Below are 72,089 nucleotides of genomic sequence, written 5' to 3'. Positions count from 1 at the left end.
CTTGGGTGATGAGAATCTTTCCTTGTTTGGTAAATTTAGACACCACCACAAATGAAAGAATCAAATTCATATTTCCAATATTGCTATAAACATACAAACATCAAATTTTCATGAATGCCATTGTAAGGAGATAAAAATAACGTAAAACAAACTTTTATTTATTTTAAAATGCGGAAAAACTTTTCCTTACAATGCAACTTGAAAATGAAAACTATGCTATTACATGTTTCCTAGCAATCTATCATAACTCCGAAGAAGTAGCTCAAGAATTCAATCTTCAACCAAGCAATAGAAATCCATCTTCACGGTCAGATTCAACATACTCTTTCTTCAAGTTTCCTTCACTTTTCCTTTGATTCTTAAAACATCAACATGTGACCCAGTCACATCATGTAATAAGAAACTCAGAATAGAAACTTAACCGAGTAGATAGTGGACTTTACCTGAAGTAGAGTCAAACTTATTGAATTTACTAGCCTTATAATCTTTCAGGTAAAATTGACAGCTTTGCAACCAATGCCCTTTCCTTTTGGCAATAGAACCATATGGACCCTTTGGGAATGGTACATGGGACAATCTCAGACTTATCCTTTCTCTTTACCATTTGGTCAACCGAGTTGGCTATGGCCAATCCCTTTCAATTGGGAAGAGAATGCTTTTTCTGGATTTCTAGTGTCATCATTGTCAATGTCCATAAAGTTTTGGGAAGTCGATTCAGTAGTACCAAGCAAATTGATAAGATCATTAAGGGTCTTGTCAAAGTCTGTCTCATAGGTGTCCCAAAGGAACTCACTATGTAACTTAGAAAGTGATTGAACCACCAACTTTCTCAAGACATTGACACCCAACTCTCCCGGCTTGTCAATATGTTACTTCATCTCCAAGATGCGACCACACATAGACCTTGCTTGCCAATAGGGCTAGAGTGACCTTGAACTTGTAGGATAGGGAGAATAATTGGACGAGGTGGAGGAAGTGAAGTTCCAAGAGATTTGGGAAGATCATAGATGTCTGAACTAGACATCTTTTTGGGAGGTATTCAAGATAGTTGATTTAAAGTCCTTAATATAACACCCCAATATGAAATATTAAGGCTAGGACCCAACACAATATTTTATAACTTGGAAGAGGGATGTCGTAATCCAAGCTATAGAATATTTGAAGGTAGGTGAATGACGATTCGCCAATTTCCACCATAAAAATGAAATAATTTAATTAGGTTTTACTTGGATATGAAACTCCTAGATCTTTTGAGATTCATTGAACTGTTCAATGGCATGTTTCAATCTCAAGTGTGCCCTTCAGGTTTTGTGACTGGGATGCCGAGGATCACAAAACAAGGTGTGAAGTAACCATGCAAATTACTTGGTAGCCTTAAGTGTTTACCCCTCAATCGATGTGCCAGTTAACCACACACGCTCCATCGATACTATGATAAAATTTAAGTTACCCTTTGACTACCTTGTTAAATACGAGTTAGTGTGTCGGTTAACCACACACGCTCCACTAACCGACTTAAACAAAGTGCAAAGTGTAATTTCATGGATTAGCACCTTATTCACATTTTCCTAAGTAACTAAGATTGGGTATTTATAAAAGGTTTAGTTACTTAGTATTTATCATTAATACTTTTAATGAGGGGAGAATTTATAGTCTTTGTCCTACCCATTCGGCTAACGACCCTCCACCAGTCAAGGAAGTGGTGGGTGAGAGTGGACACCAATTAAACTGTCATTTTATAGGCAGTAACCTTATACCCCCCATATAGACCGGCTTCATGAACGAGGCTTACTAACGGTAAGAATGACTTTACTCTTATACACACATATATAAATATTATTAACTTATAATATTATAAAGTATAAGGGTTGAATTTTAACTTTTAAAATTCTAAGGGCTAACTTGGAATTAAAGTATTTATAAGTGAACACTTTTTCAAATTCCAAAACTTGAGGGCAAGTTTTGAAACTATTCAAAACTAATTAATTCTATAACTTATGTGTTTACAGTAGTTTTAATTAAAAGACTCTTTAAGTTCCATAACTTGAGGACAAGTTATGGAAGACTTTAAACAAATAAAAGAATGTACATTTTCTTTATTTTGTAACTTATGGAATTAATTAAGGTTACACATTTTATTACTTAATGAAGTGACTCTTGAACCTCCATAACTTGAGGACAAGTTATGGAGTCATAAAACCATTTAATGAAAACAAGACTCTTCATTTTATAACCTTTGCCATCTTTTATGAGTTTTAAGAAACTTACATGTGACTTTTCATGTAACTTTAGGACAAGTTACAAAAACACATTTTAGAATCAACTCCTAGATTAAAATGGATTGAAAACATATTATCGCATAATTTTCTATTAATCTAAATCAACTCATAAGATCAAGATAATTCAAAAAAAAAAACTTTTGGATTCCATAACTTACGGAGTTTAATGTTTGTTTAATGATGAAACTTTTTCATGTTCCATAACTTAAGAACAAGCTACGGAATTCTTTAAAACATTAACACCAATTTTTGTAACTCCATAAAAAAACTTTGAATCATTTTTTAAACCTTTTCATATCCATAACTTATGGAGGTTTCAAAAAACTCTTTAGATCAAAGTTTTAAAACTAATAAAATAATCTTATCATTTATTCTTTTACTAAATTTGACATAATTTAACTCATATAGCAAATGATTCAAATTTTACAAATAATTAGTTTTTCACAAAAACAAGTAATTATCTTAAAATTTGACAAACGTCATGTGTTTTTTCCAATTTTGAAAATAAAACATTTGCATCAATATAACAGAAAACAACCCATGGCTCTGATACCACTGTTGGGTTTTGAGCATTCTAACACTCCTATTGTGTACATGCAACCCTAAATACCTTGGATCTATGTTTTCTCTAATATACATGCAAATACTAATATTCCAAGGTATTACCCTATCTAGCATACAATCATAGATATTTGGGTAATAATATAGATAGAATACATACCTCTTGTAGTGTAGCTTGACTCCATGGGGCTTGAGTGCCTAGTGCCTCAAATGTGACACCTAAAATGGCTCACACAACATCAAATGCTCTTAGAATAACTTAGAGAGAAATCCACACTTCATGAAATCGGCTAGCCCTTCTTTTACACACACTAGTGGCCGATTTTGGTGAATAATATGATGCTTATATAGTGTGTTACAATTAGGGTTACACCATGTAAACCCTAATTGTCATGACATTTCATTTCCATGACCCATGGGTTATTTAACCTCCATGGAGCATCCTATGGGTTTAACCCAACTTGATTATCCATGGAGCTTTGGCCCACTATATAAGTTATGGATGATTTACACAATCAACCCATATATTTAATTAGTCTTCTTTTGATCACATAATTAATTCTAAATTAATTCTTGATCAATACTAATTAAATATTATTATTCTTATTATTAATATATTAGAACTTATAATATATTAATAACCATAAGTCTCTTATTTCTCTCATTTAGTCTATCCAAGTGCATGATGCCACGCAATCCAAATAGACCATGCCGGGTCAGGTCAAGTACATACCAAATATAGTTATGGACTTAGACATTAATCCAACAGGGAGAAGCTAGCAAGATGTCTTGGGAAGACTTTGTGGTACAATTGAAATTGCAATACTGCTCAGAGCAAGATCTTCTGGAAATTAATAATGAGTTCCAGAATTTGAAGAAGGGAAAGATGAGCGTTACTAAATACGCTGCTAGTTTTACGGAAAATATGAAGCTTGTTCCTCATCTAGTTCCAACTAAACTCTCTAAGGTAAACAAGTTTTCCCTCAGATTACCAGAAAACTTTGGTCCGATGTTTAAACAACCAACCACTTTGAAAGCCACCATCCGGGCTGCTAAGAATGTTGAGATTCAGATCAGAGAGAAGGGTCTGGAGAAGGCAGAAGTTGGTGAAAAGAGAAAGTTTGAAGGAACTTCAGGCTCCAATAAAAAGAAAAAGTTCTCGAAGACTGGTTCGAGAAAATTCGGAGGAGGAGCCAAAGTGAAATGGTGTGAGAAGTGCAAGAAAAAGCACTCTGGGAAATGTAGTGAGGGGGTGACTTGCTACAAATACGGAAAGACTGGGCATTATGCCAATGTGTGTCCATCCGACAAGAGAGTATGTTTTGAGTGCCATGAAGAAGGGCATATTTTTAAACACTGTCCAAAGAGGAAGGATGCAGTCAATCCCAATCTTCACCAAAGTCGAAGGCGAGAGCCTTTCAGATGACACTTGAAGCTGCAAAAGAAGAAGTTGATGTCGAGATTGTCTACCCAAATTTTGTTTGATTCTGGAGCCAATTACTCCTTTATATCGCATGAATTTGGTAGAAAAATAGCTTTTCCTGTAGATAGACTAGTTAATGCTATAATAGTCGAGATTGCTAGTGGCAAGTTTGTACCTGTTAGCCATCGTATGACAAACATCCTCATTGACTTGGATGGGAATAAGTTCCATGAGGAATTATTGACTATCGAGTTAAATGGATTCGACATAGTCTTAGGAATGGATTGGCTTAGTGCCAATGATGCCGAAATATTGTGTAGGAAGAAGATAGAAAAGTAAACCCGCCAGGGAAAGAGTCGTTTATGGTGTATGGAGACAAATGCAGAGTAAACTCTGGAATCATTTCCCTAATGAAAGCCAGAAAGTGTTTGGTCAAGGTATGTACATCATATCTAGCGTTTGTGATCGATGTTAAGAAGGAAAAGAAGGAGGTGCAGAATATTCCGGTGGTGTATGACTACCCGGAATTCTTTTCGGAAGATCTTCTCAGATTGCCCCCTAATCAACAAGTAGAATTCCGTATCGACTTATTACCAGGAACGACGCCGATAGCAAAAGCACCGTATCGATTAGCACCAACATAGATGAACTAATGACACAACTTCAGGAGTTATTGGACAAAGGTTTCATTCGACCTAGTTCATCGCCCTGGGGAGCCCCTGTGTTATTTGTAAAGAAGAAAGACGGGAGCATGGGAATGTGCATCGATTACAGAGAGTTGAATAAAGCAACAATATAGAACAAATACCCATTGCCGAGGATCGATGACCTGTTCGACCAGTTGCAAGGTTCGAGCTATTTCTCGAAGATCGATCTTAGGTCAGGGTACCATCAACTAAAGGTGAGAGAGCAGGATATCGAAAAGACTGCATTTAGAACAAGATATGGATACTATGAATTTTTGGTTATGTCGTTCGGACTAACCAATGCCCGAACAACTTTCATAAATTTGAAGAACAAGGTTTGTTAACCATACCTTGATAAATTTGTGATAATATTCATAGATGATATCTTGATTTATTCGAAAAGCAAGTAGGAGCATGAAAAGCATCTGCGTGAAGTGCTAAAAGTCCTGAAAAAGGAGAAGTTGTATGAAAAGTTCTCCAAATGTGAATTTTGGATTCAAGAAGTCCAATTTTTAGGTCATGTGGTTAACCAAGAAGGAATAATGGTTGACCTAGCAAATATTGAAGCTGTGATGAAGTGGGAACAACCAAAAAGTCCTACGGAGATTCGAAGCTTTTTAGGATTAGCTGGATATTATCGAAGATTTATCCAAGGCTTTTCTTCGATTGCTACTCCATTAACAACTTTGACCCACAAAGGAGCTACTTATGCTTGGAATGAGAAGCATAAGGAAGCCTTTGAGAAGTTGAAGAAGAGATTGTGAGAAGCACCGATTCTTTCCTTGCCTGAAGGAGTTGATGACTTCGCAGTTTATAGTGATGCATCTGGAGTTGGTTTAGGTTGTGTTCTGACCCAAAGGGATAAAGTGATCATGTATGCATCGAGGCAATTAAAGGAGCATGAAAAGAACTACCCCACTCATGATCTGGAGTTGGCAGCGGTAGTATTCGCCTTAAAGATATGGAGGCACTATCTTTATGGAACTAAATGCAAACTTTTCACTGATCATAAGGGTCTTCAATATCTCTTTAATCAGAAGGAATTGAACATGAGGCAACGACGCTGGCTAAAGTTACTCAAGGACTACGACTGTGAGATACTTTACCACCCTGGTAAAGCAAATGTTGTTGCAGATGCTCTCAGTTGGAAGGTAAACCTTGAAAAGAAAAGGCCAAGAGCGTTGATAATTGAAGTTGTCTCGACAATTATGGAAAGTATAAAGAAAGCTCAAGAGGAAGCTTTAGAGAAAAATGACCGAAAGGAATAAAGTTTGGGTAAAACGTTAGAATTCAGTACAAACAACCAAGGGTTGAAGGTATTCCAAGATAGGATTTGGGTACCTAAAACAGGAGGAGTACGAGATCTTCTGATGGAAGAAGCTCAGTAGACCATGTACTCGATTCATCCCGGCAGTACAAAAATGTATAGGGATCTAAAGCCCTATTATTGGTGGCCGACGATGAAGCTCGATGTTTCTAAGTATGTGGCCAAGTGTGTAACTTGTGCTAGGGTTAAGGCACAACATTAGAAACCATATGGGAGTTTAGAACCTTTACCCGTACCCATGGGTAAATGGGAAGACATCACCATGGATTTCGTGACTAAACTGCCCAGAACAAGGAACGGTCACGACATGATTTGAGTGTTCGTTGATCGCTTCACTAAGAGTGCGCATTTCATAGCTGCCAACAAGAAATGGTCTATGGATAAACTTGTGAATTCTTACGTGAAGGAAATTGTGAGGCTTCACGGTGTTCTGTTAACGATTGTATCCGATTGTGACAGCCGTTTTACCTCAAGGTTTTGGAGGAGTCTACAAGAGGAATTGGGTACCAAGTTGTGTTTGAGTATAGCTTACCATCCGCAAACTGATGGTCAAAGCGAACGAACAATTCAAACATTGGAGGATATGCTGAGAGCATGTACCCTAGAATTCCAAGGTAACTGGGATGAACACTTACCTCTAGTAGAATTTTCCTATAATAATAGTTTCCACTCGAGCATCAAAATGGCACCTTAGCATGCTTTATATGGAGAAAAGTGTTGAACGTCGTCATGTTGGTTGGAAGCTAGGAAAAACCAGTTTATGGGACCTGAAATAATCCATCAGACTGCTGAAAAGTTGAAAGTAATTAGAGAAAGGATGTTAGCTGCTCAAGATCGACAAAATAGTTATGCTGACAAGAAAAGACAACCGATATCCTTCGAAGTTGGAGATTCGGTTTTACTTAAAGTCTCGTCGTGGAAGGGACTTATAAGATTTGGAAAATGGGGAAAATTGAGTCCAAAGTTTATTGGACCATTTAAAGTTCTTCAGAGGATCGGGAATCAAGCTTACAAGCTAGAATTACCGGAAGAACCGGAGGGTATTCATAACACCTTTCATGTGTGTTATTTGAGAAAGTTGCCCGACATAATTCCCATTTCTGAATTAAGGTTGGATGAAAACAAGAGGTTGATTGAAGAACCTGAGGCAATCGTTGACCGTAAGACTAAGAAGTTGAGACGCACAATTTAGTGCTTGTGTGTTGGAAACATACGAATGGGCCAAATCTCACCTGGGAAACGGAGAGTGACATGATGAGTCGCCACCCGCATTTGTCTGCTAATGTCTGATTCCGGGGACGGAATCATCCAAAGAGGGAGAGAATTGTAATGCCCGTGTTTCTAGACTAGACATTAATATTGACGTTTTTAACCTTCGTAACTCATTTTGAAGAAATGAAAAGGAATTATGTGAATATTATGTGATTTATGTGTTTTATGCTTAATTATTAGAGTTTAATTAATTAAGAATAAAAATGAGCGTCAAACATAAATTTTAGATAAGCCCGATATCTTTACATAAAGTTTTAGTGGTCGAAACAAGGATTTCGGGATATAAAGAATACCAAAATCCGAGTTATAACGAAGAAGTTATGACTTGTCGAAGTTTCGCGACAAAACCGGCACAATGCCGAATGTCGTAAAAAGTGAGTTTTTGATAAACTACTTTTTAGCCTTAGTGATCTAAACGAAAGTCGTAGTGCTCGTTAGACCGAGAGTATGTATAAAAAGAACGCCTAAATCTGACTTTGTATGAGGAAGTTAAGATTTTTCGAAGTTTCAGCTTAGTAGTAGACAGCTAAAAACTCGAATTTTAGATCGAGTGATTTTTAGCCGACACAACCTAAATGAGAATCGAAGGTCTCATCATTAGCAGTACAACGGTAAAAATTCTGACGAAAACGGACGTCGGATGAAGAAGTTATGAATTTTTAACGGATTTCCTGTCTCGGTCTGTTAAAAATAATAATATAAAAATTAAAGTCAAAATTAGCCGACAAAGTCTAAACGAAAGTTGTAGAGTGTAATTTTACCTACGCGTGCATATAAAGAACGTAAAAAATGGAGTTTGTATGTGAAAGTTATGGATTTTAGAAGTTTTTGCACAAAAATCGAGAAAATTCGCATAGTCACGTTTTTGCCACGTCAGTACGTCACCTTTGCTTAGAACATGCCACGTGTCCGAAATTCTGCTGAGTCATCCGAGCTTCTGAGTCATCCGAAGCGGTCCAGTGAGAATCCGACGCCTGTCCTCTTCCTCGTGTCTGAAGCCTTCGCATGATGCCACGAACCCACCCTACTTCGGACGAGACCTCGGTCCAATCAGGAGCTGCCAGCGAGGCCCTCGCCGGTGCAGCCACGTGCGAGCCACCTGTGAGACTTCGGATCTGCTGACGTGTGGAGACTTCTCAGCCATTGGATCACCAGCTTCGGACCCCTATAAATAGAGGGCTTGCGAGCCTTCTCGGATACATTTAGAAAATCACCATCTTTCACCCCTTTCTCCATATTTCTTTCATTCTAACATCCCCCAAAGCCCCGGTATCGATTATAACCCCTGGAATACGCCTCGAAGTGCCCGAGAAGCCCCGAAAATTTATCTTTTCGGTTTCGAAGCCCAACCTTTGCAGAGCCCGGTTTCTCAATAAAACTCCCGATTTTATTAGAAACGATTGTTTTAGGAAACGAATTGCTGCCCGATTTGTTGGATATAGTGTCTAAGTCCATAACTTTATTTGGTATGTACTTGACCCGACCTGGCATGGTCCATTTGGGTTGCATGACATTGCAATACTTGGATAGACTAAATGAGAGAATAAGGCACTTATGATTATTAATATATTATAAGTTCTAATATATTAATAATAGTATTATTTAATTAGTATTGATCAAGTATTAATCTAGTATTAATTTGGTGATCAAAGTGAGACTAATTAAATATATAAGGGTTGATTATGACAATCATCAATTCTTTTATGGTGGATTAATGATCCATGGTTTATGGGTTATGGATGTAACCATTTGGAGCTCCATGGATAGTCCATGGGAGTTACAAACCCATGGGTCATGAGAAATGAAGAGTCATGACAATTATGGGTCTTCATGATAAAACCCTAATTGTGACACCACTATAAAAGGGACCCTTTGGCTAGCAAAATCGTGACCTAGGGGTTACTAGAGAGGGCATAACCGATTTTGAGTGCTATAAGTATTCTCTCAAGTTATTCCAGGTTTTGTGGTGTTGTGTGAAGCATTTGCATTTGGGGTGCTAGGCTCACAAAGTCTTGAAGGAATCCAAGCAACAACAAGGTATGTATTTCTATGATGTGTGTAAAACGAACTAGTTTTAATCCTACTAACTTAAACACAAAGACAAACACACAAAAGGCAGTGTACCTATCGATTAGCAGTTTAGTTCAGGTAAGTAGGGTATCGAACATAGGGAACGGTAAACAATTAAAATAAATGCTAATATTATCTAAATAAAACAAGTAATAAAAGAGGGGGTTTATCTAGTTTTGCAAGACTAGGAACTTAAATAATCAATTAACACCCAAACAAAGACAATTAACAACTAAGAAGAACAAGAAAGGACAACTAGATTCAATGATAAAAGAGACTTCTGTTCAGATTCGATTCACTTATTCCTATGGTTGATTTCGTGGCAAGTGCAATGAATTAATATGTCAATGTTTACCGATTCCTAATGTGATTGGGTTCATGTTCATTATTACCAATCCTTTAGTAGACAAGTTAATTCAAACAGCGATCAAGTGATTAAATTAACAAGTTTCCTAGTGTTTAGTTCGTATCAAGCAAGACTTATAACAATAGTTAATTAAATTTGTTCAATTCAATCAACTCATGTATGTTTGTTCATCACACATGCTCACATATTGATTTACACATTTTATAGTTAACCCTAGTTTCATATTCACTATTCCTAGGCATACAATCTTATATTCATAAAACTATATGAATCAAGTAATCAAGAAGATATTCATGCAACTCAATCACTTATTTGTTAACTAAAAACATTTATCATCAATACATAAGGATCTTTAATAAGCTTAACAAGATGCATAACCAAATTAATATCAATTCAACCACTCAATCAAACCATATTCATAAGATTATCTCATCCAAACAGAAGTAAAAAGCTTTTAGCTCATATCTAAAGCAAGTAATAACCTAAAATCAAAACCTAATGATTCAAACATGGTTCAAAACAAAGATTAATAAAAGAAGAATGATTATTTGCCTTTGATTCTATTCTAAATTGTTTCTTAGGTTGCAATCTCGAAAACTGAAGCTTCAAGAACCCTTCTGGTCTTCAATAATCGCACCTAGCCTCCAACAAAAGTTAGAGTTTGAATGAGAAGTGTTTCTATATATAAATTCTGAAAACAAGGCCAACTCTACGAGTTTTCACCAAAAACTCGTCGAGTTTTTTCGATAATCCGCGTATACAACGTGTATGGCAAGGCATCCTAAAATCTAGAATATTCTAATAAACTCGTCGAGTTTTTTTGGAATCAACATTTTCTTAAAACACTAACTTCGTCCGAAATTGTGTCTAGTTTTCAGAACATTTTGAATCTCGTCAATCGGAGTTACGGTTCATGAGATATGGCCAAAACACTGACGAGGGGTCAAGCTGTCCAGCAACATCCTTCTTTCTTCAAAATCCAAGATCCAAGCTTCCAATCACTCAATCCTCTTCCTTTTTCACCTGAGCATGTCTTTTATTGCTGAAATTGAAATATTAAGCTAATTAAGTACCTTTTGTTCATTAAATGAGATAAAATCAACATAAAGTATTAAGATAATGCATCAATTTTATAACTAAATATGCCCATATCATTCTACTAGTTTTATATTTTATGTAATCCACATGCCATGCTAGTTAGGAAATAACCTTGAAAAAGAAATTTGCATGTATATAGTGAAAACATAGATTCAAGGTTATTAGGGCTGCATGTACACTTAGGAAGTGTTAGAATGCTCAAAACCCATCAGTGGTATCAGAGACTAGGATTGTTTTCTGTATACTTGATGCAAAACTGCTTGAAAATCGAAAATTTTGCTCACTGTCGACTGGACTCACCGACTTCATGGGGAGGACTCGCCGAGTCCATGAACAAATTCATCCTACTCGCCGAGTAGGATAATGCACTCGACGAGTAGGAGCGTGATGGGCAGCTTTTTCGTGTTTTGTTGCTAGAAATGGATTAAAATCATTATCCAAATCTGTTTTGGACTTGTAAAATCTGTTTTTCAAAATAATAATGATTATGTTAACCCATTTTTGCATGACTTTTATCAATTTTCAAGTATTGTATATAGTTATATGATTTCGTGAAATTGCTTGACATGAATTTGTGTTCTTATGAGTTTTTAGAAGATCATAGGAATTATGTGTAACCTCCATGTATGTTTAATTCATGATCTTACTGGCAATGATGGTGTCCATAACTTGTCCTCAAGTTATGGATAACCAAAAGTCATTTCTTTAAATTGTGATTAAAGAACTAAAGAGGTTTCATAAAATGAAGAGTCTTCATTTTTATGAACCATTAAAAACTCATAAGTTACAAATTGAAGAGACTTGGAATAGTTTCAATTCTTGCCCTCAAGTTTTGGAATTTGAAAAGTCCTACACTTTAATACTTTAATTCCAAATTAAACCTTAGATTTTTAAAAAGTTTAAAAATCAACACTTATACTATTATTATAATTTTATTATATAGATATGTATAAGAATATTTCATTCTTACCGTTACTAGGCCTCATTCACGAAGTCGGTCTATAAGGGGGTATAAGGTTGTTGCCTATAAAATGGTGACTTAATGGGTGTCCACTCTCACCCACCGCTTCCTTGATCGGTGGAGGGTCGTTAGCCGAACGGGTAGGATACGACTTTAAATTCTCATTAAAAGTATAATGAATTATAAAGTAACTATACATTAAAAAAATTCCCAATCTTAGTTACTTTAGGAAAATGTGAAATTGGTGCTAGCCCATAAAATTACACTTTGTACCTTACCAAGTCGTTAGTGGAGCGTGTGTGGTTAACCAGCACACTAACATGGACTAGTAAGAGTGGCAAAGGGTAACTTAACTTTATTATAGATCGGTGGAGCGTGTGTGGTTAACCGGCACATCGATTAGGTAATATTGTAAAGGGTACCATGTCAATTTGTATGGTTATTCACACCTTGTTTGTGATCCTCGGCATCCCAGTCATAAACCTAAGAGGGCATAATCGATTCAAACATGTCATTGAAAAGTTCAATGTATCTCAAAAGATCTAGGAGTTTCAAAACCAATAAAGCCTAATAATAAAATATTTCGTTCTTATGGTGGAAATTGGTAAATCTTCATTTACCTACCTTCAAATATTTATAGTGTGGATTACGGCATCCCTCTACCACCTATAAATAGTTTGTTGGATCCTAGCCTTAATATTTCATTTGGGTGACTTATTAAGGATTCTTAATCTAATGAAACTTGTCTTCCTTTTATTCCAGATGTCTTCCAATAACGATGTTGGCTCAAACCCTACAGGCTCCTTTTCCCTAATGAACTTGTGTGGTAAGGTCATCTTTGATGGATCCAACTTCAATGAGTGGATCAGAAACATCAGGATGATTACCCGCTATGAGGACAAAGAATATGTCCTTGATAGGGAGCTCAAGGTTGTTAATGAAGCCACTGCTACTCCTGAAGAGTTTGCAGATTTCATTGCACATGAGAAGGATGCCACCAAGGTGTCCTGCATCATGATGGCCACAATGACTCCGGAACTCCAAAAATCTTATGAAGATTTCTGTTGGATATCGTGTCTAAGTCCATAACTATATTTGGTATGTACTTGACCCGACCCGGCATGGTCCATTTAGGTTGCACTTCACCCGAACAATTTATGGATAATCTTTTGAGAATAGTACAACTTATGATTTATTAATATATTATAAGTTCTAATATATTAATATAAGATCATATTATTTAATTAGTATTGATCTATAATTAATCTAGGATTAATTTAGAGATCAAAGATATTACTAATTTATATGGGCTTCTATATTTATATAGTGTGGGCTAATTCTTATTTGGAATGGGCTAGGCTTGCATGGAAAGTCCATGGATACTCCATGGAGCTTTAACCCATGGATCTCATGGAAATGAAGAGACATGGGTATTAGGGTTTACATGGATGTAACCCTAATCCACCACACTATATAAATGAGGCTTTGGTTCTTGAAATCACACTAGTTGACACTAGTTGAGTGAGAAAAGCAAGAGGGCCGATTTCAAGATAGTAGTGACTATTCTCTCAAAGTTCCAAGTTTGTGGTGATTTGTGATTTCCATTTGAGGCATCCACACTATTGGTGCTAGGCTCTAAAACTCCAAGGAATCAACTACAACTACAAGGTAAGTATTTCTACTAGCTTTATTTGATTCAAGTTCCCCATGCCATGCTAGTTAGGATATGAACCTTGGAAAATTAATTATTTGCATGTATCTTAGACAAACATAGATCCAAGGTTTATTAGGGTTGCATGTACACTTAGGAAGTGTTAGAATGCTCAAAACCCATCAGTGGTATCAGAGCCTAGGCATGTTTGTTTGATACTTGATGCAAAATATTGGAAAAAGTCAAAAAACTTGTTGTTTGCCTGATGAACTCACTGAGTCCATGGGGGGACTCGCCGAGCTCATGTGTATCTTCAACCTACTCACCGAGTAGGTTCATGCATTCGACGAGTAGGAGCCACAGAGTGCAGATGTTCGACTTTAGTTGCTAGAAATGGACTAGAAACATTAACCTAAACTGTTTTGGTACTTGAATTCTTGTTTTAGATGGTGTAATGTCTTTGCTAATCCATTTACAACAACTTGTTATCAAAATTACAAAGTTTTATGTGTAATTTTTGATTCATGAAAGTGTTCATATTCATGTTCTTGATCTTATGATGTTTAGATGATCATAGGAATTATTTGTAACCTATGTGGTAGATTAATTCATGATCATTATGTGTTTTAATGGAGTCCATAACTTGTCCTCAAGTTATGGAAAACAAAAAGTCACTTGATTTAAAATCATTAAAAGAACACAAGAGTTAGAAAAATGAAGAGTCTTCATTTTTATTACTCTATTTAACTCATAAGTTACAAGAAATGAAAAGTTTTGAAAGTTTACAAAACTTGCCCTCAAGTTTTGGAACAAGTAAAGTCATATTAAAAACTTTAGTTCCAACCCTTAGAATTTTAAAAGTTAAAATTCAACTCTTATACTTATAATATTATAAGTTAATAATATATATATATATATGTATAAGATTAAAGTCATCTTACCGCTAGTACGCCTCATTCACGAAGCCGGTCTATAAGGTGGGTATAAGGTTGTTGCCTATAAAATGGCAACTTAATGGGTGTCCACTCTCACCCACCGCTTGTTTGACTGGTGGAGGGTCGTTAGCCGAACGGGTAAGACAAGGACTTATAAATTCTCATTAAAAGTATGATGAATATTATAAAGTAACTAAATGTTTTATTAAATTCCCAATCTTAGTTACTTTAGGAAAAATGTGAATAAGGTGCTAATCCATGAAATTACACTTTACACTTTGTCTAAGTCGTTAGTGGAGCGTGTGTGGTTAACCAGCACACTAACTTGGACTTAACAAGGTAGGTAAAGGGTGACTTAATATTTACCATAGTATCGATGGAGTGTGTGTGGTTAACCGGCACATCGATTGAGGGGTAATTTATTAAGGGTACCAAGTAATTTGCATGGTTACTTCACACCTCGTTTTGTGATCCTCGGCATCCCAGTCACAAAACTTGGAGGGCACACTCGAGATTGAAACATGCCTTTGAAAATTTCATTGAATCTCAAAAGAATCTAGGAATTTCTAAGAACCAAATTAAATATTTTTAATATTTCGTCTTTGGTGGAAATTGGTGAATCGTCATTCACCTACCTTTCAAATATGTTATTACTTAGATTACGGCATACCTCTTCTAAGTATAATATATTCTGATTGGGTCCTAGCCTTAATACTACATTTGGGTGTTTTATTAAGGACTATCTCTATATCTAAACTAATCCTTTCTTTCTTCTCTTTCTAGATGTCTGCAAACAACGCTGCTTCTGGCTCTAATCCTAGTGGCTCCTTTTCTCTTATGAATTTGTGTAGGAAAGTCACTTTTGATGGATCCAACTTTAATGAGTGGATCAGAAACATCAGAATGATTACTCGCTACGAGGACAAGGAATATGTCCTCGATAAGGAGCTTAAGGAGATTGATGAGACAGTTGCAACTCCTCAAGAGATCGCTGAGTTTAGGGCACATGAAAGGGATGCCACCAAAGTGGCATGCATCATGATGGCCACTATGACCGCGGATCTCCAAAAATCCTATGAAGATTTCTACCCCTATGAGATGCACCAAGACTTGATGGAAAGATACCATCAAAGTGCTCGTCAAGAGAGGTATGAAATCATCTCCTCCATGATAACAACTCGCATGAAGGATGGTGAACCCATCACGGGCCACATGCAGAAAATGCAAAGATTTGTGGACCGTTTGCTGAAGCTAAATGTGAACTTCCCCAAGGAGCTTGCAATAGATATCATTTTACACTCCTTACCTTCATGTTATGATCAATTCCGCATGACATACCACATGTACAAGGAAGAGTTCACTCTCAGCAAACTTCAAGGACTCTTAAAGACTGCGGAAAGTGGTCTTAAGGGTAAGGCGGTTGTTACTACTCCCACTCCTACCAACTCCGCCCCTGTCTTGGCAATCGGGAAAGGACGAGGGAAGAAGAGAAAGAGTTCTTCGAAGGGTACCAAGGTTAGGACCCTTGATGGCTCTTCTTCAAGTGGAACCAAGAAAGGTTTCATCACTCCTTCTTCTGACCCAAAAGAGGCTGAATGCTTCTATTGCCATTAAAAGGCACATTGGAAGCGGAACTGCCCAAAGTACCAGCAAGATGTGAAGGATGGGAAAGTTAAACCCAACCATGCAGGTATTTACACTATCATTTCTAATAACTCAACCAATTCTAACTCTTGGGTCCTTGATACCGGTTGTGGTATTCATATTTGTTGTGACTTGCAGGGACTAAGAAGAAGTGAGAATGTGGAGCAAGGAAGGATAAAATTAATCATGGGAAATAGGAAAGTTACACCTGTCACAAAGATTGGAGTTTATTCTTTGTCGCTAAGTAGTGGGTTAAATTTAGATTTGAATAAATGTTGTTACTTGCCAGAAATGGCAAGAAATATTATTTCCTTTCATGCATTGTATAAACAAGGGTTTACCTTTTCATTTAATAATGAAGTTGGTTCTATTGATGCTTTCTTTAATAATGTTCTTTATTTTAAAGCATTACCTTGTGATGGTGTGTATGAAGCTGTGTCTGTTGTAGACAACTTAGGAAATAATGTTATGTGTATTGATTCTATTAATAATAACTTGGATAAAGCATCACTATGGCATTGTCGTCTTGGACATATAAGCAATAAACACATAGGCCAACTCCAAAAGGATTGAGTATTGGAGTCATTTGACCTAAGGTCAGATGATAGTTGCGAATCATGCTTACTTGGGAAAATGACAAAGTCACCCTTCACAGGTTCTTGTGAGAGGGGTGAAGGTTTGTTGGACCTTGTACACACGGATGTGTGTGAACCATTCAAACATGCCACAGGGGATGCTAATCGTTATTATTTGACTTTTACTGATGATTACAGTAGATATGGATATGTCTACTTAATCAAACATAAGTCAGAGACTTTCGAAAGGTTTAAGGAATTTAAACAGGAAGTCGAGAATCAATTGGGTAGGAACATTAAGATGCTTCAATCCGATCGAGGTGGTGAGTATATTAGTTCAGAGTTCCTCGACTATCTTAGGGAATGTGGGATTGTCTCAGAATTGACACCTCCCAGGACACCACAGTTGAATGGTGTAGCTGAGAGGCGTAATCGAACCTTGTTGGATATTGTTCGTTCCATGATGAGTCGAGCTTCGCTACCAATCTTATTTTGGGGGTATGCCTTAGAGACTGCCGCCCATATCCTTAATCTAGTCCCTACAAAGAAAGTTGCCAAAACTCCTCACGAGATGTGGACTGGTAAAGTACCCAAACTAGACCACATCAAGATTTGGGTTTGCGAGGCTTTTGTGAGGCGCGAGACTCATGATAAGCTAGAACCCCGAAGCGAGAGGTGTATTTTCATTGGCTACCCACAAAGATCCTTTGGTTACCTCTTCTACAGACCTAGTGATAATGTGGTCTTTGTAGCAAGAAGAGGAGTCTTGAGAGAGAGAGAGAGGGAGAGAGAGAGAGAGAGAGAGAGAGAGAGAGAGAGAGTTTATAAGCCAAGGAGACAGTGGGAGGCAAATTGATCTTGAAGAAATTCAAGAGTCAAGTGGTGAAGGAACTTCAAACCCTAGCCCTCAACTTGGAGAGGAAACTCCTGTTGAGCCAATTGATGAGTCTGTACCTCTGAGGCGCTCCACGAGAGTTAGGAATGCACCTGAGCATTACTATGGTTTCCATATTACTGCAGAAGGTGAGACACTTATTAGTGATGAGACACTAGTAGGTCTGGATGAGCCTAACAGCTACACGGAAGCCATGGCAGGCACTGAGGCTGCTAAATGGAAAGAGGCTATGGATAGCGAGATACAGTCCATGTATGACAATCAAGTTTGGAACTTGGTTGACCATGTACCTGATCGTAAGGTAGTTGGGTGCAAATGGATCTTCAAGATGAAGACCGACATGGATGGTAATGTACACACTTATAAGGCACGACTGGTTGCAAAGGGTTATTCTCAAACTCCGGGAGTTGATTATGATGAGACCTTTTCACCAGTGGCCAAGATAAAGTCTATTAGGGTTCTGTTAGCCATTGCTGCATTTCATGACTATGAAATATGGCAAATGGATGTCAAAACCGCTTTCCTTAATGGAAAGTTGGCTGAAGATGTTTACATGGTTCAGCCAGAGGGTTTTGTCAGTACAGAGTACCCCAATAGAGTGTGTAAACTCGAGAAATCCATTTATGGATTGAAACAGGCACCTCACAGATGGAATCTTTGCTTTGATGAGAAAGTCAAGGAATTTGGCTTTTCAAGGAGTGAAGATGAATCTTGTGTCTATATCAAGGCTAGTGGGAGCATAGTCAGATTCTTGGTACTGTATGTGGATGACATACTACTCATAGGAAATGACATCCCAACCCTGCAGGAAGTAAAGTCTTGGCTTGGGAAGTGTTTCGCTATGAAGGAACTTGGTGAAGCTACCTATATCCTAGGGATAAGGATTTTGAGAAACAAGAGTAAAAGACTAATTGGACTTAGTCAAAGCACCTATGTGGACAAAGTGTTGAAAAGATTCAACACGCATAACTCCAAGAAAGGTGAGTTACCCATCCAGAGTAACGCCAGATTGAGTAAGACACAAAGCCCTAGTACTGAGGCTGAGATAGCAGAAATGAGTCGACTACCTTATGCTTCAGCTGTAGGTTCGATCATGTATGCTATGACGTGTACTCGACCTGATGTAGCCTTTGCTTTGAGCATGGTTAGCAGGTATCATGGGAACCCTGGCAAGGCTCACTGGACTGCGGTAAAGAATATCCTCAAGTACCTGCGAAGGACTAAGGACTGGGTCCTTACCCTTGGTGGGAGTGATGACTTGAGAGTTGTAGGGTACAGTGATGCTAGCTTTCAGACTGACAGGGATAATTTCCGCTCTCAGTCGGGCTGGGTATTTACCCTAAACGGAGGGGCAATTACTTGGAAAAGTTCCAAGCAGGAGACAGTGGCTGAGTCCACTTGTGAATCAGAGTATATAGCAGCAAGCGAGGCAGTAAAGGAGGCTATATGGCTACAGAACTTCATCGGAGACCTTGGAGTTGTACCAGCTATAAAAGAGCCAATGGAGATTTTCTGTGACAGCAATAGTGCGGTTGCCTTAGCCAAGGAACCAAGGGATCACGGGAGATCCAGGAACATCGACAGAAAATATCATTTTATCAGACATCATATAGAAGAAGGAATCCTCATGGCAAATAGGGTATCATCGGATGAGAACCCAGCAGATCCCCTCACGAAGGGACTGAGTAGGGTTAAACATCTCCAGCATGCTCGGAGCATAGGGCTGAAGGATGATATAAGTTTTAGTAGTTAGATAAATTATGAAATTTGTAAAGTGTAATTGACATTAGATGATGAATAAAAGGTGTTTTATTTATGAGTAAAGTGTTGCTATCTCTTTTCGATCGTTTACTATATTTATTTTGCATGTTTTGACTTCCAGAGTAATTATGTTTGGTATATCATATTATTCAAACCTCCACAGTCGGTTATATGTCGGAAGTAGTTATGAATCAAGACTGTCATGATTGGTTGCAGAGGTCTAAGGTGTTGGACATGGCTACAACAATCATGAGTGCTCATAAGTTCTGAGCATTGGACTCAACCCACGCTCACTGGAATCACTTCATGGAATTTATCTCGAGTGATCGTGAGACGGTAATATCATATAAGTCTTCAAACCTAGAGATATGATTTGTTACTTACGAGTTGGTTATGCATTGATTGTACGAAAACGCATTGGTAACTCGATGTTATAAAACGTGCCTTTGTGTATAATTCAATGAGTGGCAGAACAAACATATGAGTCGAAGTTTATCTGTTCCTTCTAGGATTAGAAGCGATATTTGGGCCCCTCGATGATTTTGTTTTGACATATGTACCGGGCCCGGTCAGAACTAAATTTATGTGTTCAGTTAAGTTCTATGTCAAACAAATCGGAAATCGGGAAACAAATTGTAACAACCCGAAATTTCCCATCGCCGAAAACTTGTTCTACCCGTTAAACTCACCGTATATCAATTCGTTCTGATGTCGTTTTTGGGTTGAATTAATTAAACTTATGTGTTTATTTGATAATTATGAGAGTCCAAACCTATTAGGAACTCACGAAATTAGCCCAAAATACTTATTCCAAAAATTTTAGAAACATTCCCGCCGAGTTACGGAAACTTAATCGGGTGCGACCAAAAGCCCCGTTTAGTGTCGGTATCGGGTAGAATTCCATCGTGTCCAAGTTTTGGGACCTATTTAAACGTGTTCAAGCATTCATTTGAAGCTTTTGCTTCCTCTCTCTACCCTCTCTCTAACCTCTCTCCTAAATCCAAGTTTAAGGGTCCAAATCTCAAGTTTAAGGCTTCCAATCACCAAGGTACCTTCCTTAACTCATTGTGTATCATGTTTGGCCTTCAAATTCGAGATTAAATCATGGAATGGGACCTTAAACCCTTCCTAGACTCAAACAAGGCTTAGATATGAATTTTAGAATAATGGCATTTGCCTTAGAACATCATGAACATAATTTTTGAAGAGTAAATAGGAGTTTACGGCCAAGTCTCATGCTTAGGCCGTAAACCCCTCAAAAATAGAGAGTAAACTCCTTTTAACATGTCCAAATGCCTTTAAACTCAACCAATAGCCTTGTGGTAAATCCTAGGACCATCTAAAAATAGTTTGGGGGTCTTAAACATAACAAAATGCAAGATATAAGAGTTTAAGGCCATAGCTCATACCCTTAGGCCGTAAAGTCCCATATATGTGTCAAATGAAGCCCCAAAATCACCCCAAGGCTTGGAAAAATTACTAGAATCTCATGTGATTGTCCTAAGTGCCTTAAATCAATTATACAAGACCATAGGAGATTTTACGGCCGTAAACTCCAAGTTTACAGCCGTGAACTCCCTTAAATATGGTATAAGTCCCCTTAATTCCTTCCAAGGCATTTTAGAAATCCAATCCAACATTCCCCAAGTCCAAACAAGCCATTAAGCACTCAAAATCACACCAACATGAGTTCACGGCCGTGAACTCATGTATGTATGTGTTTTATGGTTGTAAACTCCTTAAAATGTTTACCCTTGGGGAGTAAACTCAAATCCCAAGTCCCTAGTACCATTACACGTCCGTAGATGTCACCCGGGTCACTCCAAACACTCGTTTTGAAGTGTTTAATCTCATTGGAGTATAATGTTCCGTATAATTAGTGATTGTAAATCTAATTAGATATATATGGACATTATTTCATTTTACATTGGGACATCGCGAGTAATCAGGCCCCGAACCGATGTTTAGTGTCCGAAATCGTCGCATTTCTGAGTCCGGTGAGTTCATACCCCTACCCTTTTTCCGTGATTTCAATGGATTTTCAATGTTTTCAGGGGGGAATACAAGCAAAAGTACAAGTGTATCTTGTACTTAAAATGATTTTTAACTTAATGGTTTCAGTTTCTAAATGTCTTGATTTCCAAAGATTGAGATAACTAATGTTTCGAATTGCAGGTTAAATACAGATTTCTTTTAAAGTGTCATAAACTACATTACTCTTTGTAAAAGAAATCATACTAACCATATCTAAGAGTAACACGAATACGAATGTAACCTAGTACGAATACTAATACGAATGTAACCTAGTACGAATACGAATACGAATGTAACCTAGTACGAATACGAATACGAATGTAACCTAGTACGAATACGAATACGAATGTAACCTAGTACGAATACGAATACGAATGTAACCTAGTACGAATACGAATATGAATGTAACCTAGTACGAATACGAATACGAATGTAATCTAGTACGAATACGAATACAAATGTAAACTAGTACGAATACGAATACAAATACGAATACGAATACGAATACGAATACGACTACGAATGCGAAATGACGCCTTTGGTTGACACTAAGACTTCGAATATACAGTTAGTGTACCCCTTGAGTGTCACCAGAGTTTCGAATTGAATGCGAAAATACGCCTCTGGACCTCTACTGAGTTTCGAATATATCCGCCTCAGAATGTCGACAGAGCTTCGAATATACAACTAATGTACTCTTTTGGAACTCAACAGAACTTCAAAAATACTGTAATGTACGCTTCTGTGTGATTCCAAATATTCGAAAATACAACTAAGTTAGTAGATAATAGTCATTCGAATGTAGAATAACTAAAGGTTTAGAACACGTAACTAATACTACTCACATGGTAATTACTAGTACTTCGAAATCAGACCTAAGAACCAACCACCACACATAGGAATATATGGGATTTTCCTGGGGATAACATGACAGCTAGTAACGAACTTAGAAATGAATAGACAACTCAACACATAGGAAAATATGGGATTTTATTGGGATAACATAACAACCAGTAACGAACTTAGATACAAATAGGCAACTCAACACATAGGAAAATATGGGATTTTCCTGGGTAGCACATCAACTCATAAACGGATAAAGTAACAAACGAATAACTAAAACTATAAGGAAAATATGGGATTTTCCTGGAATGACATAACCAACCGTTTTTGAAATTGTAACAAAGGATAACCAAACTGTTTTCATAAGAAAATATGGGATTTTATTGAACAACAACTTTTTCAGAAAGCAAAGGAAACTCGTTCTTTTCAAAACTAAACCGCTTATGAACTCACCAGCTTTATGCTGATTTTCAAACTGCTTGTATTCTCAGGTCAGCATTAGACAGGTACACTGCAACCTTTTGGAGAAGACGGAGCATTCCGAAGACTCGTCTTTACTTTTGTTCATATGATATATGTATAATACTTGTGTAACTTTTCTTTCAAACAGATGTAAACAATATTATGTAATGTAATGTTTTGTGATTACTGCTTTGCTATGTGCATTGGATTTGATACTCAACGTGGAGTCAACCCCGGAAATGTTTCCGCCTTTGGTTTTCGGGGTGTGACACAAATGCTGGACAATAAGTAAGACCATGTTCCATGTATTTGTCCGGCTGATATCTAGAACAGAGGATTATATGATCACTTATCTAAAATGGCTCGTTCTAGCTCAACAGAGTTTAAAGAGCTACGATTGCTAATCGGTTCCTGAAGTCATACTTGCAACTATAGTTATTAGACTTATCTAAGTGGGAGACTGTTGGATATAGTGTCTAAGTCCATAACTATATTTGGTATGTACTTGACCCGACCCGGCATGGTCCATTTGGGTTGCACTTCACCCGAACAATTTATGGATAATCTTTTGAGAATAGTACAACTTATGATTTATTAATATATTATAAGTTCTAATATATTAATATAAGATCATATTATTTAATTAGTATTGATCTATAATTAATCTAGGATTAATTTAGAGATCAAAGATATTAGTAATTAAATATGGGCTTCTATATTTATATAGTGTGGGCTAATGCTTATTTGGAATGGGCTAGGCTTGCATGGAAAGTCCATGGATACTCCATGGAGCTTTAACCCATGGATCTCATGGAAATGAAGAGACATGGGTATTAGGGTTTACATGGATGTAACCCTAATCCACCACACTATATAAAGGAGGCTTTGGTTCTTGAAATCACACTAGTTGACACTAGTTGAGTGAGAAAAGCAAGAGGGTCGATTTCAAGATAGTAGTGACTATTCTCTCAAAGTTCCAAGTTTGTGGTGATTTGTGATTTCCATTTGTGGCGTCCACACTATTGGTGCTAGGCTCTAAAACTCCAAGGAATCAACTACAACTACAAGGTAAGTATTTCTACTAGCTTTATTTGATTCAAGTTCCCCATGCCATGCTAGTTAGGATATGAACCTTGGAAAATTAATTATTTGCATGTATCTTAGACAAACATAGATCCAAGGTTTATTAAGGTTGCATGTACACTTAGGAAGTGTTAGAATGCTCAAAACCCATCAATTTCTACCCCATGAGATGCATCTGGATCTGATGGAAAGGTACCATCAGAGCGCACGTCAAGAGAGGTATGAAATCGTTTCCTCCACGATAACCGCAAGGATGAAGGATGGTGAACCCATCACCGGTCACTTGCAAAAGATGCAGAGGTTCGTTGACCAGTTGCTAAAGCTCAATGTTGACTTCCCTGAGGATTTAGCGATTGACATCATTCTCCATTCCTTACCTCCAAGTTATGATCAGTTTCGTATGACTTATCATATGAATAAAGAGGAAGTCACACTTAACAAACTTCAAGGACTCTTAAGGACAGCTGAAAATGGCCTTAAGGGTAAAGCGGTTGCTACTTCTACTCCTACAACAGCCCCTGTTCTGGCCATTAGGCAGGGAAAGGGTAAGAAGAGGAAAAGCCCTTCGAAGGGTACCAAGGGTAAGACTCTTGATGGTTCCTCTTCAAGTGGGACAAAGAAAGGTCCTATTGCTCCTTCTTCAAACCCAAAGGAAGCATAGTGCTTCTATTGCCAGGATAAGGGACACTTCAAGCGAAGCTGCGCCAAATATCTGCAAGATCTAAAGGATGGGAAGGTTAAACCCACCCATGCAGGTATATACACAATATTGTCTAACAACTCATCGAATGATAATTCTTGGGTGCTTGATACAGGGTGTGGTATTCACATTTGTACTGATTTGCAGGCACTAAGAAGAAGTGAGCAAGTGGAGCACGGGAAGATAAACTTAGTCATGGGCAACAGGAAAGCATCACCTGTTGCCAAGATAGGAATTTATTCTTTATTGCTTAATAATGGGTTAATGTTAGATCTGAATAAGTGTTGTTACTCGCCCGAAATGGCGAGAAATATTATTTCTTTTCATGGCTTGTACAAACAAGGGTTTACATTTTCATTTGATAATAAAAATGGTGCTATTAATGTTTATTACAATGATGTATTTTACTTTAAAGGAATACCTTGTGATGGTGTATATGAAGTTGTGAATGTTGTAGAAAATTTAGGAAATAATGTGTTGTATATTGATTCTTCTGATAGCTTGGATAAAGCATCCTTGTGGCATTGTCGTCTTGGACATGTTAACAAGAAGCGCATAGGCCAACTCCAAAAGGCTGGAGTCTTGGAATCATTTGACCTCAAGTCAGATGATAGTTGTGAGTCTTGTTTACTTGGAAAAATGACAAAGTCACCCTTCACAGGTACTTGTGATAGGGGTGAAGGTTTGTTGGACCTTGTACACACGGATGTGCGTGGGCCCTTCAGAGTTGCTACAAGGGATGCTAATCGTTATTATGTGACTTTTACTAATGATTATAGTAGATATGGATATATTTACTTAATCAAGCATAAGTCAGAAATCTTTGAAAAGTTCAAAGAGTTTAAGCAGGAAGTTGAGAATCAATTGGGCAGGAACATCAAGATGCTCCGATCCGATCGGGGAGGAGAGTATCTTAGCATTGAGTTCCTTGACTATCTTAAGGAGTGTGGGATTGTCTCACAATTGACACCTCCCAGGACACCACAGTTGAATGGTGTGGCTGAGAGGCGCAATCGAACCTTGTTGGATATGGTTCGTTCCATGATGATTCGAGCTTCGTTACCAATCTCTTTCTGGGGGTATGTCTTAGAGACTGCCGCCCATATCCATAATCTAGTCCCTACTAAAAAGGTTGCCAAAACACCTCATGAGATGTGGACTGGGAAAGTGCCCAATTTGGACCACATCAAGATTTGGGGTTGTGAAGCTTTTGTGAGGCGTGAGACTCATGACAAGCTTGAACCCCGAAGCGAGAGGTGTATTTTCATCGGCTACCCACAGAGATCCTTTGGTTACCTTTTCTACAGACCTAGTGATAATGTGGTCTTTGTAGCAAGAAGAGGATTCTTTCGTGAGAGAAAATTCATAAGCCAAGGGGACAGTGGGAGGCAAATTGACCTTGAAGAGCTTCAAGAGTCAAGTGGTGAAGGAACCTCAAATGCTGTCAGCCAACCTGAGGGGGAAACTCCTGTTGAGCCGATAGATGAGTCTATACCTCCGAGACGTTCCACTAGGGTGAGGAACACACTTGATTTTTATGATGGTTATCACATCACCACTGAAGGTGATACATTTATCAGTGATAGTACACTGATAGATTTGGATGAACCTAATAATTATAAGGAAGCCATGGCAGGCCCTGAGTCTGCGAAATGGAAAGAGGCTATGGACAGTGAGATTCAGTCCATGTATGATAATCAAGTTTGGAACTTGGTTGACAATGTACCAGGTCGTAAGACAGTTAGGTGAAAATGGATCTTCAAGAAGAAGACCAACATGGATGGGAAAGTACACACTTATAAAGCGCGACTGGTTGCGAAGGGTTTTACTCAAACTCCGGGAGTTGACTATCATGAGACCTTCTCACCAGTAGCTAAGATTAAGTCTATTAGAGTGTTGTATCCATAGCTGCATTTCATGATTATGAAATATGGCAAATGGATGTCAAAACCTCTTTCCTTAATGGGAAGTTGGCTGAGGATGTTTACATGGCTCAGCCAGAGGGTTTTGTTGATCTAAAATACCCTAATAGAGTGTGTAAGCTTGAAAAATCCATTTACGGATTGAAACAAGCATCTCGCAGGTGGAATCTTTGCTTTGATGAGAAAGTTAAAGAGTTTGGCTTTTATAGGAGTGAGGATGAGTCTTGTGTGTATGTCAGGGCTAGTGGGAGCATAGTTAGCTTCTTGGTGTTGTATGTGGATGACATACTTCTCATAGGAAACGACGTCCCAACTTTGCAGGAGGTTAAGGCATGGTTTGGGAAGTGTTTTGCTATGAAGGACCTTGGGGAAGCTGCCTATATCCTAGGGATAAGGATATTGAAAGATAGGAGTAAGACTCTAATTGGACTTAGTCAAAGTACTTATGTGGATAAGGTACTGAAGAGGTTCAGTATGCAAGATTCCAAGAAAGGAGAATTACCAATCCAGAGTAATGCCAAGCTAAGTAAGACTCAGAGTCCGAGTATAGAGGCTGAGATAGCTGAGATGAGTCAAATCCCATATGCTTCCACTGTGGGCTCGATCATGTATGCTATGACTTGTACTCGCCCTGATGTGGCCTTTGCTTTGAGCATGGTCAGTAGATATCAAGGGAACCCTGGCAAGGCACACTGGATAGCGGTAAAGAACATTTTCAAGTATTTGCGGAGGACTAAGGACTGGGTCCTTACTCTCGGAGGCAGTGATGACTTGAGAGTGGAAGGATATAGTGATGCTAGCTTTCAAACTGATAAGGATAATTTTCGCTCTTAGTCAGGCTGGGTCTTTATCCTAAATGGAGGAGCAATTACTTGGAAAAGTTCCAAGCAGGAGACAGTAGCTGATTCAACTTTTGAATCAGAGTACATAGCAGCAAGCGAGGTAGCAAAAGAGGCGATATGGCTAAAGAACTTCATCGAAGACCTTGGAGTTGTACCAGCTATAAAGGAGCCAATGGAAATTTTCTGTGACAGTGAAAGTGCGGTTGCTTTGGCGAAAGAACCAAGAGATCACGGGAGATCTAGGCACATTGACAGAAAATACCATTTCATAAGACATAGAATAGAAGAAGGGCTCCTCGTGGCAAAGAGGGTATCATCAGATGAGAACCCGACATATCCCCTCACGAAGGGACTGAGCAGGGTTAAGCATTTACAGCATGCAAGGCGCATTGGGCTGAAGGATGATATTAGTTTCAATAATTAGATTCCTGAAACTTGTAAAATGTAATTGACATTTGATGATAAATAAAAGTTGTTATTTATTTATGAGTAAGGTGTTACTATCTTGTGTTGATTGTTTACTATGTTTCAATTTTGCATGTTTTTACTTATAGAATAATTAAGTTATTATTCAAACCATCCACAGTCAGTCAAACTTTGGAAGTAAATATTGATTTAAGACTGTCATGAATTTGGCTTGTATGATTTGTCTAAAGTGCTTTGGACAATTCAATGGTTGCTACAACATTCATGAGTACTCATAAGGGCTGAGTATTGGATTCAACCCACGCTCACTTGCATCACTTCATGGAATTTATCTCGAGTGATCGTGAGATGGTAATATCATATAAATCTTCAAACCTAGAGATATGAGTTGTTGACTATGAGTTGGTTATTCATTGATTGTACGAAAACGCATTGGTAACTCGATGTTATAAAACGTGCCTTTGTGAGTAATTCAACAAGTAGTTAGTACAAGCATATCAGTCGAAGTTTATCTGTTCCTTCTAGAAATAGAAGCGATATCTGGGCCCCTCGATGATTTGGTTTTGACCCATGTACCGGGCCCTGTCAGAACCTAATTAATGTGTTCAATTTAGTTCTATGTCGAAACAAATCAGAGATCAAGAAACAAATGTTGGACAATAAGTAAGACCATGTTCCATGTGTTTGTCCAGCTGATATCATGAGAACAGAGAATTATATGATCACTTATCTTAAATGGCGTATCATCGGCATCTCAGTTTCAAGAGACTTTAAAAGAGCTACCATTGCTAGTCGGATTTTGAAGTCATATTTGCAAATATAGTTATTAGACTTATCCAAGTGGGAGACTGTTGGATATAGTGTCTAAGTCCATAACTTTATTTGGCATGTACTTGACCCGACCCGGCATGGTCCATTTGGGTTGCATGGCATTGCAATACTTGGATAGATTAAATGAGAGAATAAGGCACTTATGATTATTAATATATTATAAGTTCTAATATATTAATAATAGTATTATTTAATTAGTATTGATCAAGTATTAATCTAGTATTAATTTGGTGATCAAAATGAGACTAATTAAATATATAAGGGTTGATTATGACAATCATCAATTCTTTTATGGTGGATTAATGATCCATGGTTTATGGATTATGGATGTAACCATTTGGAGCTCCATGGATAGTTCATGGGAGTTACAAACCCATGGGTCATGAGAAATGAAGAGTCATGACAATTATGGGTCTTCATGATAAAACCCTAATTGTGACACCACTATAAAAGGGACCCTTTGGCTAGCAAAATCGTGACCTAGGGATTACTAGAGAGGGCATAACCGATTTTGAGTGCTACAAGTATTCTCTCAAGTTATTCCAAGTTTTGTGGTGTTGTGTGAAGCATTTGAGGCACAACATTTGGGGTGCTAGGCTCACAAAGTCTTGAAGGAATCCAATTAATAACAAGGTATGTATTTCTACTAGTTTTATATTTTATGTAATCCCTATGCCATGCTAGTTAGGAAATAACCTTGAAAAAGAAATTTGCATGTATATAGTGAAAACATAGATTCAAGGTTATTAGGGTTGCATGTACACTTAGGAAGTGTTAGAATGCTCAAAACCCATCATGATTATCATCAAATCAAGTGAGTGTATAGTCACCTTCATCTTACACCTAGATATGAAGTATTTTCTATAAAATACGTGCTACGTGTAATTATATTAATTGTTTAATTGAGGTGACTGTTGAATAGATGTTTTATACAAGTTTTAAATTGTATATGTATTTTTATCTACAAATATGTTGGGTAAAACATGGGTAGATAGTGATGTGTGATGAAATAAAAGTGATGAGAGGAATCGATGCGATTGTGATCCAGTCATTTAGCGGAGTTTGGATGACGACCACGGACTTTCAAGATAGTCCAGTGGAACGCTGGCAGGCCCGCAACCTGTAGGTGTTGATGAACTTGGGTGTTCATTCGCTGTACTCCATCCCCCTCATGGTTGCCTTTAGGACATGTATGGCTGAGGAAACCCCTTAGCAGTAGTGTCCATCCCAATGATATTCTTTAGGCTAGGTCCCTTGTGATAAATGTTTAGGGACGTAAAGTGAGGATAACAGGAATGGGTAATCAGGATTATTGTTGATTGATGAACTTACTAAATTTATTATTATTGTGGGTTGAAAACCCTATATGCTCACCAGGCTCCCAAGCCTTACCCACTCAGCTTTTTATGTTACAGGTAGTGGACCCCGAGCATAGTCGGAGGACGACGAGAGATTTTTGGATTATAGACCAGTAGTTGTAAATAACTGTTGAAAGGCTTATAATATATTGTTTATGCTTTTGATCTGTATCGGAACATGACATCCCGAGGTTTTGATATGAAATGAAACTATACATTTCTTAAAGAAAGGTTTTGCTTAATATTTATCATGTTTTGTGTTGGGGACCAATTCCACAACATCTTTTAAAAAGATTTCTCTGATTTTATTTTAAAAAGCATAAATTAAATCGGTCTTTTCTGGCCGAGAAATTAGGGGATGTCACATTGGGGGAATTTTAAATCACCAATTTAGATCATAATGCATGAAGGAAAGGCACCTCTTCACACACGATGATTCCTATATTTGTCAGGCTAAAGTGTGTAATAACAAAATAGGGTTTTGCAGCGTGGCCTCCGGGAAAACATCCGGCTTCAGGGGCTTCTCCCTTGTACTGCCCTTTATAATCTACCGTCTCATCATCATATCATTTTCTCATAATAAAAATCTACTTAACCTAAATCTAAACCTAACATCTTAAATCTTTAATCTTGAACTTCTGTTATTTGGTCTTCAAACTCATTGCTGCTTGATCTTCTTCTTTCTCATTTCTCTTTTTTTTTTGGAAAGAAGTCTTGAACTTGGATTCTTGTTCTTCTTTTTGTATTGCTCTTTTTCTTCATTTTTATTCTTTCTTTTTGTTGCTTTTTCTTGAATCTTCTTTTATCGTCTCTTATTGTCTTCGCTTTTCCAATTTCTTCATTTTTTTGTCTTTTCTTCTTGGAAGGTCTAAGGAATTTCAGCATGTAACATAGGACTCCAATAGTGAAAATGGAGTAATAGATAGAGGCTAACATGAACACTTAATGATCATTGACAACGTGTCAAGATCTACTAAAAAGGGTGGGGAATGACTCAAAAATGGGTGTTACCAAAAAAAAAACTTGGTCCCCAAAGATGTGAATTGGGGGACCTACTTCAAAGTTCATCAAGCACCTCAATCCAAGATGTGATAAACAAAATCTATCTAACTATATACTCTAGACCCCTAGAAAAATGATGACCTATCTTAAAAAGGTGGTGAGAATCTAACTAAGCAAGGCTTGGACGAGACTTGGGAGTACTAAGGTGTATTCCCCCAAAACCAAGATGCGAGTCTTCAATGTCTTCAAAATACCTTATCGGGATAATCTTTGCTCGCACACATCGGTTTGACCAACCACATCCCTCCGCACCTAGACCCAATCAAGCTACCTGCATCTGACCCCCACACAAGCGGTCTCAAAATGGTCTGTGAGGCTCAAAACGTGTCCCATTTGTCCAATACAAAGAATTCCATATCAAGATCTGGGACCAATCTATGATTCAATACTTATGACTCGGCGCTATGGTACTTGTAGGGATGAGAAGACAAGATAGAACAAAATTCATGAACTTAAACTAGAATGCATCTAAAAAGTATGAAAATTAGAAAAGAAGGAAACAAAATATGCAATACTTTTGAATTTTTTTATGCAATTTTTTATGAATGACCTAGATAACTTACTCTAAATGCAACTATATACAACCTAAATGTAATCAAAAAATAAAAGATAAAGAATACCTCACCCCAAGCTTAAAATTAAGCATTGTCCTCAATGCTTAGGATGAGAGTAAGGAAAGATCATATCGGGATCAAGGTGGTGGAGGCATGCGAGGTTGGTATAGAAGCAAGACATGGGTCGAACAATAATGCATGGGTGGACTTCTTGGCGGCCTAAATACATACAGTTGAAAGCTTGGTCGCGCAAAGGAAGCCGGTGCAATGGCTCGAAATTTTATTATGAAATGGCAGGTTTGCACGGGTACCCTCGCAAAATTTGCGCAGGTGATGGTTGGGTCGCGCAACAATCTGCAAGGGTGGCAGTCGGCCGCGCAAACGTTTGTACGAGTAGGGGTTCATCGGCACGCGCACATCAGAATGCACCTCATGTTAGGGGAATTTTGAGCTCAGATTTGCGCGGATAGGGCTGGGCCGCACAATGTTTGCGCGGGCACCCTCGCAAATTGCAGATTTTGACACTTTTTGCAAACTTTACCAAGATCATTGCTAAACCTCAAGATGCTTATTTTGACCAACTGCAGGCCTAGAAACACCAAAACTTCAAGCGGATATTATTTATGTACAATGCATTTATTTAATGTCTTTGCCAAGACAAGCCCCGCTTCCTTCAAACTTCGTAAATCGTAGTTTCCAATGTTACGTTGTCGAATTCACCCATGTTAAATCCTTAATTCATAAAATGATTTCAAACGGTGCCCATTCACTGTGAATATTTGATTCGTTTCCAAACTCTTGATTTTAACCGCACCATGATCAAACACTTTTATAACAATAAAAGGTCCGTGCCATCGAGATCGCAATTTTCCTGGGAATAACTTTAACCGCGAATGATAAAGAAGAACTTTTTGACCCGGAATAAAATGCTTTCGAGTGATTTGCTTGTCATGAAACACCTTTTTCTTGTCTTTGTACTTTTTGAACCTTTTAATTATCTTCTTCTTGATCACTTCTATCATTGGAGGATGTGTAGGTGGGTGGATTATGGAATGGGGCATCTTGTTTGGAGAATGAGATAAGGTAACTTGAGAGACATCTTTCCTTGTTGACTTGCTTACTTCCAAAATATTCACAATCTTTTCAACTTCGGAGTCCAATGTAAACATTTCCAGTGTTTTCTTCAAACTTTCACAATCAAGGTTCATGTTAAGTATCATCTCCAAAATATCCCCATGAGACAAATCAAACACTTTTGGGGTTATTGGCTCAATTACATCAACCCGATACAATGGAGAAATGTTGCTAGGGTACCTCATTGCTTCAAAGATGTTGAAGTGAATGGTTTCTCCATCAAACTCCAGAGTTATCTTTCCTTAATGGACATCAATGATTGTGTGAGAAATATTCATAAAAGGTCTTCCAAGGAGGATCATAGATGATTTGGAAGGAGTCTTCTCTTCAAGATCAATGACATAAAAATCCATGGGAATAACAAGTTGATTAACTTGTACTAACACATCCTCCAACACTCCTCTTGGAGACACACTTGACTTGTCTGCTAATTGAATGATTACTCCCGTTTCTTCCAAAGGTCCAACATTGAGAGATTATAAAATCAAATATGGCATCACATTGATTAAGGCTCCAAGGTCTAACATGGCACTTTCGACATGCAAATCACCAATGATACAAGGGATAACAAATATTCTTGGATCCTTGCATTTGGGAGGTAACTTCTTTTGGATAATCACAGACATATTTGTATTGACCTGAATCTTTTCATTTGCCTTGAATTTACTCTTCTTGGTGCACAAATCCTTGAGAAAATTTGCATAACTTGGAATTTGCTTAATAGCATTCAATAGTGGAATGTTGAATTGGACCTTGCAGAAAGTTTCAAAGAATTCATTTTCTTCCTCTTTCTTCTTCGAAATGGCTAACCGGGAAGGAAAAGGTGGTGGTATGATCAATGGATTGATGGTATTGTTGGAAGATTTGAGTTGATCAATGTTTGTCACAACTGGTTCCTTTGGAGGAACTACAACCTTTGTAGGCTCAACAACTATAACCTCATCTTCTTCTTCTCTTGAAACTCTTTTGGGGTTGCTTTCTCCAAGGGTTTTCCCACTTTTCAAGGTTATTTCACTCACATTTGGATTCTTCTCGGTTTGATATGGAATTTTACCCCGTTTTTCTATCTTGTTGAGAGCGGTGGATAAATCTCCAATTTGTGATTGAATGTTTGAGAATGTGTTCTTGGTCTCTTATTGAAATTGGGTTTGGCTTTGAGCAAGAGAAGCAACGAGTTCTTGAAGACTCATTTGATGGTTACCACTTCATTGGCATTGTTGTTGAGGTTGTTGGTAATTTGGAGGGGTATAAAATTTTTGTGGATATGGAGGTTTTTGGGAAGGATATTGTGGTTATCGGGGTCTCATCATAACATTTGGTGGGTTTTGCTTTGGTGGGTATGCGTTGTTTGGGTTATTCCTATAATTTGGGTTCTAGGTGTTTTGAAATCCCATGGGTCTTGGTTGACCTTGATATCCTCCCATTGCATTAACATCCTCCGATTCACTACCAAGTGTGGAACACTTATCCGTATAATGCCCCGTCATTGCACAAATACCACATACAATCAATTGTTGACCACTTCCCACCACCATTTGACTTAACACATTAGTCAAATCCAAGAGCTTTGATTCCAAGTGTTGGGCATTGCGAACTTCACCAACCACTTGTGAGGAATTTCTCTTCATCTCATTTCGAGTCCCAAAGTTTCTTTGATTTTGAGAATGGTACAAAAATATAATCTTATCACTTGAGGTGTCTTGCTGAAGATGTCACCACCACTTGAAGCATCAATCATCCTTCGATCTTTTTCATTCATACCCTTATAAAATTGTTGAAGAAGTAGTTGTTCGGGTATGTTGTGTTGAGGACAACTTGTACACAAGTTGTTAAATCGCTCCTAAAAATCATGAAAAGTCTCATTTTCCCCTTGACGAATCCCCAAAATGTCACTCCTTTGACTTGATATTCGGGAAGTGGGATAGAACTTGCTATTGAAGGCTTTAAGTAACTCTTCCCATGTGTTAATAGATCTCGGTGGTAAGTTGAATAACCACTCTCTAGCTTTATCTTCCAAGGTGAGAGGGAAGGCAGTTAGCTTGAAATCATCCAATGTCACATGTTTGGGTAACATGCTAACATATATCATATGAAAGGACTTCAAATGCCTTTGAGGATCTTCTATATCCAAACCATGGAACTAGGTGAGTTGATGTATAAAACTAGACTTCAATTCAATCCTTCAACGGTTTGCGGGATAAACAATACCAAAAGGTGTGTAAGTAACATTCGTCTCCACCATTTGTCTAAGTGTCAACTCTTAAGGGGGGTTGGGTGGATTGGGGTTATTAGGATATTGTTGCATGTAAGTGGGAGGTTGTTGGTAAGGTGGGTATGGGTATGGTTGGTGATTGTACATTGGTGGTGGATAAGGTTGGTAGTGAGGATATTAGTGTTGGATAAGGTGTCTAAGTCCATAACTATATTTGGTATGTACTTGACTCGACCCGGCATGGTCCATTTGGTTTGCATGGCATCATGCATTTGGATAGACTTAATGAGAGAAATAACACTTGTGGTTTATTAATATATTATAAGTTATAATATATTAATAGTATTATTTAATTAGTATTGATCAAAAATTAATTTGGAATTAATTAAGTGATCAAAAGATAACTAATTAAATATATGGATTGATTATGTAAATCATCCATAAATTGTATAGTGGGCTAAAAGGCTCCATGGATTATCAAGTTGGGTTAAACCCATAGGATGCTCCATGGGAGTTACAAACCCATGGGTCATGGAAATGAAGAGTCATGTCACATTAGGGTTTACATGGTGTAACCCTAGATGTGACACACTATATAAGGAACATAATACTCACCAAAAATCGGCTACACACTAAGAACAAGAGAGGGCAAGCCGATTCATACAAGTGTTATACATACTTTAAAGTTATTCCAAAGCATTTGGTGTTGTGTGAAGCATTTGAGGCATCACACTTGGGGTGCTAGGCTCTCAAGGTTTTCAAGGAATCAAATCAACTACAAGGTATGTAATTCTAGCCATCTTTTAGATTAAAAGTTCCCCATGTATGCTAGATAGGATTATGAACCTTGGAAATCATATTTTGCATGTATTTTAGACAAATATAGATCCAAGGTTTTCTAGGGTTGCATGTACACTTAAGGGTGTTAGAATGCTCAAAGCCCTTCAATTACTTGTAGGGAGGTTGTTGTTGTGGGTACATTGGGTATTGATACATTGGGGGGTGTTGGTAATTGGGTTGATTTGGTTGATGTGTTTGTTGTTGTTGAACTTGAAAAGCATTGTTTTGAGGTTGGTTGTTTTGGTGGAAGTTTGGGTTTTGTGGTTGTGGTTGTTGATAATTGGGTTGATTTGGGTGAGGAGGGGTTGATTCCAAGGTGGAATATCTATGAGAGGTTCTTGTTGTTGTTGTTGTTGTTGTCTTGGTTGTTGGGGTGGGGTATTGGCATCTTGATTATTGGGGTTTGGGTTGGGATTGTGAGGTGGAGTGTGATTCATGGCTATGTAGTTTTCAAACAGAATGTCTTCAAAGGAATGACCAACAATTGAAGAACTCGGCTCGGTGTCGGTATCACTTGAAGTATGAACTTGGTCTTCTATGTTGATTAGTGGAGAAGAGGAAGAAGCTTGAATGAGTTGTTGTTGCTTTGCTTGTTTGGCTAACTTTTTCAATCTTTTTTGCTTCTTTTTCAATCTCCAGATTATAGAGTAGTTCACCGGTTCTTGTAGACCTAGGCATAAAAAATCAAATAACAATAACTAATTTCCCCAGCAACGGCGCCAAAACTTGGTGGGATGTCAAGTCTACCAAGAAAATTACACCCTTTGTTTGCAAATAAAACGTAATATAATGGTAAAAATGGGTATCAATCCTTAGGGAAATGGTTGTATTCAATCACCAATGCAATCCAATAGAACTAGTGTAAATAAACTAACTAACTACAATTAAACTAAAAGGGGGGTGTTGTGATTTCTTGAAAACTAAAAGACTTGAATAACTAAAAAGCTTGCAATTAAGCAAGATGGTGAGATGCTCAAATATTGGAGAGAACTGGTTAACCAAGGCAATTCAACACAATGAACATTTGTGTGTTTATCATTAGGATTCAATATGAAGCTTATCATTCATCCCAAATTGTTTATAGCAATCATGAAGCATGATATGCCAAGATTCCTCATAGGTAGTATAAGCCCACAACACACCTTCTTAATCAAAATCAAGGATTCAATTGAAGCAATTGAACCCAAGAAGTTGATTAGCCTTAAGAATGAAGGAATCCCCAGTTCCTAAAGGATGTCAATGCTTACATATCCATAAAGGAGTCATGATTCATAAGCTAAAGATGATTTCTACCATCATAAAGCCCTTGTTCTAAGTAAATTCAATGATTCAATGCTAAACCAAAGAAATAAACCAACAATTGTTCATTCAAGTACCAAGCTGATGATCAAAGTATTAAACAAGCATAAGAATTATGAACTAGATTCATAAACATAAGATAAATGACAATTAAGCATGAATCCTTCAAAAACCCACAAATATTCAAGGGTTTTAGCCAAAGTTAACCAAAATAGAGAAATTAGTCAATCATGACAACAAAATAACAATCACAAAAGTATAATTGCATCAAGAAACTACCAATTACTTAGAAAGATAAGAAGAATGAGTATCAAGCTCCAAAAATCGCCTCTAATGGTCTCCAATGTTGGAAAATCGAAGTGTTTGCTGAAAGATCCAACCCCCAAGGTAAATGGTGAACAAAATGACCAAAATGCCCAAAAGTGTGCAGTTGCGCGGGTACCCGCGCAAGTGTTGCGCGACTGAGACTCCACCCTCACAAATATTGTTGGAATGTTATTGGCCTATTTTTCTCCACTACACACCCCACTACCCAAGATTCCCTTGGTTCCCTCCATGCCTCACATGATTCAAATTTGGCCAATCATCTTCAAGCTTCAAATATGGATAGTCCAAGTCCAAAATAGGAATCCATGACCCATCTTCATAAGCCCACTTCATCCAAATCTTCAACTTTTTAAGCCTAAATCTTCTTTGATGGATCCGTAAAGCCCAATATTGCATCGAAAAGCCACCAAGCCCAACTGCAGTCAAACCGCAACCACAACGAGCTCCAAAACCCTGCAAAATATCTCATGCAAAATAGAAAGTACCCGATACAATCCATGATAAAGAAAAAAAAGAATATACAATGCAATACTAATAAAAAGAGCTAAAAATACTAAAATAAACTAATAAAAATAAGTTATCAATATTTTTAAAATAACAAAATTACCCCTTGGTATTTTCATTTTCTTTTATTTATATTAGAATAACTAAAAAAAAACGTATAATCACCCTCTCCTCTACTGCTACACTTCTTCCTGGTTCATCTTTCATCCCTCTGGTAATTAAACATCACCACCACCGGTCATCATCTCCTCCATTTAGCTCACCACTACCACATATTTCCGACCAAGATTCAACAACGATAGATTTTGGATTTTAGATGGTGTTTTTTGGGTTCGATGGCTCATCATCTCCCCCCATTTAGCTCAACGCCTCCACCACTATCAGAACACCACCGTGTGCATATATGCTAATACCAACACTACTGACGTTGGGGAAGTAGAGAGACGACGCCGCTCCTAACCTTAACCTTAATCCTAACATCATTGAAGCTGACAGAGGTAGTCAGATCTTGAAACCCTAACCCTAGCTTCGGTGTCGTCCTCCTTACGGATTTACAACACCCACCCAACGCTTTCATCGTCGGAATCAAAAACCCTAACAATCAACCGTCGTCGCCATTCCGATGAACACTAGGGTTTGCAGAGGATTGGAGTTGACTGGAGAAACGCAACTCGAATACCTCTATCAGGTAACAATAACTCTACCCAATCCTTTGTATCATTAAAATCAGAGCTAGAACAAGAAGAATAAGAAAAGGGCTTTGGTTTTGGCAGCAGAGAAAAAGTTGTCTGAGAAGTGCTCCGACAAGGTTATCGACTCCGACAAGATGTTTGCTTCCGACGAAAGGGTGGCATTCCGACTGAGAAGTGTTCGATTTCTTTGTAAGAGAAAGAGAGGGAAGCGTAAGAAAAGAAAAGAGAGGTGGGGTGTACCAATTTTATTTTTCTCTTTTTTTTCTTTAAATTTTTGTAATGAAATGAAATTGAATAATCAAGGATAATTTTGTCATTTTAAAAATATCCAAAACAAATTGGATCAAACTCGTAATAAAATGAAAAGTTTGGACATATGGTGCAACATCAAACATTTTTGAACCAAAATGACATTTTTCGATATATCATGTAACCATTCTTGCACTTTGTCAAAAAAAAAAAAAGTAATCATGAAATGATTTTGTTTTTAAATTTTGTATTAGTCGACCAAAATCGTCAACTCCCCCAATAGGAAAATCTTATCTTTTTCTAATATAACAAAAAGAAAAAAGAATATAACTAAAAATCCGAAAAGCAAAAGCGAATCGAAATAACGTGGCTGCTGTGAATATATTGTAGCGATAAGACTATCTGACAGACACAGAGACTCTGATCGATCCGGAAGGGTGACGACGATAACAAAGAGGGAGTAATCGAACAGCGACAGATGGCGGACCACGGTGGCGGAGGAGGATGTTGTCCACCGATGGATCTGTTCCGTTCAGAACCGATGCACTTGGTACAAATCATCATTCCTATTGAGTCAGCTCACTTGACTGCCTCCTACCTGGGAGATATCGGCCTCATTCAATTCAAAGATGTATGTACTCTTTCTATATCTCTGCTCGGTAGTTGTTGTTGTGTGATTTCGTGATCAGTATGAAGAGTGCTTCAAATTGGATCTTTTTTTTGGTGCATTAGCATCGTTAGTATAATTTTAATGACGTATACTGAAGCGAATCGCTTATAGGACAAGATCAAGATGTTATTAAGCTGAAGTTTGAAATGTTGTTGATTTATTGAATTTAGGGCTTCAAGGTGCTTTAAATTTGCATTTTTTTAAGGAAATTTGCTTGTTCCAGCTTAAAGTTACACTGGATTGAAGATTGATTGAGCAACGCTAGTTTTCTCTCTGCATAATTTCTATTTCCAACAAATCTGTTTGTTTGTAATTATGTACTCTGAACTTAATTGCTCATGGGACAAGATCAAGGTGTTGTAGAACTGAAGTTTGAATATTGTTGAATGTCGATTTTACAAGGGCTTTACAGTGGTCTAAATTAGCTCTTTTTGGGGGAAATTTGGTTGTGTGTCCCAATTGAGCAAAACTAGATTACTCTGCAGAGTTTTCAGTTTTGACAAATTGTTATCTTTTTAATTATGTATTCTGAACTGAAACACTCATAGGGCAAGATGAAGGTGTTATTGATTTACTGAACATAGGATTTTACAATTTACAGTGGTTCAAATTTTTATATAGAACTTAGTTATGTATGAAAAATGCTTAAATACTATATAAAGGTGCTAGTTTTTATAAGCTAAGATATCTTCCTTATTGTTATCTAATTTGTTATTTTGATTCCTTCTTTAACATTACTTCCATCTGGTGTTGCAGCTGAATGCAGAAAAAAGCCCTTTTCAAAGAACATATGCTGGACAGGTGACTTTCTTTAGTTAATGCATCTGTTTTTTAGTTACTTCTTGAATTTTTTGTATTATTAATGAGACAATGCTTTAAATTTTTTTCAATTGTGAAGATCAAAAGATGTGGAGAAATGGCAAGAAAATTACGTTACTTCAAAGATCAAATGTCAAAAGCAGGTCTCACACCCACACCAAAAACCGAAGCACAAGGTGATATTAATCTGGATGATCTAGAGGTATATATGACTTTGAATGAAAATCCACAAAAAAAAAAAAAAAAAAAAAAAAAATCCTCAATGAGGCTCATATTTTTCATTTTTTAGGTAAAACTTGGAGATCTTGAAGCTGAGTTGATTGAAGTAAATGCAAATAGTGAAAAGTTGCAGCGTGGGTATAATGAGCTTGTGGAATATAAGCTTGTCTTACAGAAGGTATATGGAACTACATTTTGTTTTTTCTTCCATTTGATCATATACCAATTACCAAAAATACCCTTATTTGCCAGGCTGGCGAGTTTTTCAGGACAGCAGAAAGCAGTGTTGTAGCTCAACAAAGAGAACTTTCATCTGATCAAACTCCTGAAGAATCTTTGGAAACTCCTCTTCTAACAGATCAAGTACAAACCATGACACTAATCTTTTATATATATGTATATATTTTTTTGTTATCAATTGATTTAAATAATTAATTTTTGCAGGATTCAAAAACTGAGCAAGGGAAACAAGTGAAACTAGGGGTTCTTGCTGGGCTTGTGGCTAAAGGAAAATCCATGGCTTTTGAAAGAATTCTATTTCGTGCTACAAGGGGTAATGTCTTTTTAAGGCAATCTACTGTTGAAGAAGCTGTTGTTGATCCTAGCTCTGGAGAAAAGGTCGATAATACCCTTCTTCTTATTATTCATTCCATATTGTTTATTAATCAAATCTAGTTCTTAGTTCTTACTTATTTACCACTATACAGGTTGAGAAAAACGTATTTTTGGTTTTTTATTCTGGAGAAAGAGCAAAAAGCAAAGTTCTTAAAATATGTGAAGCTTTTGGAGCAAATCGTTACCCTTTTGTGGAAGATTTAAGCAAACAAGAACAAACAATAACTGAGGTATACATTATTCAACTTACAACCATTTTTTTGTCAGTTATTGTTGTTACAACTTACAATAAGTCAATAACTGAATTTTTTTTTATTATAATTATAATTTTTTTTAGGTATCTGGAAGGACATCTGAGCTGAAGAGAACAATAGATGCTGGACTTTTGCATCGTGGAAATTTGTTACAAACAATAGGAGAACAATATGAAAGGTGGAACCTTTTGGTATGTGTTGTCTTTTTCTTTTTATTTTTTTTTATTCCATTTAACCCTTATAGATAAAACATTTCTTAATCTATATTTTCTTTAAATTTTTTAAGGTGCGAAAAGAGAAATCTATCTATCACACTCTAAACATGCTCAGCATTGATGTAACAAAAAAGTGTCTTGTGGCTGAAGGGTGGAGTCCCATATACGCAACTGAACAGGTATTTATATTTCTGTTTTCTATTTATATAAATAAATAAAAATAGTAAATTACTATTTCTTGCATTTAACCCTAATATTTTACTTTTTTTATAGATTCAAGATGCATTGGCTCGTGCAACTATAGACTCTAACTCACAAGTTGGTGCTATATTCCGAATTTTACACACAAAAGAATTGCCTCCAACCTTTTTTAGAACAAACAAATTCACTGAATCCTTTCAAACAATTGTTGATGCATATGGGTGAGAATCATAAATTATGTGAATAGCTAGAGTAAATTACATTTTTGGTCCCTTAGTATAGCTGGTTTTTGTAATTTTGGTCCCATTATATTTTCTCTTACAATTTTGTTCCTTTTTTGAAGTTCTTGTAACGTATTTTTGTTCATGTTTGAAGTTAAATGACTTTTTGGTCCCCAAGTCTACCTGATTTTTGCAATTTTGGTCCCAAACATATAGTGATTTTACTTGGAACAGGGACTAAAAATGTTACAAATATCTTAAATAAGGACCAAAATTGCATGAGAAAACTTTTTGGGACGAGAATTGAAAAAATAGCAATACTCGGGTACCAAAAAATGTAATTTAATCAACTAAAAGTTTTACTTATGTTGAGTAAATTACATTTTTGGTCCCCAGGTAGGTAGAACTGATTTTTTCAATTTTGGTCCCAAATATATAGTGATTTTACTTGTAAACGTTACAAAAATCTCAAAAAAGGACCAAAATCGCAAGAGAATTTTTTTGGGACAAGAATTGAAAATATAGCAATACTCGGGTACCAAAAATGTAACTTAATCAAACAAAAGTTTTACTCAGGCTGAGTAAATTACATTTTTGGTCCCCAGGTAGAACTGACTTTTGCAATTTTGGTCCCCAACATATAGTGATTTTACTTGGAAATGTTACAAAAATCTCAAGTAAGCACCAAAATTGCATGAGAAAACTTTTTGGGACAAGAATTGAAAAAATAGCAATACTCAGGTACCAAAAATGTAATTTAATCAAATAAAAGTTTTTCTTTTTTGAGTAAACTACATTTTTGGTCCCCAGGTAGAACTCATTTTTTGCAATTTCGATCCTAAAAACTTGTCTTGCAAATTTAGTCCTTTGAGGTTGTTGTAACTTGTAACGTATTTAGTCCGCAAGTCATTTTACTTGGAACAAGGACCAAATATTAAAAAATCAAGTATATTCAAGTACTAAAAATGTAATTTACTTGTATTCTCATTACCAAGAGTTTTAATCTGGTGCTATGCAGGGTTGCAAAATACCAAGAAGCAAACCCTGGAGTATACACTGTTGTGACATTCCCATTTCTGTTTGCTGTAATGTTTGGTGATTGGGGCCACGGAATATGCATATTGCTAGCAGCTTTATTTTTAATCTTCAAAGAGAAAAAATATTCAACTCAGAAGCTTGGAGACATTATGGAAATGACATTTGGAGGACGCTATGTTATATTGCTCATGTCACTCTTCTCAATCTACACTGGCTTAATCTACAACGAGTTTTTCTCAGTTCCATTTGAGTTGTTTAGCCCTTCAGCTTACGTATGCCGTGATACTTCTTGCAGGTAAAAAAATAAATAAATAATAATATATATTTTTTTTTAAAAATGAATTATATTTTAAAAGTTATTGAATCGTTTTGTAGTGAAGCTACCACTATTGGTTTGATAAAGGGGAGGGACACGTACCCGTTTGGTGTGGACCCCGCATGGCACGGGAGTCGGAGTGAACTTCCGTTTCTAAATTCTTTGAAGATGAAAATGTCGATTCTTATTGGTGTAGCGCAAATGAACCTTGGAATAATAATGAGTTTTTTTAACGCGTTGTACTTCAAGAACCCTGTGAATATCTGGTTAGTTGGTTTGCTTCGAATAGTAAAAACGTTACTTGATGTATGATTTTTTTTTTTTTTTTTTAAATTGTTTTTTTTTTTTAATTTTCAGGTTTCAGTTTATTCCTCAGATGATATTTTTGAACGGGTTGTTTGGATACCTTTCGTTTCTTATTGTTCTTAAGTGGTGCATTGGTTCAAAGGCGGATTTATATCATATAATGATATACATGTTCCTTAGTCCTACTGATGACCTTGGAGAAAATCAGCTTTTTGCAAATCAAAAAACAGTTCAACTTGTGCTTTTACTATTGTCCCTCATTGCTGTCCCATGGATGTTGCTTCCCAAGCCTTTCATTTTAAAAGCACAATACAACAGGGTATGTTTTTTCTTTTTCTTTTTTTATTTTTTTAAACTCAAATTTTTTTAATGGAATTTTGTTTTTTTGTAACCTTAGACACACCAAGGGGAGTCCTACACGCCACTTGAAGGAGAAGATCAATCATTACAAGTGGAGGCAAATCATGATTCACATGAAGAATTTGAGTTTAGTGAAGTGTTTGTTCATCAACTTATTCATACGATAGAATTTGTACTCGGGGCCGTGTCAAATACAGCTTCTTACCTTCGTCTATGGGCACTCAGGTGAAATGACTATAATACCCTTTCTTCAATCACTACTGTTATGTAAATAATAATCTTGAGTCTAATAAATTATAAGTTATCTTTTAGTTTGGCACATTCGGAGTTGTCAACCGTGTTCTATGAGAAGGTTCTTCTTCTTGCTTGGGGGTAAAGTTAACTCCACTTGCTTTGGATTCTAAACAGTTATACATGGTGTGTTGCTAACTATACATTTTTACAACATGTGAAGGTACAATAATGTGATAATTCTTGGCATTGGAATTCTCGTGTTTATTTTTGCAACGGTTGGTGTGTTGCTAGTGATGGAAACTCTTAGTGCCTTTCTACACGCATTAAGACTTCACTGGGTGGAGTTTCAAAACAAGTTCTATGAAGGAGATGGGTACAAATTCCATCCTTTCTCCTTCATGTTACTCGGTGATGAGGATGAATAATTGTTTAATTATTTCACACTCTTTACAAATCACCACGGACTTTATACTTTATTTATTTATTTATAAATTATACTGTATTGTTTGCTACTACTATCTATCAACAATAATAAAGAGGTGTGAATGTGAGATTGTTATTTATGTTAATTAAGTATTGGTACATAAAAATAAATTATTAGAAATTAGAAATATGTTTAGTAAGTTTGAACAATGTTAGTGTTGGGCAACTGCAACGACTGTGGAGACCATGGAATCAACACCACAAACATTAGGACCTTTACAGATTTTGTAATATCCGTTTTCTCCCCAAATTGGTCCCCATGAGTTCTTAATGATCCAGTATGGTTTTTCCTTCCTTCTTATTGGGGAGTATCCAGAAGCACCATAACCAACCATTAGTACACCATGGTCTAGCCTTTTTGAGCATACATATGGGCATGACACTCCCCCAATATATGTCTGCATATAAACCGCATTGATAGCCACTGCATGTGAACACAAATTTTAAGAACAAAAAAAGATGATATAAAAGAATCAATTCGTTAGGCAAAACTTAAAATCAAAGAAAAAAGATGCATACCAGCAAGAGGACCATGTTTCACAAGATTAGCAGCAATCTGATCTTCATCAAGGGACACCACACTGAAATTACTCACAGATGCTACAATCTTGTTTTTATCAAATTTACATCTTCCACCATCACTCCCTGTGTAAGGATAGTCTTCTTCCCTCATAAGCCCACCAGCTTTCAAAGTGTACTCAAAAGCACTGTTCATCAGACCTCCGTCACATCCTGAATCACATGAATCCTTTTCTTCTGGATCACACTACACTTGACACAAGTTTCAATCAATACAATAACAAAAATTGACATAAAGTGATAAAGTTATAATCGAATCAAACCTCATGGTCACAATCAACAAGTTGCTGTTCACTAAGGCTTTCAAGCTTCCCTGTAGCAAGGAAATTAGCACCTTCGAGTGCTCCAGTTGTACTAAACGACCAGCATGACCCACACGAACCCTAATTTAACACTCATCGTTTGAAAAATCAACGTCGAATTTTGCAAATTGCATTACGGAAACAAATTAGAAACAGAGTGTCGATATACTGATTGTGTAAATCGGAGTACCTGATTCTTCACATTGGTGACTGCACCATGATCTCTCCAATCGAAATTATCGGGGAGATCGTTCGTCGGAAGGATGGGAGCCTCGCTGGCGTCTGCGGGGAACCTGAGACGTGATCTCAGTCCGAGATGCTTTCGGAATTCCGATGGAGTCATGTCGGAGAATTGAGTGACGCCATGGACCGCCGACGGATCAAGCTTCTGGTGATGCTTTGCGCGGCGGAGGTTAGTTTTGAAGACAGTGAACCTGTAATCGTGTTCTTCTTGTGACGCGTATGATTTACCGAATTTTCGCTTGAAGACACCGAAGTGATGCAGATGCTCCTCCGTATTCAACGACTGGGCTCCGACGTCGACCACCTGACGGATGAAGGCGTCGTCTCCGGCGACCAAAGAGGCAACGGCGAGAAGAGAACAGGAGAGGAGGAGAAAGAGCCGATGATCCATAATGTTGAATGTCGGAGTGTTTTGTTGCGGTTCTTCGATTTCAATTTCATGTATTGATTGTTCGCCGTTGAATGAATAGGAAGAAGGTTGCTTGAAAACAGCCAATAACAAGAAGACACGTGGATGTGTTTCATTGGTGGAGCTTGCTTGTTGGTTCGGTTATTCTTGCCGCTTAGTATTGGACCGACCCGAATCCAAAGAATAAAGCGGGAAAAGACATTTCGAGCAATTATATGGATTTTTATTAAATATCAAGATTTTTAATGATAAATATTATTTTTGGTTATACAAAACCAATCAAAAATTATAAGTATATGATTCTTAACTCAAACAAAACTTATTAGTATATTAAGATTAAGAAAAGTAATTTATTTATTCTGAATAAATAGTTTTCTGACATCAAGGGTATTTTGGTAGCAAGTTGATAAAAACTTTTAGGTTTTTAAAAAAATTGAGTAAAAAGTTTTGTGTGTAAGTATGAACTTAATTTTTTTTTTTATTTTAAACAAATAATGTAAGATCCAAAAGTAGTTGCAAATATCTTTTAAGAATATTATGGATTTTATACGTATTTTAACTCAAACATATTTTGATCTATTATCCAAATCGTATGATAGGTTGATCTATCGATCTTGCTATTTCTATTTTTGTGATTTAATTTCCAAAAAGTTATAATAGTTATAAGACTTGATGCAATGAATTGGATTGAAAGAATAATCGACTTTAATAGTAAAAATTGAAAAAAAGAAAAAGGCAAATATCAAAAGAATAGACAACAACTGATAAAAAATTACTACAATCATTGATAAAGCTCGCATTGGTGTCACTGAGGGGTAAAAACTAAAAAGGAACAAAAACAACTCCAAGGGTTATGAACATAAAACTTAGAATATGATTTTCAGATCAATTCACTGAAAATAGTACATTACTACATTAAAGATGGTAGACAACATATACATTTAAGAAACTAATTCTAAATTAACGAAAGTAAATGACCTAAATAAAGCAGGTATATTATTTTTAATAAACCATCTCTAACCTAAGGAGAGTAAAAAAAACAAATAATATCTTTATGACTTTCAAACAAGAAAAGTAAACAATTAAAATGTATGTCTAAAACTATAGTTTTTATTTTCTTTTAAGTGTTCTGCAAAAATAATTGTAATAGTTTGAAATGTGTAAAATGAAATAAAATCTAAAAATCTAAAAGCTCTAAAAATCGTGAATTAGATTTTGGATATGATATTTTTATTCAAAATAAAAGCTTCAAGCTACAACTGAATAAAACTTTTTTTTTAATTTGTTTTTTTTCTTAAAAAGTAAAATATCAGAGTGGTTCTCTATTTTAAATTTCGAACTCCTATATTCAAGAGTTTTACCTATTCAATTTTTTTTTTCTCTCTCATTTTTCATCATCATTCTCCTCACATTTTAATTTCAAATCTTCAGTTTGTAACGAACAAATTTGGGTTCTCATCTTTCTTCTCTATGATATCATTCAAATAGATATCTAACATGAAAATACAGTTCGTATCTCAACCCAAACACATGAAAAAAAAATTGAAACTCATGATAAAGTTTGAAATTTTCAAATTTTCCCTGAAAGTATTTTCAAACATTCGTAATTAATACAGGAGTTCGAAAATGGTCTATTTTCAAACTTCATAATCATTTTCATATTTTATAAGAAACATCATTATCTGATATTCATGTATATGAAAAGTGGTTATTTTGGTAATTATTCATTATTCAACAATGCACAGTTATCCAATACTTTTATCACTAATTTTAGTCTTCTATCCTTATTTAAATATTTCGAAATTATGATGCTTTCCATTAAAGGTATCTTAAGCTTGGCCTCTAAGTTTCATATCTCTCGAATAGTATCCAATATTTTATTATTCAAAATCTATAGAGACACATGTAGAGCTGAATTTTTGACCTTTAACTATCTTAAGTAAAATTATGAGATAAGATAGATATCTTTGGAAATAAAGCCTGCCAAGGTGGTAGTGGTACTGCCAATTTTTCTTAAGATAAAGTTTTGCTCCATTTGAATCTGTGTAACGATAGTGTAAATGATTGAGAATGTTATAATTAAATAAATGCAATTTTTTTTATTGTAAAACATTAATATTAAAATTTTGAAAAAAGACGATTTTATAAATTAAACGAGTGAAAAAGATATTAAAATTTTGATAAAATGATATAAAAAGTCGTTTGATACATGCCGAATGAGTTAGGTTTAATTAAGTCTAATTCTGACTGATTCAGTTTGTTCAAATATTATAAAACCGAATCAGATGCTCCAAAAGCTCTTAAAATGGTTTGAATCTGACCATATCTTATCGACTCAATAAAATGCATATCCATAAGTATGTTTTATTTAGCAATTTCTTTGAAATAGGCAAAGCGCGTGGGGACAATTGGTATCATTTATGCTTAAAGGCACCCCACCACCCATTTACATGAAACATGCATTAATCTTATCTCTGAAAATCTAACATTTTTATCAAAGTTTTTAAAAAAATCATTATATTGTTTATTTGTACGTTAAGATCCTTATATTTTTTTGTATCATTTAAAGCATCGAGTTCGGTATATCCTAGATAGCCGAAAATGTTAACTAATTGATTCTCAATGTTATGATTTTTACAATTCATTAGATTAATTTTTATTTTAAATATGAGGGTTTAAATACACTAAAAAGTAATATAATGTTTTTATTAATCCTTTCATGAAAATATATTAGGTTTTTCTGAGGTCAGAAAACCTTAAATAAAAATTCCTGAAAATATAAGAGTTTTAGTGGACTAAAAAATAATATAGTTTCTTTTTTTAAGCATTTGATGAAAATAGGTTGACTTTTTCTGGGTTGGGTTTTTCTAAGGTTTTCCTATTTGAAAACTACAAACAAAAACTATAACATAATTTGCAATAACCTTTTATTTTTCTTTAATTTTGTTTTATATATATGCAAACAATGGAAGCTTAATCAAAAAAGGTATGTGTAATAAATTTGTACGAATCTCAAGTATTTTTCAAAAAATAGTCAAAAATGAAGGTAATTTTTTTCCATTAACCACGATTTAGCAATAGACATTGCAAAATCAATTAAACGACAGTGTTTCAATATTTTGAAAAAGAAAACAAAAAATAATACTGTGTTGGATGGTATGAATGTTTTTTTTGATATGGAAGAGATCAAGAGGGGTTCCATGTTCTAGACTTTAGGGTGAAATATAAAATTGCAATTTTTATCTCATTGACATTAGTCATAGTTCAAATAAAATACATCCCAAATATAAAATTATAATTTTTATCTCATGGACATTAATCATAGTCCAAATAAAATACACGCTAGATACAATGGCAACATGTTCTATGTAACAAATGAGGCCTACACATAAGCACCAAATATGTTTGAAAAATAAGCAATTATAATTATCATGCCCATAGTTTCATGTAACATAACCAAGTTGGAACTATAACATGCAATTTTGAGACAATATGGATTTGTTTGTAACACAAGGTTCGATTGGACTAATCTAGACCACACAAACTTAATAAAACTATTTTCGATGATGAAGATCATGATATAAAATTGCAATTTTTATCACATGTACATCACAGTCCAAATGTCATACATGTCAAATGCAGTACAATATCTTCGAAGTATCACCTTGCTTGAAAATTTGACAAGATTCATATCACACTAAAATGTGATCCATAAAAGCATCACACTATCAAAAGAAAAACAACCAAGCAATATAACAAAAACACGATAATCAACATAAGAACAACAAAAAGATGGTAAATATAGTAATTTTGGATTATATAAATCCATCACAAGTAATATATAATATCACTCTTTACATAGAGAGAAAGAGGGCTTCAAGACTTATTCTAATATGATAACCAAAGCTTGTATTTAGCAAATTTTTTATTTACATTCTCTCGCATGATATAATATGAAAATCATTAAAAGACCTCTATGATAATATCATCTTCTTCTATGAGTCAAATCAATGGTGGCCTTTTCTTGTTATAGCTGTAAATAGAAGAAAAAATGGCCATAGAACCAAAATCACTATGCACAAGTGAAAAATCCACATGCAAAATGTAGATGATCTTCGACAATTGCACCAATGGTGATCCACCTTTTTTCCACACTTGTAACAAAATTCAATTCCACATCTACACCAAATGTTTAAAACCCATCATCATATATTCATATTCAAGAACAAGAACAAGAATCAAATCAAGAAAATCTTGAAAATTTTATATTCTTTTTGGGTTTTGGAGACACCATATGGATATGATATGCAAAAAGTTTCGTTGTAAATATGATCATCTTGAATTTCCCAAAACATAAACTTTTCCAAATTTAGGAGAAATTTAGGTATGAAAACACCAAATGTCATTCTCGGTTTTTTAAATCAAGAAATAACATATGATGCAAAGTTTCTTCTTACTTCAATTATAACCGTAATCAAGCTAGGAAACACGCCAAAAACCATGAATTTTTTTTGAAATTTTAGACACAATTTGTGGATCTAATCAGTTAACCATGGATTCCACCTTCTAAATTCTAATTTATCTTGATTCTTTCCCTCAATACCCTCAATCGGTTCTTTCTTTCTTAAATTGAATAAGAAATTCACAAACACAAATACCCAGGATAATAAACAAAACAATCAAGTTATCCACATTAATATATGAAGAAAAAAAAAATCCTAAATTTGTGAATGGAATCTTTGATATGTGTTTGATAGAGGGAATAAGAGATACCTGCATTTAACAATGGCACAACCTTTGACAAGTTCAACACAGTGTCTGCACATAGGGCACCTCATCCATTGATTCCTCTCGGAAAGAACACCAAAAGCGATGTCGTTTCGATCCCTCATTTCACCACTCTCCTCGCACCTATACCCAGCATGCCATGGAACCTTACATCGGAAACAGAAGGCTTTCTTACAATTAGGACATACACATCGCTTTAAATTACCTTCGCCACCACACTCGTTGATAACCAAAGCCGAACAATCTCTGTTAGGGCAGTAAACCCGATCAAGCCCTAGCACCGCCGACTCGCAGAGTACGTCACACCATTTGTCGAACAGTTGGTGTGCAATCTTTGGGCGACATGAGAGGGGCTCGAGGGAGTGATCGCAGGTGAGAGCTGGACATTTGATGTCTGAAACGTTGTCCTCGAGCTTCACTTGGATGTATTTGATCATACAGTCGGTGCAAAAGGGGTGGACGCATCTGTTGCTGTTCTTGAATCTCTTGTTCGGGAGTGTTACGGGTTCTATGCAAATCTCGCAGGTGAATGTCGATGATGCTGATTCTTCTTCTTCAATTTGTTGAAGGGTTTGTGAATTTGGTTGGGGTTTCTGATTAACATTTCCCATCTAACCAAATACCAAAAAGAAAAAGGTACAATGAAATTGTGAGCAGGCGGAGTGGAGGTTATAGAATAGTGTCGAGTAATGGCGTAAACTGAAGGCATTTACATGGGAAAATTGCTAGTAAGTGTAGCGAAAATCGCTGTGTTTTCGGTATCCTCCATGGGGATGATTTAGGGTTCCTGGTCATTCATTAGTCCACTTTATCGACTCTAGAGTCCAAGCCGGGGTGAGAACTGGGACCGTACTTGGAAAAAATGTACCCGTACCAATTATAAATTATAAATTATAAATGCATATAATATTTTAGGACCAAAATTACTTAATTGGTCCCTCTCCTTTATCAGATTTACATCTCCAGGACAATCATATTTAAGTTGGCTTGTCTTTGTTAGGTTTCCGGATTTTATGTTCATAATGATGTCATGTTTGTCACTCTTTTTGGGGTTTCCATACTTAAGACTTTATGTTTGTAATGATGTCATGTTTGTCTTTAGGACTTCGGAGAAAGCAAATCTTAATCGAACCTTTAAGTTTAGGAGATACAATTTATTCATGGTAAAACTTCATATGTGTTCGATATATATTTATTTTAACTAATGGCTCGACATTCAGTACTGGTCAAAATATACGATCGTTGGGTTGGTAAAACTTCATATGGTTGTCGGGTTGGTTAAATAGTATTAAAAAAAACCTTACGTCCACCGCACTTAACAAACTCATTTCTCATTCTCTTAAAAGAAATAGTCATGTCTCTACCCTACCACCACCAGCCAGCCAACCATTGCCATCACAACAACATATATCTCCACCTAGCTTGAAGACCCATCTCTCTCCTCTCTCTCCCTCACTAACAACTCATCCTTTTCCTCACTACGAACTCGTTACCAACAAACACTAGTAGAAGAGGAGGTAAGTACTTTTGATTCAAAACCTATAAATAAAGGTGTCAGTCAAAGGATGAGGGTTCATTTGATATAGGGCTCCATTGATGAAGGTAATAGTTAGAGGAGGAGTAAGGTGATGGGAAAGGTTCACAGCTAACCCTTAACACCTTGTTTGTTAGATTTGGATTCAATAACATGCATTAATATAGGGATTCCTTAGGTGAAGATGACTATATAATTTGTGAAACAAAAATGGAATTTATGAAAATTGATTTAGGTTTTCATTCTAAATCAGAATTTTGATTTATATGACTTCAGTTTAATTTGGGATTTTTCGTTCATGTTCTCATTTTAAATCAAATTTTTTTTATTTTTTATTTAATCTTGGATTTGATTTCAAAGAAGTTATATATTGTGATGCTTCCTTAGATTTTTATTTTCGTAATTCTTCTAATATATTTGATTATCGAATGTTTTATGTATATATATATATATATATATATATATATATATATATATAGTTACAATTAATTGATTAACTCAGTTTCATCAAGTTCCTTATGAGTTTGATATTTATTCATGTTAGAGCTAAAATCAGAGTAGTTAGATGATTGATTTTCATGAATTAGGGGTGGGGGTGGTTGGTTGTAGGCGGTCATGGTGGTGTTGGTAACGGTAGCGGACGGTGGTGACAATATGTGGTGGTAGCGGTGAAAGTGGTGACAAACCGATAGTTGGTGTGTTTGTTTTTGAATGTGTGTGTGTTTGTGTGTTTTGAAGATCAAACTCATAAAATCTAGAGTGTGTGAATGTGTTCATAAAGAAGTCCAAGAGTTAGTGAATGTGTGTGTGCGCGTTCATGAAGAACAAACCTAGATGGGTAGTGACGGTAGAGAGAGAGAGAGAGAGAGAGAGAGAGAGAATTGTTTTCCTTTTCTTTTTAATTTTTTTCAAAACAATGTATAAAATGCAAAAAAAAAAAAAAGCAAAAAAAATCTTTTTATATAATCCAAGGACCAACCAAACAATAAAATGAAACAATATAGACTAAATGCATAAAGGTTTCCAACATTCTCCTTAGAGTGTTAAGTCTAGTAAAGCATATGGACCCATCATGTAATTTTGTATATTTTGTAATTTTGTCTATTTTTAAGTAAATTTTAAAATTAAACATTTCCATACGCTTTTTTTTATCAATTAATCTAATTCCTTCTGTTTTACTATTTAATGAAAAAAATATCATATTCTCTTATCATTTAACATACACAATTGGGTTTTAAACCATTTCTTGCAGTATTATGCATGGGCTTTTTGGTTAAATAATCTTAATAAATGTTTAAATAGGCAACTTAACATTTAACAAACAAACCATGTCATTCAATATTGGCATGCATTTCTTTTATAATTTATATTTAAACACCAATACTGCAAATATATTTTTAGATTATCATATGCTTCTCTATAAATATTTCCAAATCATCGGAGAAAACCATAATATTCGATTTTCTTCCTCCTCTAGGTAGTGCTTGTATTTTATTATTATGGAAAAATATAAAAAAACACCATGTATCAATATTCAGAAAAACTCTTATATTTTGTTTATATGTAGAAAACCCTTCAATTTTTAGAAGTTACCAGTTGTTTTGTGACATAACATTTATCTTGTTCGATTTTAGGTTGATATAAAAAAAAATTATCGATGTCATTTATTTTTGCTTGAGTAAATGATTTATTTATCACGTATTACCATAGACAAGGAGCAACTTCACTTATTTTTGTTTTCATATTAACCTAAAACATAAAAAGATAAATGTAACGTCACAAAACAACTAATAATTTCTTAAAAAAAACCCAAATATTTAGGTTAATGTGAAAGGTAGCTGAAAATATAGTCTCTGAGAAGTTTTGAGGAATTGAAGAAGGGGTTTGTGAATGAAGTTGGGCCTTCTTTCACGAAATGGGGAGAAAACGAAGAAACTCATAAGTCTCCTCATAAAGCTACATATACTTACCCTCCAAAGAATTCTGATGAGAAGAAGATTCTAGAAGGAACCATCCTTCAAACTCTCTCTGTTGATGATGGAGATGCCAACAAGTCCAAAAAGTCTTTTCCTCCAAAAGTGTAACATCCGTTTTCCAGATTAGATCACCTAAGAGCTCAGAAGGATTAAAGATAAGGTTTTGGGGAAAAACCATGTGTTACGACGTGACGAATGGGGTGTCACAGCGTGACGTGCCAATTGGATGCTGCGTTTTCGGAATGCTTGTCACGATGTGACAGAATCTGCAACCCAAGCCCATGAATTTTTAGGGTGTCCTCCATATTTAATCCCCTAAACTCAAGGTTTAGGGCATCCTCTTCAGCCTCCATTCCTTCCAAACAAAACCCTAGCCTCCTTGAAGCTTTGAGATCTTGTCCCTTCGGTTTGAAGCTTAGTTCTTAGTCATTGGTAGAGCTTGAAGAAAGAGGGAGATCATCTTAGTGCAAGGGAACAAGGAACTAGCTTGGATCCACCATCCACTTTAGATTTATGAGTAATTAGAGGTATAAAGCTATCATCTTGGCTTATGTTCTTCTTGGTGCAAGCTGGAGTCCTTTTTGTAAAATTTTGGTCCTTTCCATGGATGCTCTTGGAGTTTGGAGAACTCTAAAGTCTGTGTTGGCTTTTCTAGGACATTAGGCTTCTATAGAATGAGAAAAAGGTCCATGTTTGGTGTATCTTGTACTCATGCTCAAGTTCTAGCCTCATTAAGGACTTAATAGATTTAGGATTTAGATGTAGCCTTGGTATGTAGTTCTAATAGATAAAGTTGGAAACTTTATCCACTAATTCAGAGGGAAAGAGTAGATATGATGTTTTAGGCTTTGATCTGAAAGGATTAAGCAGTTAATGGAAAGTTGGCATTTTGTCAGGTCTCACGACTTGACCAAGGGATGATCACATCGTGACGATACTCTGATGATTGACTATTTTGTCCTTATCTGACCACGACGTAACAACAAGCTTGCCACGTCGTGAGGAGTCATTGACATGTTGACTGTTGACTGTTGACTTTTTAACCAGTTTGACTTTGGGTCAAACTTGAAGGAGTTGGGTTATTGATTAAGTTTCTACTGTGGTTTTGTGCTAGTTGGTTCGTGGAGCAATCAGTACATGGAGTGAAGGTGTGTTTGTGTGTCTTGGGTCTTTGATTCAGGTGAGTTTTCCTCGCTATACTATGCATTACGGTGTATATCCTTGTATGTTAGGATATAGGAGTAGGGGTGTGCTAGTTATAGTACCCGTAGGATGGTGATCATCTAGTGGAGTGTCCAAGGGGTTGTATGTAGTCATATAGGATAGACTAAGAACACTTGATCTAGACTTTCTTGCTTGTTCCTTGTTTGGTTGTAGCTCTAGAGTGGGATCTCCTATTTGAATGTATATCTCACCTCTGGTTACATATAGCTATGAATTCCCTAGATATTTATCAGTAGTGTTGTGGTTACTGTGTGAAGTATGGTACGTGGTAATGAGTTGTTAGATAGGTATACTAGGGTAGATAGTTGCATGTGCTTATGTGTTTACTTAATTGTTGTTTGTTACATATGTTGACATATTGTGGTGGGGTGGGTTGAGACGGTCCTGCTTTGTGTTGTAGGCAAACATATTTGGGTGGGAAAACAGTGTGTTGTAGGCAGTGGTAGGTGAGGTGTGTGCTGAGAAGGAGCAGTGCAGGTTCACTGTAGACCTTGTGAGGCGGGTTAGTCGCATTGTAGGATCGGGGGGGGGGGGGATCCAGTCTTATGTTGTGGTCCCAGTGTGCATGCATTGTATGTATATTGTGGTGTGTGGTATTTTGGGGGAACTCACTAAGTTTTGGCTTACAGTTGTGGATTTAATGTTTTTTAGGTACCAATAGTGATCATGGGAAGACGAAGGCATAACTCTTCACATTCATCAACAGCCATGGAGATATTGTGTTTGTTATATTATCCTAATTTAGACAAATGTATCTTGGAACAAATTGTTTTTCTTAAATGGAATTTTATAAATATGAAGTTTTACCTTAATTAAAAAGGAAAAAAAATATATTGTGAAAAATTGGACGTTACAAAAAGCTCCAAGTTCTTTGAAGTCAGGTCCTCCTAAGTCACCCCCAAAGACAATTGTTCTAAGAGACCTCGGAAAGGAAAATATTGAAAAAGAAGAAATACTCTGGTCATATCCCATCTTCCAAGAAGATGAAGTAGATGAAGAAACTAAAACGTGTCAAACCCCCGACCGACAACGGGAACGTCGGGGTGCGCGACATAGAGATGGATCACAGTTAAAACATACAATAAACAATACAAAAATCGCAATACGAATTACATGATTCTATTAACTTATAATAGTGATTACATTGTTTGCGATCAAAAGGTACATCAAAACATTACAAGTTCATCAAAACATAATATTGAAGCTTAATAGTTGCTTGAACAGATATGCCATATCAAAAACAAGGAACCAAGGATTTCATATTACTTGGTGCATGTGCACTTATAGCTCTTAGGTTCCTGAGAATACATGCATTTTAAAGATACGTCAACTAGGGATGAGAATTTGGCCCGAAAACCCGAACCGAACCGAAAACCGAACTGAATTAGACCCGAATAAGCAATTCGATTCGGTTTTCGGGTATCTATATAAGGCTTATTCGGTTTTCGGGTTATTCGGTTCGGGTTACCCGAATAAGGGCTTATTCGGTCCAAAAGGACCGAATCGAATATGAAAAGTCACATTTTTTTCCTAACATGATTGTGTATTCGATCTTCTTTTCTATCGATCGTTATCAAACAAAACCCACGCAATACACTAAAAAAAATTAACGCAATCGAATTCGATCATTCGTATTACACCAAATCGACGAGTCGATGACATTACTCTTTGATCGATTGAGGTTTTCTCATCCTTGCGACATTACTCTTTGATTGACAGTTGCGGCTACTGCCCTTGCGACTTACGATAACCTGGACTCATTGATCGATCATCACCGGTTCAAAGTTCAAACTTCAAAGTCCATTCACGATAAGAAAAAAAAAGTCGGCCCTTGCGTCTGGAAAAAATAATCGTCTCATCATCGTTGTTTTCTAGTTTCTACTATGATCAAACTCCATTCAAGTCATACAAAATACAATATACATAATCACATTGTAAATGTTATTTGTAAATGTTATTCGGTTTATTCGGGTTATATGGTTCCTTAATCATCTTCTACATGTTATTTGGGTTATTCGGGTCAGAACCGAACCGAACCGAATAATACCTGAACCGAACCAAACCCGTATTGCTTATTTGGTTCGGTTTTCGGTTCATACAATTACCCTTATTCAGTTTTCGGTTTATTCGGGTTCGGGTCGGGTCGGTTCGATTCCGACCCGAATAACATCCCTAACGTCAACAATAATGTTGGTGAGTTCCACAGGTTTTGAATCTGTGTACTTTTATAACCAAAATTATATTTATATAATTATGATTGGTTGGGCAGTTTATATAAAAACGTACTTTTTATAACCAAAAGTATAAAATTAGAGAATATAAGTACTTACCTTATTTATGTGAATACATGCTTGTAATTCGTACAAGTGTGTGTTGTGTATAAGTTTTGTCTACTTATGTGAATTCGTGCTTGTAACCCCGTACAAGTGAGTGTGTTGCTTATAATTATTTATTTATAAAAATATAAGTTTCATAACAACAAAAGTTCATGTGATTCGTATATTTATAAGTACTTATTTTACTTATATAATATACCGATACTTATCAATCATTCTAAGTATGTGTTCAAGCTACATATAGTCCTATTTTAACTCATATGAGTGCTTTTAGAGTGTACTCCAGGGATATCATGAGCCTATAATCGATCTATATGAGAAGATCATACCTTTGTACGACACTACAAGGGGCATGCCGAACAAAATCACCAACACTTTAATTGACATCATGAAAGAGATAGAGAATGAATAGTTATCATCTGTTTTGACTCGTCAGGCGGAGGTTGTAGCTAGCAACCACAGGCGGGGGTGTTAACCGTATAGATCTATACACAACGTTCCTTGCTCCTTTAATATTAACGGTTATAGCACATAGGGTTTCACTAAGTTTTTGTTCTTAGTTGATGAAGAGACACCCATATAGTAATCCCTAGTTTAAACAATTCTAAAAGTGTGTGATTTCGTGTCCTAAACCTTACTTAAGTTATAAAGTTTACTAAACTGATTGTTCATTCGTGATATAAAACTATAACAAGTTTCTAACGAAATTTACGCATTGTAACAACTATATTTTGACTAAACTCAGGTTTTAGCCAATGTAAAACTAACATTACCAATATATGTACAAATCCAAAATAGAAGTAAATATATCATTTTAAGTGAATAAATGAAAATAACAACTATTTTAACAATTATAATTAATTAATTATAAACCATAAAATAAACCTTTATAATTATAATACAACTTTATTTGTCATTTAAAATATCAAATAAATAAACTGAGCATATATGGTTTAAAATATATATTTAAGGGTTAATAAAGTTCATTTTATCAAACCAATATATATATATTAGTTTAAAAGTTTATTTAATTATACGTTGTTGTTTATATATATATATATATATATATATATATATATATATATATATATATATATATATATATATATATATATATATATATATATATATAAACAACAACGTATAATTAAATAAACTTTTAAACTAACATTAATTTAGCGTTTATATTAAAATAATAACGAGTGATACATGTACTCTCCCTCGAAAACATTAAAAGCTTATAAGGGGTCATATACGAGTTGGGAAGAGTATTTTCGTAATTGTTCGGGATCACCGAAGGGTCGTTGGAGCTCTGCCGACAGTGACGGCTTGCGGCGGCTCTCGACTGTTGTTACTTTCACCAATGGCTTATCAGAGAGAGTTGGTTCGTCGGAGGGCATCTGATCGGAGAGGAAGTGGCAGCAGCTAGTGCACGATGGTGCATGGTGACATAAAGGTGATAGAACAGGTGGCACACGGTGGAACTGTTGGATTAAGGTGCCTAAGGTCCTACTTAAATTGGTATAATGTTGAAGAATAAAGTAAAGTCCATTTTAGGTTGCCCTCATAACCAGGAAATGGATTTGATTGATTCTAAGAGAGAGAAAAAAATTTGTTAATATATTATATGATTACTATATTAAATCGAAATAGTAATAATTAAATAAGAATTAATCGGAATTAATTTGGAATTAATTAGAATTAATTAAAGGTGCAATGACTTGCTATGGAATCTTATATGGACTCAGACATAAATTTTTAGAGGGAAAGTAGTTATTCTTGGTGGAGACTTTAGGCAAACACTTCAAGTACTACGGAAAGGAACTAGATCTGAAAAGATTTCGCCTTACAAACTCTCCGCTATGATGACCCCTTTCTTAGTTATGGTTAGAAGAAAACATGATATCGTTATTAGATCCAGTGTTTACTGATTTTCTTATGATAATAGGTGACGTCAAAAAAATTTCAGAAGGCAATGATCTTGTAAGTATACCCTTAAAAATGTTCGTTGAGACCAATGATAGCGTTGATGGTTTAAACGTCCTTATTAAACATGTTTACCCAAATTTATTTGTAAATTCAATAAACAACTCTTCAAACTTGAATCAAGCAATTCTAACTACAAAAACATTTTTGTTGACGAAATCAATGATATCATGATAAAGAAATTTCCAGGAGAAGAAGTAGAGTATAATAGTTGTGATGAAACACTCGATCCAAATGACCAAGTTTATTATGATGATCTTTTGCATAGTTTGACTCCTAATGACATGCCGCCGCTTAAACTTATTTTGAAGCATAAATCACCAATCATTCTTTTGAGAAACATGAATCCTATAGAGGGGCTATGTAATGACACCAGACTTTTTTATAAAGATTTAAACAGGGACATGATATAAGCAGATATAAGCATAAATAACCTTTGGAGATTTTGCTGGAAACGAAGTTTTCATTCATAAAATCCCTTTGCAGCCAACAATTGGTGATCAATACACTATACCATTTAAGAGGATTTAATTTCCTATCTGGATATGCTTTGCAGTGACTATTAACAAAGCACAAGGGCAAACATTAGATTTTTTGGACGTGTTCAGCATGTAGTTTTTAAAAACTTCCGGCTTCTAGCTTTTAGGAAAATGCTTGTAAAAAAATAAAGTTCCTTTCGGCGATAGGAGCGTTGAACTTTTAGTCTAAACAAAACATTCCAAAATCAAAAGCTAAATGGAGAAACTTTCAACAAAATACACCAAAATCAAACGCTAGCCGCTAACTGTTACCCACTACCAGATAGTTTTGTTGAACATGCCCTTTGTGGGCGTGTACTTGAAATAATAAGTTTTTTCCTATGGCCAACTCTATGTAGCCCTGTCTCAGTCCAAGAAAATTGAAAATGTAAAATTCCTTATCAAATGAAATAATTCTTTTACAGAGACAAGAAAAACCAAAAATATCGTTTATATATAAGTATCGAAACATGCCAAATATGCAAACACATTCATATGTATGTATCTGTTCAGAGTCGGTCCTTAGGATTTAAATGATCAGGATAAACTAAAAAAAATCTCTTATTGCTATAATAATAATAATAATAATAATAATAATAATAAATTTGGGCCCAAAAAAATTAGGACCTATGGAGGTGCACCCTCTATCCCATTAACACCTCTAATATATTAGTATAAAAATGATATCTAATTTACATAAGAAAATTTTAATGTGCATTACAGATCTTTATCTTATTAATTGCAAATGAATAACTCGCATAGGAAATTACTAATTATTCTTTATGGACCTATTATTATTTTTTTGCAACTAAAAGATCAAAATTTAAAGTTGTCCTGTTATAGATTTAGATTTTTCCACAAAAATGATGCATATAAATTGCCATCAGCTATTCTGGTTTCTTTTTTCTCCATTCACTTTTTAACATTTGGGTTCTTTTAAGTTTTTTTTTTTTTTTTTTTAATTTTCTTAAATTGGACTTTCATTTTACTAAAACTTATTTACCTTGCCTTCATTGGTCTCCTCCTTTTATATCTTTTAGAACCCATATATATTTACATCAACACCTCCTCACAACACGTGGTCTCTCCTATTTCCAAGATCCTTCTCTTGCTGCCACCTTCATCTACTTTCTGAACTCGTACTTCAAGAAACCCACTCTAAGAAACCCAGCTACTTCATTGTCTCAATTAAATCATCATGTATCGCATTTAAATTATCCGTCTTCTGCTTCTTCTTTGCAATTTACATACCAGGTATTTATCTTTTCTTAACATTATCTATTCCACAGATGAATGCATGTTTGTTTGTTAGTAATAGTTTTTTTACCCTTTCACTAAAAAAAAATGTACAGTTAGCTTTATACTTCCATTCAACATTTAGGTTTCTAATTTTTATGCATGTCGATTTCTGGTTGCTTCTTTCATGTTTATTTCACCCCAGTTTACAAAACAGACTTTTTTTTATCTTTTGTAAACCGAAAATTCTTTTCATCTACTGTCAAAGAAGCAATGGACAATGTGCTTTCTACCCAAATTTCTGATTCTATTTTTTTTTTATGAAAACTAACAGTTTTGCATATATTTCTTCTTTTTTGCTGTAAATAAAGAATCCGTCCCACTTTATACAAGTTTTCATTTTTTTTCTCTCAACATTACGTTTTTAGCAATGCATCTGAATTTTAATAACTAACTATCTTAATTTACAATGTCAATTCCAGTTTACCCCTTTGAGTGAATTGTAGAAACATGCTGAAACTGAAACTTACCAATGTAAGAGAAAGTATTCAAACTCACTACTATAATAACTGTAAATTCTAATTTTAATACTTACATATATTTTTCCACAAGTAAAGGTGTAGAGGTGTTGTTATCAAATGCTTCCCGACAGATGTCAAGGATCAAATCTGAAAACAAAAATAACTGTGATCATTGTCAATGAAGAGTAAGTACAAAAAAAACCACCTCCTCCATTCACAAAGATTTATTATTTAATGTACATTATTATCTGACATTTGATGTTTCTACCCTACATAAAAAAAAAACCTCTCATACTTTCGTTGTGGAACTAAATTGAGAAGAATGAAGGTCATTTGCTGGACCAAATAAGTGAGACGAGACCACTAACATTTGCTATGTGTGTTAAAGTGACTACCTTTAACGGTTAGTTTACCTGATTATAGAAGATAATAATACATCATATACATCATCAACTACACAAAACTTACTTACACTCATCAACTGACTTTCAATTCTGGTCTATCATTAAGCACGAGAATAGGCTCTGGAATCATGATTAATCCACCTGTGAGTTTCTTTTAATAAAAAATTATAATTTTATTTGAACTTGTAATTGAGACTAACTGTTACATCTATACCACAGGTACAATAAGAACAAAACAGACAGGTACAATAAGAACAAAACAGAACTTAAGGAATGCATACAAGGACATTGAGATTTTATTTCCATATCTATAAGAGGAAGACATAGTTTCTATTGCTAAAACAATCACAAACTTCAAATATGTAAGTAATAACAATGAATGAAGTCTTAAAAGTAATATTTTTTAAGTTATACTAAACACCATACAATTAACATCATTTGTTTTCAAACACAATGAAAAATAGCTTGAATAAGAGGCAACATGTGTTTACCAACCTAATATAGAAGCTTCTCACACACAACATGTTCAAATTGCTTAAAATCTATTGAAGTAGACGCGACCTAGAAAATCAAGGCTCAAGTATTGTAAGTGTTTTTTCATTATAAACAAACATTTACTAAAATCAAATATTAATAATATTATAATATTTGATTTTAGTAAATGTTGGTTTATAATGAAGAAACACTTACAATACTTGAGCCTCGAATTCGGTTTTACATGATTGACATTTGATTTTCTAGGTCGCGTCTGCTTCAATAGATTTTAAGCAATTTGAACATGCTGTGTGTGAGAAGCTTCTATATTAGGTTGGTAAACACATGTTGCCTCTTATCCATGTTGTTTTCCATTGTGTTTGAAAACAAATGATGTTAATTGTATGGTGTTTAGTATAACTTAAAGAATATTACTTTTAAGACTTCATTCATTGTTATTACTTACATATTTGAAGTTTCTGATTGTTTTTAGCGATTGGAACTATGTCTTCCTCTTGTGGATATGGAGGTAAAATCTCAATGTCCTTGTATGTCTTCTTACGAAGTAATTCCTTAAGTTCTGTTTTGTTCTTGCTGTACCTGTGGCATAGATGTAACAGTTAGTTTCAGTTACAAGTTCAAATAAAATTATAAATTTTTTGTTAAAAGAAACCATTTCTGCAGTTGAAGATCTTCTGTCAGAGGTGGATTAATCATGATTCCAGAGCCCATTCTCGTGCTTAGTGATAGACCTGAATTGAAAGTCAGCTGATAAGTGTAAGTAAGTTTTGTGTATTTGATGATGTATATGATGTGTTATTATCTTCTATACTCGGGTAAACTAACTGTTAAAGGTAGGGATGAGCATAGGCGGTTACCCACCTCATTTTGCAAGACCTGAAACCGGAGATTCCTTGGAAGTTAGAACTGAAACCAGAATTGGTCTAGGCAGTTTTTAAACTTTTGTAACCAGTCCCGGAACCGGCGATATAGTTCAGTCCAAAATCGAATCGATTCGGACAAAATCGGACCAATATATATTTTAAACCGGTGTAAATAACACACACACATATTCATATGTAACACCTAAAAGGTTGAGAATTCGAGAACAGTTCTGAGAACACCTAAAAGGTTGAGAATTCGAGAACAGTTCTGAACCAATCAATATATAAGGGCATATAGGTAAACTTGTCTTTTAATTAAATTACAAAAAATAAAATAAAATGATATTTTCCTAAATTTTTAGGATTCTAATTGACTGTTACCAATAAAAGGATTTTTTTTAAGTATACAATTGGCTAAAAATATATAACAATTTACTAATTTTATGATTTAATTTTATCAAATAGTGTCATATTCATAAATGAAAATGTCGTGTGACTGATTCATGAATTGATATAAAAAAATGTTTAAGAATTCATCATTTCATTACAAATAAATACGTCTCTAATTACAATTATAAATGAATACAACTCTAATCATACATGAATACATTTACCATAATACAAAATACATCTAAATTCCTATATTTTCAGTAGTTATATTCATAAATGAATATAAAGTGAATCATAAATAAATTCTTATAACATTGTTTTTTTTCTTCCAATTTTCTTGTTGCTATCATACATATAGAAACGAAGAGCGCTGCATTTCCATGCTTTACGGTTATCCTTCTTCGAAACATCAAGCTCTAAATTATACCTGTTCAAAACATAAATCATTAATGTATAAAATCATGCGGTTACAATATACTTATATTCATTGATGATTAACTAAAAAATAAGACATTTGACATTGTATTCATATAAGATTACAACTAGATTTATATTGATAAATTAACAGTCACATTCATAATATATGAACAAGAGTTAGAACAATAAGAAGGGATGAAAATGAAATCATACGAAATTCTGAATCATTTATCTAAGATTAATGCATCAGGGTAGATGAACAAAGAAGCAGACAGAAGATCAGAATTCTAGTGCTAAAATGGGAAATGCAATAAACAAAGTATCATAGAGCAATAGATAAAGAATGCTTCAAACCTCATAGATTCTCAGAACATATATAAATTAAATATGGTTTTTAACTAGCGAAAAAAAAAGAACACAGGTAAGAGTATGAACCTGAACTGCCAAGACTTAATAAACATCTATTAATCAAAACTGAACTTAAAAATTATCTCATATGAGTCAAAGATTCCGATTATATCGCATTCATCATAGACACGTCAGTTATGAGAAAATTCAAGATGAAGTCTGGGTACTACAAGTGAATAATACCTCATTCGATCCTCCATATCGAATTCGATCCTCCTTTCATGAACCGCTAATTTTTTAAATCCCTCCTGCTCCACTGTTCTCTTCGTCCCCTTTGTATTTCTTGCTGTTTCTCCATTCTTCTTCAATGCGGTCATCTTCAACATCTTCGCCATCATCTTCTCTTCCCTTCCGCTTCTGTTTCATCGAATTCAAGGATGCAGGTCTAGAATCTCCAATTAATATCGATGAACTAAAATCGAGTTGTAGGAGAACGATTGGAGATCGAGTTGCAGGGGGCGATTTGGCGTTGAAGCCTTGGAGGGTTTTGGTGATGGCGAGGTCTTGATGATGGCGAGGTCTAATGGTGGCGTAGGGATCAGACGTAGATATGTTGAAGATGTCAATTTAATGCTCTATGAGATTAGGTCAAGAAATAGAGAGGCAGAGAGTAATTATAGGAGTTTACAAAATTAGGGTGATGCTTATTTACCTTAATAGCCTTTATAATTTTCTTTAATTTAAAAATTAAAATTTAAATGTATTAATAATTAGAAAAATAACAATTAATTATAGCCACACATCTTAAAAATTAGATGGTCCAGATCTGTTCTCACGTTCTCAACCTTTTAGGTGTTCTCATTTGATCTTACTCATATATATATATATATATATATATATATATATATATATATATATATATATATATATATATATATATATATATATATATATATATAATCCAAAAGTAATAATTGCGAATCGGAGTATTCCAAAAAATTTTAATATCATAAAATAGGAAGGATGTGCACGATCATGCCTTTTTTTCCCCCGGTCATCTGAAGTACATGAAACATAAAATTAAACTGTAATTCAAAGTTTAACGAGTTCCCCCAAAGTACCACACACAACCAAACAAATATACATATTGCATGTTGGGTCCACAACCTCCTGGTTGGATTGCCATACATATCACATATTGGGTCCACAACCTCCTGGTTGGCTTGCCACTCTAGCTCACAATCTCCTGATTGGATTGCCCGAGTTGTTGGCTTATAGCACATATACAACCTCAACCTAACCACACTATGTCGAGATATGCAATAGATAAACATATAACCAATCAATAGACAAACAGATAGATCTACAGGTCATTACTGCATAGCAACATCCTATATATATATATATATATATATATATATATATATATAACAAATAACTACAACATAATAACATCCTATATACCAGGATACATAACCTAGTGGGTCCAAATTGATGTCTTCGACCCGTAAGTACAGTGAGGAAAACTCATCTCACAGTCTTAAAAGACAACAGGAAAGAACGCCGCTCCAAACGTCAACTCTATGGGTCACATATACACAGACAGTGAGTGTAACGTTTTATTTAAAATAAAATAAATAAAATAAATAAATAAATAATAAATCCTAAAACCCTGAGATGTATTTTATATTTTATTTTATCCCTAAAGTCGTATTAACTTAGCGAGGTGTACACCTTGGGGTGTTAAAAGTTATACTTTCCGGATATTGAGAGTTAAATTGTAACATATGGGCTAGTATTGAATAGATTTTTGGAAGCAGGTGGCTATAGAGTAAATTATGGACTTAAATTGAAAGGAAAAGAGAGGGAGGGGCCAGAAGTGTAAAAATTTGTTAGAAGTTTGATATTGGGGACGGGGACTTAAACCCGTCACCCCCACTCCCCCTTATTCCTCGTTTAAGAGTGCAACACCTCAACCCTAACCCTAAAACTTACACCCGCCGACACCCTTATCACTCCACACCTCCGGCTGTCGTAATACCCTTGACGCCATCGTGAACTGTAACGCCTGTGTTTCCGGGCTTGCCATATTTAGCAATATAATAGTCTAGGTTAACCTTTGTAACCCGTTTTGAAATAATAAGAATGTATTATTTGAGTATTATGTGTTTTGTGCTTAATTGCTTAATTATGTGGTCTGATTAATTAAGAATAAAAATAAGCGTCAAAAATTAAGTGTAAAATAAACTTAATATCTTTGGTTAATGTTGTAGTAGTCGAAACGAGGTTTCCGAATATATATATAGAACGCCCAAATCTGACTTCGTATGAGGAAGTTATGATTTATCGAAGTTCCGGCTTAGCGGTATACAGCCTGTTATACTCGAATTGAGATCGAGCGGTTGTTAGCCGAAGCAATCTAAATGAGAATCGAAGATCTCATTGTTGGTATTGAAACGATAAAAAGTTAGGCGAGAACGGACGTCAAACGAAGAAGTTATGAATTTATAACGAAAGTTTCTGTCCCGACCTATTAAAAATAATTAATAAAAATAAAGTCAAAATTAGCCGACGGAGTCTAAACGAAAGTCGTAGAGCGTGGTCTCACCTTTCCGTGGATATAAAGAACGTCGAAAACGGAGTTCGTATGAAGAAGTTATGAATTTCCGAAGTTTATTAATCATTTTGTAATTAAAATTAAATCAAAAATCAGAGGTATTATCCGAAGCCGAGTCACCCGTCTGATCCGAGGTACGCCCCGCGTACGCGAGAACACCCCGCGTACTCCGATAATGTCGACACTTCGGATGACGCATGCAATGACGATTTCGGAGCCCTGTACACCCCGCGTACAGGCGTACTCCCCGCGTACTCCGAGGCTCCAGCCTCTATATAAAGGATCCGAAGGCAGCCTCATTTCTTGTTCATTTTCTTTTCTTCTCTCTAGTCTTTTGCATCGTTTTTCGTGCCGAAGCTACCCCGAAGCCCCGGTATCATACTCTAGCCCCGAGGCAAGTCCCGAGATCCCAAAGATCCCGAGAAGCGCGGTTCCCGAGTCGAAGCTCTACCCGCGAGAAGTTCGATTTTCGAGGAGATCTTCCAGATCTGCTGTGGATTACTACTTCTATAAGCCGTAGTGCTGTCGGATCGTCTTCTGATCAAGTGAGTGTGTAGTTATTTCTTCTAATACAATAATACGAAGTATTTTATATAAAAAATACGTGCTATGTGTATATATTTGGTTGTGTTATGTGTGAATGAGTATTCACTCTCTTCTATCTTACAGATCTGCTTATTTCTTTAGGAGATATGTGTTATGTGTGTGTGTGTGTGCCTCGTCTGTTATGTGATATATGTGTTGATTCAAGCATGCTATACAGGTTTTCTTTAAACTATGTATACAAATGTATATTTTTATCTACTAATATGTTGGGTAGAACATGGGTAGATAGTTGGTGTGTAATAAACAGATGAGAGGCCTCGATGTTGTTGTTGTTGTTGATCTAGTTATTCAGCGGAGTATGGATAACGACCACGGACTCTTTCTAGACAGTCCAGTGGAACGCTAGCAGGTTCATAACCTGTAGGTGTTGTGAACGATGTGTTCACCGGTGTACTCTATCCCCCTCATGGTTGCCTTTAGGATATCTATTGTTGAGGAAACCCCTTCGCAGTGATGTCCGTCCCGATGAAAATCCTAGATTAGGTCCCTTGAGATAGTTGTTTTAGGGACGTAAAGTAAGGATAACGGGAATGGGTAATCGGGATAGTGATTGGTTGGTGAAATTAAATATAACTTATTTATTGTGGGTTGAAAACCCTATATGCTCACCAGGCTCCCAAGCCTGACCCACTCAGTTTTATTTGTATTACAGGAAGTGGCACAAGGGCGTAAGATGGATGGATCATCTTGTTGTTTTGTTTACAAGTCTGTATATGTATATATTTGTTGAATGACTTGTAATGTTTATCGTTTATGCTTTATGGTCTGTATCGGAACATGACATCCTGAGTTTTGATTATATAATGAAATGCATCTCTTGATGAAATGCTTTGATAAATATTATTTTATCATGTTTTGTTTTTGGGAACAAATTCCGCAACTCTTTCAAATCAAAAGGATTTACTCTGAAATTATTTAAAAGCATAAATGAAAATCGGTCTTTTCTGGCCGAGATTTTGGAGATGTCACAGTTGGTATCAGAGCATTAGTTTAAGCGAACTAGGAATTTGTAGGATTTCTAGACTTAAACTTAGAATGCTAAATGGAATGATGAGATGTGTGTCTGTTGGATTTTAGACACGAGCACTAGTTTATTTTAGGAAAGTTGCCTAAAATGCTTTATGTGCTAAATGTTATATGTTGCCATATATGATATTATTTGTTCGGATCTACGGTCTGTTGCCGACCGGATCTGAAGGTTTATGTGTTTAGGATTCTAAACGTATGTATACGATATTAGAACTAGCATGTAATCGTTTGGAGTAATAAGGTGAAATTATTCGGTGTGTAGATCAAAATGGTGAGAACAAGGAGTGGCGTTGGAAACGCGGATGAAAACAGGAATCAACCGCCAGTGATTGAGCAGATACCTGTTGTAGCAGCAGCACCAGAACCAATAACAATGGCTGCGGTGCAAGCCATGATTCGGGCTATGCTAGCCGAACAAAGGGAGGAGATGCGACAAATGTTGCATAATAATAGGGATGAACCTATCATACCTATTGAGGAACCTAAATTGATTCCCGAGCAATCGGAGGAAGGGAACAATAGTCGCATGGTGAGTCAAGTTGGGACTCAAGAGGAACGAAGAAACGATCCAGAAAGGAGAAACAACAAGGATGGGCGTATGTACAAGAATTTCTTGGGCGCCAAACCGCCAAGTCTTTCTGGGAGCCCAAAGCCTGTTGAGATAATGGATTGGATCTCCGAAATGGAGATGGTATTTGAAAGTTGCGACTGTAGCAACAAACAGAAAACCATCTTTGCGGTTAGACAACTGAAGACTGGGGTCTTGAGTTGGTGGAAGTTGTTGGCAGATACTATGCCACGAGGAGAAGCCCTGAAAATGTCATGGGAGGAGTTCTTGGAACAGCTGAGGGTGCAGTATTGTTCAGAGATAGATCTGATTGATCTGAACAATGAGTTCCAAAACTTGAAGAAGGGGAAGATGAGCATAGATGACTATGCTACTGCATTTACTGAGAAGATGAAGTTGTTTCCGTACCTAGTGCCGACGGAACTCTCCAAGATTGAGAGGTTTGCTAACGGACTGCCTGCTGACTTTGGTCCGACAGTCAAGATGGCAACCACTCTGAAAACGGCTGTTCGTGCAGCTAAGAATGTGGAGGCCCAGCAGAAGGAAAGGGGTCTGGAAAGAATAGATGTTGGAGAAAAGAGGAAGTTCGATGGAACTTCAGGGTCCAACAAGAAAAACAAGTTCTCGAAGTCTGGTTCGAGGGGAGGTGGAGGTGAAGCGAAATGGTGCGACAAATGTAAGAAGAAGCATCATGGAAGATGTGAGGTGGCGAACACATGCTACAAGTGTGGAAAGCCAGGGCACTATGCCAATGAGTGTACCCTCACAAAGAAAGTTTGCTATGGTTGTGGTGAGGAGGGTCATATGTCGAGGGACTGCCCGAAGAAGGAGGAGGCAGCTAGACCCAACATTCCGCCAAAGCCAAAGGCGAGAGCATTCCAGATGACACTGGAAGCTGCTAAAGATGAAGCTGATGTCGCTTCAGGTACCTTTCTCGTTAACGAATTGCCTGCCCAAATTTTATTTGATTCTGGAGCCAACTACTCCTTTATATCGCATGAATTTGGTAGAAAGCTAGCTTTGCCTGTTGTTAGACTAGATAATGCCTTATTAGTCGAAGTTGCTAGTGGCAAGTTTGTACCTGTTAGCTATCGCATGAAAAACATCTTAATTGATCTGAATGGGAATAAGTTCCACGAGGAATTATTGCCTATCGAACTTAATGGTTTCGACATCGTATTGGGAATGGATTGGCTTAGCGCCAACGACGCCGAAATTTTATGCAAGAAGAAAATAGTCAAAGTAAACCCGCCTGGGAAAGATTCGTTTATGGTGTATGGAGATAAACGCAGAGTGAATTCTGGAATCATTTCATTGATGAAAGCCAGAAAATGTTTGACCAAGGGGTGTACATTGTATTTAGCATTCGTGATTGATGCTAAGAAGGAAAAGAAGGTGATGCAGAATATTCCAGTTGTGTGTGATTATCCGGAAGTATTTCCCGAAGATCTTCCTGGATTACCGCCTGATCGACAAGTGGAATTCTGTATTGACTTGTTGCCAGGAACAACGCCAATTGCAAAAGCACCTTATCGATTAGCACCGACGGAGATGAAGGAGCTAATGATGCAACTTCAGGAGTTATTGGACAACGGTTTCATTAGACCTAGTTCATCACCCTGGGGAGCTCCGGTGTTATTTGTAAAGAAGAAAGATGGAAGTATGAGAATGTGAATCGATTACAGAGAGCTGAACAAGGCAACAATAAAGAATAGATATCCGTTGCCGAGGATTGATGACCTGTTTGATCAATTGCAAGGTTCGAGCTATTTCTCGAAGATCGATCTTAGGTCAGGATATCATCAGCTGAAAGTAAGAGAGCAAGATATCGAGAAGACTGCATTCAGAACAAGATATGGACACTACGATT

At 36.0% G+C, this 72,089-nt stretch overlaps 3 protein-coding genes across 3 annotated transcripts; 1 reads left to right on the top strand and 2 right to left on the bottom strand.

Moving 5' to 3' along the window:
- Positions 1-39,231: 39,231 nt before the first annotated feature.
- Positions 39,232-44,916, top strand: LOC145061841 (V-type proton ATPase subunit a2-like). Its single transcript, XM_079009417.1, has 16 exons — positions 39,232-39,510; positions 40,306-40,350; positions 40,448-40,570; positions 40,658-40,765; positions 40,840-40,950; positions 41,032-41,205; positions 41,295-41,432; positions 41,540-41,647; positions 41,743-41,850; positions 41,945-42,093; positions 43,112-43,426; positions 43,507-43,713; positions 43,805-44,072; positions 44,151-44,338; positions 44,426-44,485; positions 44,568-44,916. Exons 1-16 carry the CDS (start codon positions 39,358-39,360, stop codon positions 44,770-44,772), a joined length of 2,460 nt encoding a protein of 819 aa, XP_078865543.1. The 5' UTR covers positions 39,232-39,357; the 3' UTR covers positions 44,773-44,916.
- On the bottom strand, positions 44,886-46,410 carry LOC145061842 (cysteine protease RD19A-like). The gene is made up of 4 exons (XM_079009418.1): positions 45,902-46,410; positions 45,673-45,792; positions 45,350-45,596; positions 44,886-45,254 (listed from the first exon to the last, which is right to left on the bottom strand). Exons 1-4 carry the CDS (start codon positions 46,343-46,345, stop codon positions 44,983-44,985), a joined length of 1,083 nt encoding a protein of 360 aa, XP_078865544.1. The 5' UTR covers positions 46,346-46,410; the 3' UTR covers positions 44,886-44,982.
- Positions 46,411-50,156: 3,746 nt separating this feature from the next.
- Positions 50,157-52,009, bottom strand: LOC145063161 (E3 ubiquitin-protein ligase RSL1-like). The gene is made up of 2 exons (XM_079010750.1): positions 51,137-52,009; positions 50,157-50,542 (listed from the first exon to the last, which is right to left on the bottom strand). The coding sequence occupies exons 1-2, from the start codon at positions 51,760-51,762 to the stop codon at positions 50,371-50,373; spliced, it is 798 nt and encodes a 265-aa protein (XP_078866876.1). The 5' UTR covers positions 51,763-52,009; the 3' UTR covers positions 50,157-50,370.
- Positions 52,010-72,089: the final 20,080 nt, after the last annotated feature.

This window comes from Lactuca serriola, chromosome 7 (assembly GCF_051521515.1).
Source record: "Lactuca serriola cultivar US96UC23 chromosome 7, Lser_US96UC23_V15, whole genome shotgun sequence".
Lineage (NCBI taxonomy): Eukaryota > Viridiplantae > Streptophyta > Magnoliopsida > Asterales > Asteraceae > Lactuca > Lactuca serriola.
Note: the sequence above shows the minus strand (reverse complement) of the source record. Positions and strands in the feature narration are given on the sequence as shown.

Excerpts from the sequence above, each read along its gene's own strand:
- LOC145063161 (XM_079010750.1), bottom strand. The coding sequence starts at position 51,762 with ATGGGAAATGTTAATCAGAAACCCCAACCAAATTCACAAACCCTTCAA. Across the intron at positions 50,543-51,136 it reads TGTGCCATTGTTAAATGCAG|ATGTGGAATTGAATTTTGTT; the intron begins GTATCTCTTATT and ends CATTTGGTGTAG.
- LOC145061841 (XM_079009417.1), top strand. The coding sequence starts at position 39,358 with ATGGCGGACCACGGTGGCGGAGGAGGATGTTGTCCACCGATGGATCTG. Across the intron at positions 41,433-41,539 it reads AAGAACAAACAATAACTGAG|GTATCTGGAAGGACATCTGA; the intron begins GTATACATTATT and ends AATTTTTTTTAG. Across the intron at positions 44,073-44,150 it reads TAAAAGCACAATACAACAGG|ACACACCAAGGGGAGTCCTA; the intron begins GTATGTTTTTTC and ends TTGTAACCTTAG.
- LOC145061842 (XM_079009418.1), bottom strand. The coding sequence starts at position 46,345 with ATGGATCATCGGCTCTTTCTCCTCCTCTCCTGTTCTCTTCTCGCCGTT. Across the intron at positions 45,793-45,901 it reads TCACCAATGTGAAGAATCAG|GGTTCGTGTGGGTCATGCTG; the intron begins GTACTCCGATTT and ends GTGTTAAATTAG. Across the intron at positions 45,255-45,349 it reads GAAACATGGTCCTCTTGCTG|TGGCTATCAATGCGGTTTAT; the intron begins GTATGCATCTTT and ends GTTCACATGCAG.